We start from the raw sequence: 72,089 nt of genomic DNA on the forward strand, positions 1-72,089 counted from the left end.
ATCACACGAATAGTTATAATTCTAGGAAATTAGACACAGTTGTAACTTTTAAATAATAATTAGGCTATATTTAGTCTGCAAGTTTTGGTCTCCAAAATATTTTAAGTTCAAACCGTTGATTTCGAACAAAACAAACATTTTCTAAAAACTGTATTACAATAGTTATTACAATTTAGGCGTGTTAACCATTGCAATGCATTATTTAGAACTTAAAATATAGTCTCTCCCAAAATTCATGTTTAAAGGAGTCCAAATGTTGAATTTGGCAAAATATACTGGTGATAACAATGATGAACTTAAAGACAATTCTGTAGATCATTGCAATTTAAATCTATACATTTCTCAATAGAGCCTTTAACTTTATTTAATGAAACTTATAAATACAAGAACAAGTAATAATCACCTCAGACTCTGGTGATAGAAAGACGGCCGCAACAGCTCATTTACCCGGGAGTAACTGTACAATAAGTTAACTTTATATCACCGATACTCGATTTGTTAATGTATAACTCCAACTTCACTCCAACACTCATAATTAATCACTTCAGGAAGCTTCTAAGTATCAGTTCCAGTTTCGGTAACTTGAAAGACTTTAAATATATTTTATAGTTCAATATATATCAATTTAGCCACGACTGAATTTTATGGACGTTGTTTAAATTAATCTACATTCCTGAAAAAATAAAATTTTACTTTCTTCAATCGTGGAAATTTGTGACGTAAATACATGAAGTTCTGTATCTAATATAAAACAAATATAAATATTGCCCTTGTCGCTCTCAAAGACAAGAAGACTGACAGAAGAGTTACAGAAGATTTCAAATATTTCTCTGCCGTACGATGTTCGAGTGCCACTCAGCGAAATACTTAACACTTCTCTACCTTCTTTGCTTTCTCTTCGAAATTTTATATCTCTAGTTAACTTATTATGGTTGCTGTTTATATCTCGGAACAACAATTTCATCTAGCTAATAGCTTATTAACATGTACTTCTTATATTTTGGAAATTAAATAATTATTTTCATTAATCTGTAACCTTCTTAGGTTGTCTTGGACTTGTGTGAGTAATACGTAGTATGAAAATAATCTTAATTATGGTATGAAGATATAATTGAAAATTAATATTGAGTTTTTTGCATTAAATAATAATAAATTTATAAAGTACATGACTTAAAATCGAGTATGTAAAACAAATGTGAATGTAATGTAAATGAAATACATATGTCAGATAATAATAGAACTGTGGACAGTAATTAAACAGGGAGGTTAACACGTCATCTCTTGGGGACGTACTGTACTGTACAGATGGTTAATTTGTACAACAGATCCCTGACTGTATAGTGGGCTACTGCCACTGTCACCTGATTGTACCACTATTTATGGCTTATAGTTTATGTATCCTGCAAAAATATAAATATAAATATAAAATTAACTAGTTTTTGGTCACAAAACCATATCAAATGCATATTAAGACGTTCAAATAGTTTTTAATAGAATTTTCTGTAGTAAATCCCAGGGAACCCAATAGTTTAGGAGTCTAAGACTGTAACAACAATTATGTACTTTAACTCTATACTTTTTGTGCTTGATATTTCTATAATTGGCTGCAAAGATTTCAGTACTCGCTGCCTAACCTTGGAAGTTCTAATCTTGACGAGAAAAAGTTGTAGAACGTGAATAGAGCGTCTGAAATTCATCAAATTGTAAGTTAGAACTGATATTTACGAGGAAAAGGCTTGTAGTGTTGGAGACAGATTGCAAGCGACAGAGTGAACATTGAGTTACATCTCTAAAGTGGTTAAAGGCGGCATCAGAGAAACTTCATTTGTCATCAACACTGTCTTAATTCTGGTACTTGAGTTTGGTGCGCTGGATGTAGTTAAAAAGTGAAATAGTATATTTCTGCAATGTTTATTTGAAATTTCAAGTTTCTTCTTCATACCTTATTTCTTAGTTGCAGTACAGTCTTGCTACAATTACAATAGCTCACCTCTGCCAATCAGAGAACAATTGGCCAAATTATCTTCCTGCCGCAACATGCAATGCACAATAGCCTACCGGAACAATTTGTCGCCCTTCTATTGAGATTGCTCACTGTCTATGTTATTGGTTAGTACAATTTTGTTTTTAAATTACATATATTACATGACAAAAATTAAATTACATATATAGTACGTTTTGCTAAGGCTATACTAAAAGCTAGTATTGGCGGATTTACTCAGTGACCGTAGCCTGAAAAAATATTTAATATACATAATATATAATCTTTAAAAAGTAGTTTTGACATGATGGCTAAGATATAACAGGTTTTGAGTAAAGAAAATTGTATTGTATGTTTGTCCCAGTTTAATTTATTTCCAATAATTACAACTTTCTTTGACTGGGTTGTACAAGACGACGATAGTCCAAATTTAAACTAGCGTTAGTCTATAAAAGAAGGAAAATGTCAGATGACTATATTGGAGATCTTAGGAGCTCTAGACGATAAGATTATACAAGGTCTAAATCCTTATTAACTTAGAGTGTACAGCGTTAATTAGTTCGTCGGCTTAACTCTAATTTGGTTTTGGTTTTTGTATGAATACCAGTTCGTTCGCGTGTACTAAACGTTTAAAAATATATAATCCTTAAGGAAATTTTCTTTAGTTTAATATAGCTCTAAAATTTGAAGTAATTGTACTAACCGAATTATTTTAGCAAGTGTTTGGGAACGATGAATAAAATAGGTCAAACCTAGCATATTTATATAAATATACATTTTGAAAAATACATTTTAAGATTATTACAAAATACATTTTCATTAACAATACTTTTTTTAGATTTTAATACTTATTATTATATGAAATTATAATTGGTTAAACACAGAGCTTTTAACTGTAAATTAATTGTGTATTTATTCGGCAAGTCGTTTATGTAAAAATATTTTATGATTATTAATTAAAATCATAATTATTTTTAACGTTTTTATAAACATTTCTGTTACAAACGTATCCTCCTTTTAACGTATTAAAAATGTTTTACTATCACTGTGCAGTGATGCGATATAATTCAGAACTTAAGAACTGTGTCATTCGGGTTATATAAAGTTTTGAAAAACTTCTTAAAAGAGTTCCAGTTTCTGAATTGTGACACAGTTCCTTTATTATAGGGTTTCCACAAAAAAGTAAGTTTTTCTCTCTAGGAATTCTCTAATATGTTACTTTTATGTCACCGTTACTCGTTTTGGAGCCGTCTAAGTCAAAATGATCATCAACTTTCATAATTAATCCCTTCAAGAAGCTCCTCATTATAAGTTACAACTCTCGAAACTTACAGAACCTAAGTATGTTTTATGTTTGAAAGTAGCTCGAATAAACCACGGCTATATATTTAACTAAGGTTATATAAATCCATCAAGCTTGTAAAATTTATAAGTCCCTCTGCATTTTTAGTATTGCCCTCATCTTTCACAAATACAAAAAGACTAACAGAAGAGTTTCAGAAGATTCGAAATATTTCTCTCCTGAACCATATTTAAGTCCTACTCAACGAAATGCTTGACACATTTCAATCTACTTACATTCTTTGTTTCACTGTAAAGTTTTATTTCACTGATTGTTAGATATAATATATTTGAATCCTAAATATAAACTATTAAAAAAACCTTGGACTTTTTATCGTAATATTTATAAAATAATTGAATCTTTTTGTACAATTATTATAATTATAAAGTAAAACTGTATGTTTATAAAAACCTATAATTATAAAAATTTTATAAAACTATTTTGTTTAAAATAGATGCTAACACTGTATAAAATGGAATATTAACACAAATTTAGAGTATAAGATTAAATAAGAGAATTATTGAAAGTAATTGTGAGAAAGGTTGGTCAACATCTCGACTCTTGGGGGTGTTGTGCGAGTAGTGTTACCGCAGATGATTAATTAGGCCCAGTCGTTACCTGTGGAGATAGTAACAATTTTCAATATCACCAGACTGTAACTTTATTTTAAGAGGAATTTTAACTGTCCTCTACCTAAAAAATACAAAATTTACAATTTTTTGGTTAAAAAACTAAAGTATATCAGTCGAAGTTGAAATGAAGTTTTCACACATTGTTTGCTGTGATCTCTTGGGATTATTATTGAAAGAACCTCTTATATAATAAACCTTTGACCAAATCAACGAAATTGCCATCTTATGAAATTGAAAGATTTGACTTTAACCGAGGAATTTTTAACCTGAAACAATTAAAAATTAACATAATGCTCCTACAATAACAGAATTGAACTTTTATGAAAATAAACATTACAAATATTATAATTTTCACGGATGAAACTAGAAGTAATACCAGTGACGTAATGTATTTTAAACTTAAATTCATTGTCTATTGGCATGAAATTAAATTACTTCAGCGTAAGGAAACTAAAATCATATTATTCAAAACAGAAGAGCAAATATTTCTCTACCGCATACAGTTGTAATGGTACTCAAGTGCTTGATAAAATTCAATTCATTCATATTATTTGTTACGTTCTCCACATTTTTTATCAATTTTCAAAGAAAATTAAACAATGCAATTGTATAATATGTTTATTTTCTTAATTTTATAATTTTACAGTATTTCGATTGAGATAAATTGTATTATTTATAATTTGGAAGTACATGTTTTCTACTAAGTTTTTAAATACAAAATGACTGTTTTTCATTCACCACTAAATTGAATTAGTTTATTTTGATATATTCATGAATATTAATCGTGAAATCTAGTAAGCTGTTTGCTGGAAATAATTGTTTCAAACAGAAGTAACATTCTAAGTTATATGTGGGTTTTAATCTAATTTTACCCTTCGGATATTATATGACCTAATATAAAAGCAGTAAAATTTTACGTCAAACACGTTTTACCAATAAAACACTATTTTAAATGTTCAAAATATCATAATGCCAGAGTAATGTTTTAACTAAGATATTTTTTAAACTAAGCAATGAAAACAATTTCTCCTATAAAAGATGATTTATTTATTTTTATAAGTAGATTTCTTAACTGTACAATTCAAATTTACGAACAATATACTCTGAAATCGACGTAAAAGTGTACTGCATAAGGAAAATAAGCGACTTAATCTAGAGTCAACTTTCAAAATGTCTCAAAATACATTAAGTAGTCACTCATCTATTTATAATTACTATAATAATATTCCGATTAAATCACAGAGTATTTTATTTAAGCATTAGTCTACCTAATTTTCTTCACAATAAAAATATAAACATTTTAATACCATATTTTCAGTACATCATAAATACTGTGAATTGTTAGAACAACACTGAAATAAAAATGGTGAATTGCACTAATATCACCGGGTTGCAATAAATTTCTTCTGTCGAAAAATATAAAAGATGGCAGAGTATGATACATTAGTGACTCTTGGCAATTTTTTGAAGAAGGAAGATTTATTTTTACTTCTATCATGACCATTTCCAAATAGTTTGCCTAACAACGTTCAACTATAATGTTATGGAAAATTCAAATAAGTACACATCATTACACTGACAATTCTAACTTTAGTTAAATTCGAATGATCTAAACTACACTGATTGTAATAAATGGATTTAATAATAAATAATGTTTCAACACTGCCTAAATGACAGTCGGAAAATCATGTGAGGAGCATGTAAATGAAACTCCAACTCTGAACTAATAAAACCACCACATTTCATTCTCATATTAGGGACACTAAACGAGCTCTGAAAGACTAAATATGCGAGACGACGTGGAATGAAACTCATTATGTTTTCACCCCACCTGTCGTTGCTGTAAGTGGGGACTGAGGTATTGGGAACATTTTAATTGCGCCGTTTTGTGAATTTCCGATTGAACATAGAGGGAACAAATCTATACTAAAATTAAAAACTCGCAGTTTACGACTAGACTACAGTTTTGTAAAATAATGTTGTTGGATTATATATTTCTGTGTAAGAATAATAATACTCTTGCATTGTAAAAGTAACAGATATAAACACGTCATCATATGCAGAGTCCATAAATTTTGCAAAAAATAATTTAATAAAATAACGCACAATGTTTCATAACATTTAAATTACCTGGAAACCACTATAAAAGCGAATATTCCGTACATAAAATTTTAGTTTAAAATTTTATTTTGGTTGTAAGCAGAAAAACCTTAACACCAAGTCGCAGAGGCATTCTTACACTTTCCCTCATGTTGATACACACTGACTTAAATGTATACATTTACGTCATATTGCTGAGTTATATAATGCATATCCACATACACGCTTATTTGTATCTAAAGTTGGGACTGGTGAATTTATTATTACTAATGCTAGATAATAAAGGTAAAAATTAAATATAAATGAGAATTAAACGGACAATGTAGGAGTACGCCACACCACGTGTCACGTAACATGTCTCACTGAGGTTACATGGACAATTTCAGTTTTGTAGCAGTACGTTTTATTAAAATGTCATACAATTGTATTGCTTGTTTACAAATTTATTTATTCTGCAATTTTATCGTTGGTATGATGAATTCCCATATGACCAATGTGAAAATGTACGTTAACGCTTCGCCTATAGTGACATACACATCTCTAAGTTACCTATGTAGAAATGAAGCTCTATTTAAAGTTTCTATATGTTAGTTAGTGTTTGAGAGATAGAAATGAAATCGCAGACCCTTGAGTTATCATCCGTAATATAAAACTTAACCAATAATATAATGAAAATCAATACTACGGATTTTGTAATATTATTTACTACAATATAATTTCTATTCGCGTTTGAGATTTCTTTATTTATATTGGTTTATGATTTTGGACTTTCTATAACTTAGAATAAAAAATAACAATACGAAATATTGGGAGACATGTAAAAGTAACAGTGGTTCATTATCTCAAATGTTATTAACTCCTGCAGTACTTCTTAATGTCGTCTCCTATTTTCATAAACACAGCAGGTTATTGGCTTGTTTCATGAATAACATTTTGATCTGTTTACATCTTGCCTCGTGTTATTTAAATGAGAACACTACTTTAGGTGGTTTTTCTTTTTATATTTTATTCCCTCTCCTTTCTCTAAAATATTTAATGGTTTTTGTATCAGTAAAATGTAAACAATTATATTTTGAATACCTCTATTGACTTTTTAAACCAATAAAGTTTCCTTTATTAATACAACGATTTTACAGAAACCTTGCTGTCTAACAACTTAAAGCTGTCAGTATAGAGAAATTCAAATTGAGTAAAGCTCTAAAGAATCTAATGATTGTTAAAATATCACAAAAAATGTTGAAATTGGTGAATATCAATTAAAGCTTTTTAACACGTGTTTTTCCATGGTGGTCTGTTTATTGCAATTGCTGCAGAATGGAAAAAGTGTTTACATTATTGTCTTGTGTGCGTTATTAATCAACCATTTTGTTTGGGATTAAACATTTTTGCGTGGTACTTCACCTAATATAATTAAGTAAAACCAATTTTTCTCTGTTTAAATTTAAAAATTAAATATTTTTATAGTCTGTATTATGAACGTTTTAATCAAAATATCTTTCATTCCGAATTCTAAAAAAGCGAATTTCAAACACAACTTTTCTTTTGGCTTTTAGTTTCATGCAAGTTTGTTCTAGTATAGAAAAAATGTGTAACATACATAACTTTATATGACCTTAGGGTAATTTCATACAACTTGAATGCATTGCACAATTGTTTAGATTTAATTGATTATTTAGAAAATAACGGTTGTTTTAAGTTTTCACTATTAACTAATTCATACTAAGAATGGTAGTCCAGGAAAATGAGTGATAACTTCATTTATTAAAAAACGAAATATAGCGTAAGTACCTTGCAAAAATGAGAAAAAATATAGTTAATGAAAATGTCTTCTAAAACATATCTGGAATCTCTAGAATATTCCGTAAATAATTGGTAAGGTATGACAAGATAAGTTAATTACTGACTGTCGAGCATAGTGAAGATTTACGTACTCGCTGCCTAACTTGTGAAGTTCTAATCTTGATGAGTCAAAGTAGTGGAATGTGAATACAGCGTCTGAAATTCATCACATTAGAAAAGTTATAACTGATACTTACAAATAATGACTTGTGGTGACGGAGACAGATTACTAGCGACAGAGTAAAGTTGGAGTTACATCTCTAAAGTGGATAAAAGCGGCATCAGAGAAACTCATCTGTCACCAACACTGTGACACGGAGACACGTTAACGTACCGTTAATTCTGGTACTTGAGTTTCCCTAGACGTAGTGATAACGTAACGTAATATGTTTCTGCATAGCATATTTAATACTGAACGCTATTCTTTTAAGCCTATTTCTTTGGGTTTATTGTTGTAAAGGATAGTACAATAACTCGAGATATCTGTACAGTCCGGTGAAAATTATAGTAGCCCAAAGTCTATCAGAGAACAGTGGGCCAAATCATCTTTCTGCGGCACTATTCGTGCACAAAAACCTCAAGAGAAAGGTTTTCGGACTTTGTAATTGCCCACAGTCTGTACTCTATTGTTGATAATACTGAAAATACTTTTAATATTATACTAATTTCAAGTTTAAGGCACGTTTTAAAGTTCATTAACCACTATTATTAAAGTGACGAAGTATGTAAACGTACTCAATAGCAAAATGTTATTTAAAATTCAATAGTTTTATCGTTTTGAACTTCTATTTTATATTTATATACAATTTACAATTTAAAAAGTAAATAACATAATATATTTCGCGAAAATAGTAATTTTACAAGACATCACACCATTGTGTGTGAATGGAAATTGGAACTTGGAAATTGGAGATGTTCATCTTAAGAGATCCAATAAAAGCCTGAGACACAGAAGCTAAGAATGAAGTCTTTACATCGTTTCTACATTAGAGACATATAGACTACAAAAGATTGTGTACTCAAAAGAATAGGTATTCTAATTGTCTTATCAGTTGCAAAATTCAGTGCACTAGTATTAGATATGATCTTTAAGTACGGTGAAGCATGCGAGTTTCCTGGACTTAACGATGCTATTTAGGGAAGTGTTCGTTCAATGTAAATGTTGAGTTTAGCTTCAGTTCACCTTCCTCATAGTGCAGCGTCTGTAATCTGAGCAAACATAACTCAAGTTTACAGGATTCAAGTCTGTGAGAGCATATTGCTACCTTGTATAAAAAATAATGAATGAAAATAATGACTTATGCTATAGCACTAAAATAGAAATTTACTTATAATTGATATAATCTTTATATCTGCAATTATTTTAGTAATTTATAACAACAATAAATTAATATTGTATTACAAAATGCAACGGAAAATACAAGCACCTAATGGAACACTAAAATTTAAGTATTATTTGAAATCAGAAAACAAGATGGATTTCACTATCTTTACAAAAGCAAACAAAACTCAATAATAGAACCCGATGTTATAACCGGTGGTTTCACTGACGCCACACGTTTTGTAAGGAACTGAATATGTGAATTCGTATAAAATGAAAACTCATTATTTTTTTGGCACAGTCCCATTTAATGAAAGTGTGCTATTGGAAACACTTTTAATTGGAGCATTTCATTATGTACATTATACCGATGGGGCAAGGGAAGAACTCCAGGCTTGCCTTCTGTCTCATGTTCTGCAATACGCACAATTACATTTAGGCGATTAATAATTCAAAACAATATTTTAAATAAAATATGTTATTACCTAAACATGTTTTGTAGTTTTGTTGTGCTCCCCATTTAAACAAAGCTGTGTGTGAAATTGTTTATTTTTTATTTTCTTAACAACAAATAGTATTACTTAATTTTGTTGATGTCTATGATGTAAGTTTTTTGCTTTCAGAGTATATTTTACAGCATAATTTTAAGAAAGTATGCGTAGCTAATAATTATTTATTTAATGTTGATTATATAGGTTAATGGTAATTAAAATTAGTTTTGAAATATTGTAAACATTGTTATTTTTCATAAAATAAAAAAAATCTAAACACCTTTGCGAGAGCGAAAAGTAAAGTACAATTTCAGAGACACAAACACGGTACAATTCAAGTCGCTAAAGCGACGCGTTAATCGAGTATTTAAGCGATAGCTGTCGGAGACACATTTAAATTATACAAAGTATAAATAACTGTCTGTCTGGATGTGAACACAATTTATCTCCAATAACTGTTCAATATACGAGTATTTAAGATTACTAATACGTGCTGTGTATACCGCGCGTATTGTTGTGTACAACAGTAACAACGATATATATATATTATCCATTACCCACAGACAAGAGCTAGGGAGGATTTTGAATTGCAAAGACCTGCTACGGTTCGTAGTCGGCTTTCGGCCAAAAAGCGACAAAAACGAAGCAAGGAGAACACGAGTCGTGGCAATAGGAACTGTCCCAAACATACACGAGATCACTGAGTACACTATCGGCTCACCTTTGTTCGTCTAAGTTGGGCCTATAGCGAACTGGCAGCTTAAGAAAGAGCTTAAGAATAAACTCGTCTTCACTTCACTGGGGGCCACGCAACCAAAGAAGAAAATTATATTACTGCCATTACATATCGCTAGAAAATGTTAAAAATTACTAATTTACATAATATGGTCAACCATCGAAGTGTTACATACATTGGTGAAAATGGCGTTTTCTTGACCTATGGCAATGGACTTCATAGATGAGAATGGCATTAAAAGATGAAGAAAAAGAGGGGTGAAGAATGAGGGTGAATGGGGGTGAAGAAAACGCAAAAGGTGTAAATTAAAATAATACTTGTACAAACAGGCCATGTTCGGAAGAGCTAAGCTGAGCTAAAACTAATCTAGAGCTAACGATAGTGCAAGTTAGAGCTGAAGTAAGTGAGCTATAGGTATGCTGTGATGCAGAAAAAATTATACAAACATCTAAAGCAGTGGTCCGTTAAAGCGTTTTATAAAGAAGGGTTAGATTATAGCTAAGCGTACTTACATTTTTGTTATTGTGACAGGTAAAGAAGATGAAATGTAGCAAATATTAAGGTTTAGCAAATATTATGTACCTTAAATAAAATTACTCTCTAACATACTTCGGCTCACCATAGTTAAGACTTAAGAACTTAGGAACAAGAAGATTACAAGCATCAGAATGAAGTTGGAGTTAATGACGGTGTTAATTAGTTTGCCGGCTTACTCTAAATTTCACTTTGATTTCTTATGGATACCAGTTTGGGCGGTATAAACGTTGTTTAGTATTAAAATACTTTACACAATTACTCTAACTTAATTCTTTACATATTTAACTAATTTATGCCAACCCTATTAAATTAACACATCTTTCACGGGAGAAAATTACGTAAATCTCAGTTTATGACTTAAAACGTCTTTTAAAAATTACCTTTCAAAATAATACGTTATTTTCCATTAAAATATTGTTACGATAATTAGGTTTTATATTTCAAATAATTTTATTCTACACTTAGAGAGGTTAAATTAAACGATAAAAAATAATTGGATTTTGCAAGTTCCGTTTATGAAATTACTATGATTTTAAGAAAATTGAAAAAATTATTCGCGTTAAAACAGGCTTTATAGAAAATACAACTAAATTTTTTTAACCATTCATTATACATTTCTGTTACAACGTAGCCACTGTGTACTGTATTAACAAATCTATATCCACTGCCACGGCAGATAGTAAATTGCGATATATTGCGGTGGCTTCAGTAAGAAAGGCGCAAGTGAACTCGATCTTATTAATTGTATTTACGTGTGTAACTGTTCATTTAATTTCATAAATCATTGCAAAATCTCTGTCTAAAACCATAAATGAATCTCGAGAACCATACAGAAAATATCATTGTTCAAATCTACGCTACTACTGTGCATAATCGAGTTTTTACTTATATTATTATACATTTTATGATTCTTAAAACTTTTTAGGGGATTTTCAATGAAATACATATAAAAGATTTCTTTTTGATAGATATTTCTTTAAAAAATAAACTTTTTTACAGGTTTTACTCGTAATTTTTAAGACTAGAAAACCTATTATCTTTAATAATAAACACTAACAAAATCTGATTTTTAGTAACTATTTTTTTAATAATTACTAAAAAAAGCATTTTCTTAAACAGTTTACTCTAAGATATTGACAATAATAACTACTCATAATAACTAATAATTAAATTTTAATTTGATTTAATGTGTGCGAATTTTGAATTCCTCCTTTTTAATTTCTTATAGAAATGTATGACTAATTCGTTTTGTATGAAACAGGTAACTCTAGCAACTTTATGGTGGATGCATGCTTTATGTTAAAAGGAAAATAAAATGAGGTAATTATTAGGTACCGAAAACCAACTCCTCAGTCTCAGTCTACATTAAGTGATTGATATGATTCTTTTCATTATTATACTTTTTAAAGTATGTCTGTAAATATATTGTTTATTCAGATTATTTTCTGTTTTTTATATTTTTATATATAATTGTATAACACATTTCATTTGAAGAAGAGGATGGGGTATTGAGAGACCAGTAGCAAATATAGTATGCCAAACCTCAATGGTGGGCATCCTTTTCGGACGAAACTGTTCTGAGTTTCCTTCGTACTTTATGTGCAGTAGACTATATTTTAACTGAATACTCTTGCAAAACTATAAACTGTGTATTTTAAAAACAGATACCAGCAATGAATTTAAACAACAAAAACTTGTGAAATAAACAAAAAGTGGAAATACGTCTACGTAGAGGCAGAGTGATACAAGTCTACATCTCTCTGAAGTAAACATATTAAATTCCTTCTGTGTATCTAGCTAATATGGCCCAACTTAAGCGAGTGTATTAAATTGCAAAACGAGTTAGGGAATGTGGATGAAGGGAAGTTTGAGAAGAAGATTGCTCATTTAAAATACATGTCGCATCCACCCGCACAGGATGTTTCCTCGGATGCATTAAATATGTTAAACTGTCCCACTTGTAATAGTAACTACCTCGATGTTGAATTGTTTAGTAAAACTTTCTCACTATGACGACTCATTTTGAAAGGTTTCCTTCAATTTTTATTTCTTCGGTTATTTAATAAATATATATTTCAAATATATGATTAAATTAGGAGTATGTAAACTCGCCTCATAAAATATAATTCACATGAATTATGTATACACAAACGAAACATATAAACAAATATCTGTGTGTCATTTTGCAGACAGTTGTGTTACTTTACGTACTGTACAGTACTTCAAGTACTGACTAAAACATGCTGACTAAACACTTCGCTTACTCTCGTTAGAAATAAATTATAATTAATTATTGGAGTTTATATAACTGAGGAACCAAAGATAATGACACTCCACAAATGTTATGATATCTCACATTTATTAATGATTCTTGTAATACATTTTCCTCATATATAATAGCCTTCAGACGATCATTTTCAATTTAAACTGTAATTACGAATGAGTTATTGGTCACCTTATTCCATTTTTCCAATATTAGACTGAGCCATATTGTGAGAAATAGGTTCTTATTTTAGCATTTTAGAAATATTGACCATTTGTTTTGAAGATGGCGTTAAAACGCTATTTGTTATCAAATACTAATTTTAATCATAAAAAGTAAATAGTAATATTTTTGATAAATGCAAAAGTTGACAAGTCCAGTTGATAATATTTTGTTGTTGCTGCTGATAGGATATGAGTTATTTTACAATTCATGGGACTAAAATAACTCATTACATATCAATTTCACCATAAAAAATATATGACGAGATTATGCAAAATGTTCTGATCTGATTTTATAAGATGTGCACTAGGGCGTTTTCAGAAGCCATACATTTTTACGAATTTCTCCTAATTCAATTGCTCTTTCCAGACATGTATGGTCTAATTAACAGACATTTAGAGTAAAGACTTTAAGTTATTATCTTAAACTTATATTAGGCAAAGGTGCAGACGGCGGATGAATAAACATATAGAGCTTAATTATGTTTAAATGCGCTATTTTAACAAATCCAGTGTATAACCACAATGATGTTGATCTGATATCCTGCCTGTTATCATACAGCAGTCATGTTAAGGGTAACCAGCTGCTAAAGAAAGTTATTCATACAACCTTGGGCTTATTTAAAATCATTTAAAAAATTATATACTCGTACATTGGTAAATATACAAGTGAGTAAAACACATGGTCAGGGGGGAAATAAATAAAACAAAATACAATTTTTAAATAAGTTTATTTAACATCCTACAAAACATTGATAAATTACAGCAAGGAGAGGAAAAATTTACACGTAATCCTGACATTGACTGGGGGAAACAGTTAGACAGTCTGGAGAGTTCACAGCCATAGCGATAGTAGCTGCAGTACCTGATGTTACCTGGAGTGTATTACAGCTGCCATCAGAGCCATCTGTAGTAGGCAAGTGAAGCTTGGAGCTCCGGCACCTACAGGTAACAAATATCACAACTAGCATAATATAAATTACATTGAATAGTCCAAAATTATAAGGTATGTTATAGGAATTGAAATATTGAGATATATTTCCTTCTATGCGTCGGATTTAGTGTTTAGTTAGAGATATTTGCCTACGTTCAAATTCTTAACACTATAGTACTGAGTGTACATTACTTTTTATCAGTACTGTAGTATACCAATATGTCATACTGTCCCAACTTTACACTATACATTCATTGATAAATTCTACGCACATATTTATAGTTTTGAAGCGTGAGTTTAAAACCGTGAGTCTAAATTAGTGTTACACTTTCTCGTTAAAAAATTCAACATGCATTTTTATAAAAACTAAAAATTTATATGTTACTTTTTTCTCTTTTTAACTAAAAAAGATGTTCGGTTTCTTTTCTTAATATATTTGAGATAAATATTAATTTTTGTGCGATACAAAATTGTATCTTGATTGGTTTAGCTTTTTTTAAAGTTTAAATAATTAATATCTATTATGTTTAAACATTCCAATGATGTTAATGGAACTACTCAGTTATAATAAAGTTATGTTGAATGTGTCTCGTCTGATACTTTTGGTTTGGCCAGCCTTCTCCAACGTATTCATATTTATTTTTGCATTTTTTTTTAATGGTAATGAAAGCCCTTAAGCTTAGCCCTTAAACTACTAAAACAGTCCACACGAGAATATAAGTAAACTAATGTCAGTTCCAAGAAGACGAGGCGGTCTACTGATTGCTCAGCAGTCCATCAACTCCAAGACTTCATAGTCTGCGTAATATTTGCTTCTTGTAATTGCCCTCAGCCTTAGCTGTAGCCTACAGATTATACCAGGTCCTTGTTAAATCATTACGGCAAGTTTACAAAATATATTTTTTCTGAATGGTTAGACGATTCGTAAAAAAAAACAAGAACGTCACTTACCAAATCTCGTTAACTGTTATGATTTGTCGTTTGTGATTAATATTAACCAGATTTATCTCAGTTTTACTAGTAGTGCAAAATTTTTCCTTTCAAAAAACGTATATTAAAGAGTTCATGAAGATTTTTCTTTTTTTTTCAAAAATTCAAAACCTTGTGAAATTGTATAGTATTCTAATTCTTATAATCTTTAATGACTGTGAAAAATATTCTTTGCATCCAGAGTTACGGCCAGAATCATTGTTTCAAAATCTTATATTCTAGTTTTATGGTGTATTATTATTTTAACACCAAAAAGACAGTAGAAATACCCAGATACTGACCGGCGGAGTTCTTGTTTCCAAGCACAGAGGCAAGGCGAGGCCGGTCCTCATCCAGCCATAGTTCCCGGACTGTCCGGGAGATGGAGAACAGATCGGCAACACAGCGCAGGCGTAGCTTGCCGCCCGGAAATCTAGCCGCAGACAGTTCCACTGTGAGACTTGCCGTCGTCACCGTGTCACTGGTGTTCCCGTGGTGCTGCAGGGAACTCGCCTCCTCCTAGAAAATTTAATTATGTCAGTTTATCAGTAATTAACATCTTGAGCAATTTTACATACAAAATAATATTTTCCATGTTTGGACGAAAACTTACTAGGACACAATAAATAAACTAAGTACATTTTTAAGAGTCCATTATTAATTTTAAACAAATATTTCCAAATCATTGAAAAAAACTTTCTGCCCTTAAACAAAACAAAACGTATTATTTTAGTTTCAATGGCCGCAGAAATGGCTTTTGTTTTGAAATTATCATCAAGATTTAAATAGTCTTTATCAATGTAAAATTTAAAAATTTAAATAGAAACTTTTAACTCATTTGCAGTTTTTTATGTTAGGTATCACTTACAATATAAAGCAAATCATATAAGTTTGATTTTACAAGTGACTAAATCAAATCAATATTCAACTTACACGTAATTCAATGTTTTTTACGGTTTTATCCAATTCAAAGAGGGAACTATACAATACTTTAATGCTTTCCGGCACAGCCTGCAAGCCAAAAGGGAAATCTACTAGGATATGGATTTTGAATTGTAATTAAGTGTAGAGCTTTTTTAGATTTGTTGTCAAAATAAAAAATGGTTTTTTTCTTTATTGTTATGAAATGCCAAAAATCTATTATTTGATATAATACTTTAAAATTACTTTAATTTTTATATATTTTTATTTTAATTATACTATTAAAAAAATAAACATATAACTAGTTGCCTACTCAAAGAGTAACATACAAACTCATAATTTTTTCACCCTTTTGGGACTTATTTGACTCAATATAAAATTGAAAATGGTATGTAGCGATAAATAATAATAATAATTTAATATGACGCTATTTGCACAAACTGTCTAACATTTTCAATATTTACGGTGATTTGTAGTCAAATATTTTTGACTGAATGCTCAGAAATTAGCCATCAATGAGTGACATAATATTAGATTGTTTGTACAAATTTTGTATTCTCATATAAATATAATACATTCTATAGGTGGTAGACATGACTGTACATCTTTTAATGAAAAGCAGTTTTATGTTATTGATGTGTACTACTATTAATCATAATCCGAGATATATCACACGTTGTTAAGTCATTAAAACCTTTAATTTCTAACTTCAATTATTTTGTTTTATTTTTAGGATATGAATGATTGCAATAAATAACTTAAAATAATATTTATTAATTATTGAAATAGAAAATTTGAGATGTTGCTTTATAAATATATGAATGTTTTTTTTAAGATATTAGTAAGGCAAAACTTTTTCAGATAGTATACAAGCGTACTTTTAAGAATAATAGATTATTTGAAAAAATATATGACAGATGTTGAAGTAGTTTCCTGACAATGTTACAAACATATTGAATCTGTACAGTAGACTACAAAATTGTAACATTACTTTCATGAGTTTTTTACTACAGAACGAATAGCTTCTTTAAACATTGTCTTTGTTGCTATTCTCTGTAATAATTGAAACTTCGCTAGCGGAAACAAGACTGTATGCCTCTCAAATCGTATACTACAATGGGTCCGCCACCGCTAGCGCTGAGCCTGACTTATGTAAGCGAACGTTGTATGAGCATCATCCACCTCATGTATCTATATTTATACAGTCTTCATAATTAAAATCGACTATTTAGTGTATTGAGTTTCTATAGTTCAGTGGGTTTTAAGAACTTAGAAATAGTATTTATGCAAGGTTGAAGTACGCGACGCGTAATAGGTTCACTGAGGTTGCATACGAAACGCCAAATCTACTCTTGAGATGACAAATGTAAGAAATGTTTACATACTCCCGGCAGAAAAGAGAGAATATCTACCAGCCTACTGAGTGATAGGTTTCAATTATGCTATTCAAATCCTATGAATTGACATGCTTCATCGTACAACTCATACTTGTCTATTTAGAAATTAAGTTTCATACAAAATGTAAAGTCTATAAACAAAATCTTTTTCAAGATAATAATAATAATACGAATTGTTATGTGTTACAATGTTACGTGATTTACAAATATATTACACTGTAAATTTTTGTTGCCATTATGTTTAGGCTGCTTATAACACCAATGTACAAATTTTCGCTAACGTTCATCCAAATCTTAAAAATTGATATGCATTATCATCAAACTCGATGTTGGTTATATAGAAATGCAGCTTAAAGCAGATGATTAAGTCTACAGATCACTTCTTGAGAGTACGTGTGGACAGACAAGCAGAAAGTCAGGAATGGAAATATCAATCCCCTTAAGTAATATACTGCACTAACGCTCTGCAAATAAAACAAACATACTTTAAATATGTCATACATTTGTTGTAACTTACTCATACAATTAAAACTTAAAATATACATATAAATATAGTTGTATTCAGCACCTTTTGTCTAAATTAGCATTCTTATTGTATATTCAAAATGAGAATAAGCAAATATTTAGGGAACAGGAACGTTACAAAAACAAATTGAAAAATACATATGTTTTTCATTTTATTTCTGATATACAATACCTTAGAAAAGAAATACCAAGTAGTTTAGTGCAAGTATCTATCTAGGTAGTTGAATCTGCGCATTCCTATAGGTTGAGTTGTACGTTAATTTTCACTTTATTTATTAATTCGAAGAACTTGAAGCAGTTACAGTGAGGCTGTATTTTGAAAATATATGAAAAATAAATTGGAAACGCACTAAACAAATTATATTCGTATTAAAAAAAACGTTTATGGTTTGTAGTATGACTTACATCAGTGCGATGTGTATTAGAGGGATGGATACAAGTAGAAGTAACATCAGTACTCAAAGACAGATGTTACGAACGCTGACTCGTCTTGTGTTAAATCGATCAAACATAAGCGTCTTTCCAATTGTCTTGTTTGCATTTTCTCTCTCCTACGAGGATATATCAAAACTGAAACAGGATCATAATCTTGTTTCCAGTTTGAGATAAGAATTGTGAATTGAGAGCTCCTCATAGTGTGAATTATACATTATGAGAGGCTTATAAGCCCATCAAATCGTTTACTACAAGGACCCCGATACCGTTAACGTTTTGCCTGACTTATGTGAGCAAACGTTGTGCGAGCCCCTGTTTTATCAACTGCTTGGAATGGTTTTTTGTTTACTCTTCATTAACCCCATCGATTTGAAACTAAAAGTTTGAATTTAATGAAAAACCACACCTAAAAATTTAAAAATTATGAATTATTGGCTTTTTGAGTAAACTAAGTTTTCATGGAATATATAAGATTTGTTCATTTTCACTTCATGCTTCGGTTACTAATGTTTTTACAGAGAAATGTGTTTAATTGTATCATAAAATAAGTATTTTTACTTTTTAGTACCTACATTTTAAAATATTTTCCATTTAATGTCGATTTTGAACTAAACTCTTTTATAATAATTTAAGTAAATAATACATAAATATACATAGCTATATGGGTATCTTCAAAATTAATATAATATTTAAATTCAAGAATTCTTAAATTTATTTTTCCCTTACTTCAATCTCAGTTCTTCTGAGATAACATATAATTCTTGTGTATATTATAATATAAATCTTGCAATTCATATTTAACTTATATGAACCAAATGTTTTCGAAACAGGGAGAGTTTGTTTTGTGTATATTCTTAAAAAAAAAGGTAATAACAAACATTATTTTGTGGTACTCTAAGATCCCATTCAAACTATATATTTCACAAATTTAAAGACATTAAACCAATATTTTTATTTTATTGTACACTTAATGCCCTAATCAAGATCGTTAATTGGCAAAGTAGGCCGTGGTGAAGAAGGGTCGTTACTGGAGTGTTATAAAAATGCATATTTCCGCTTGTGTAGAATATTGTTGACGTCTTTAGTTGGATAAATTAAGGATTTCTTACCTAAATATATCTCAATCTGTGGACCATAACGAATATTTTTTAGACCAATATGATGAGATCTTTAGAAGAATATAATATTTTATATAAAATTGATCTTTGAAGTTAGTTCTAACATTAGGGGTAACTATGATGTAAACTCACAGAATAACCAAACTAATTACAGTCATTACGACATTTTATCACATGATACAGTTATACATTTAATGAAATTACATTGTTTGAACTAGTAGGTAAAACTTTCGTTGCGTTATTTTGGGCCATTTTATACTCTATTTTATTGGTTTATTTTTCTAATGACCTATTCTTGATTTTGTTCAATCATTCATTTAAATTAAAGCAAATTTTAACCTACTTTTACTTACATCAAGGTATAGATACTGTCGATTTATAAGTGGAAAAAATAACCATCAAAAATGCCCTTTTTAGCATCTATTTTCGTATACTAGGTATCACTTATAGATATTGAACGATATACGTGCATAAAAATATTTCCATATTGATACATCCATATTTCCAGTTTCCTGTATAACATACACACATACTAGAAGTCCCACAGTGCCAGACGAGCAGTCCTGTTACTTTGGCAACACTCACAAGAACCTATACCCACCAGTGCCAGATAAACTATCCCCCAACACAATGAGACAAAGGCGGCAAGCTGAACCAGAGCTCTCACACACTTGAAGAACGCCGAGTCGCCCATAACACGTATCGATCGAGACATTTGCTACATTCTGTGCCGAGTTATGCCTCTCCGCTGTCAGATATGTGCGTCACTTCTGTCGTTCTGGCTATCTGGAAATGCCTGTTAGCGTTCTTCCCATGCTATACATCGAAACTTTAAGCCTTCACGGGAGGTTTACGAATTCATCCTTCAATGAATAGTTATATTTTATACTCTTGAAAAATTATTGTTGGTATTTAAGATCTTTCAGCGTATAACTTGAATTCAAGAAAATTTTTTATAAATTATTAATATTTGATGTTATAAATTTCATTATAACAGCTACACACAGAATTAATTTTTTATGTAAAATGTTTACTTTTAGTCTACGTTACAGATATGAGACTATATTGTACCCACATTAGTGTCAATATCTGCTAAAAAGCGACAGGATGTAACTGCTAGGGAAAGGAATATATAAATCATCTCATACTACGTAAAAACACCACCGTTGTTATTAATCTGGTTATACCTTAATTATCTATCACTAATTAAATAAGTATTTTCCAATAATGTTCGATTTCAATAGCTGTTAAATATAATAGTTAGCTGATTACTGATCGGCAGCTAAACAACATTCGAATCAAAAACTTTATTGGCACAGTTTTAAAAATACAGTATTTTTTGCACATCACAACACAATTAATCATCATTCTTAAAATAATTATTTCAAGTTTCTAGCCTAACCTAAATGATGCTTGACAGATATTTCAAATAACGTGGTGTTAGCCTCGTCAAGACTGTAGTAAGCCTTGCCGATCAGATGACTCGCCTTGAAAACTTTAATATTAGGAGAGATTTCCTAACATCTGCGGCATTGAGTTAAATATTTTGGGACCGTATAGATATAGTAACTGTTTAAACAAAACCAATCTGTATGTTCTATACTGAGGTCGGATTTGTGCATTTATTGAAAATTGTGTAAATATTTTGATAACTTGATTAGTGTATTTTAAGTGAAGATTCGCATTTAGTAAAACCGATAGTATTCCGTTATTTCGTCACAGAAAAATACACTTGGTATTAAAATGTTCATGTAAAAGTAACCCATATTATACTATTCTCATTAATTTTTCATAAAATTCTTTTGGGTATTTATAATAGATTCAATGTGAGTATCCTATACCTACATTGAAATAAACATGGAATTTATTCTAAGTGTAAAATGATTAGATTAACTGCTGTTGTGTCCCCGAATATTGCGATGTTGAACTATTGCGTAGTTATGTCGTCCCAATCAGCATAATAATAATAATAATAATATTTTTATTGCGGTAACAATTATAAAATTGCATACAAACGTCACAAATAAATATTTAAATAATAAAAAGGTAGGCCTACACTTCATTCACTTACGCACACAGTCACATGGTTCTCTCATTCACTCTCATCTTCATTCTCACCAGACAATCCTGCCACTGCCACACCAGAAACCAGAGGATTGATGGTGTTAGTTTTGAATTTCGTCAGCCCAGCGGCTCTCCATAAACTCAACTGAGTAAAACACACCCTCGACAGCAAAAGATGTCTTAGCCGAGTTTTAATTTTGTTTGGGTCATTTAATTGTTTGATCTCTTCAGGGAGCTTATTGATTAGCTTTGACACCAACCTCACGTTCGAATGCTGCAGTCCTGTGTTGTTGAACGCGGAAGGTTGTCCCTGCCTCTAGTCCCATACTGGTGAACGTCCCTGCCTTGAACCAAGTTACACTTAGAACGGCAGTACAGAACAACCTCCAGGATATAGAGACAGGGCAAGTCAGCAATCCAAGCTCCCTGAAGGTGTTTTTGCATGAATCTCTGAAGTTAAATTTTGAAATGATTCGGACAGCTTTCTTTTGACTTCTACGTACACGTTCGAATTTGTATTTAGAACAGCTGCCCCACAGTCTCAAACCGTATGTCAGATGTGGATATACCAAGCCAAAGTAGGCCGTTCTTAGTATATCCAAAGAGCAGAATTTTGCAAGGTTCCGTAAGGCATGAATGCCTGAATTGGAACTGTTGGCCCTCAGATTTAGTGTTTGAAAAATACTGAATACATGAATTCAGTTCTAAAAATGAATTGATTTCTAATTCATCTTTTTTTTTTTCTCTGATGCAGAGAGTTGTATCGTCCAGCATACTGAACCATCTTCCCCGTAGGATCGATGAGTTCAATCTTTTGACATACACAAGGAAAAGGACAGGTCCAAGGATAGATCCCTGTGGGACACCATAAATCATTTGAACCTTTCCTGACAGGGTATTCGCAATCTGCACACACTGGCTTCTATCCCTGAGGTAAGACGAGATCCATTCGTGCGGCAGACCTCGAATACCACATGTCGTCAACTGGTACAACAGTGTTTCGTGATGTACACAGTCGAATGCTTTAGAGAGGTCTAGAAATATGCTTAGCACATGTTCTCTTCTCTCCAGTCCATCGACAACTGTATCGATTAGGTCTGTGACCGCATCGATTGTGGATTTGTTTTTTCTGAAACCAAATTGTTCGGAACAGAGGATTTCAAAACGATCAAGAAAATTTTTCAAATCTGACAAGAAAATCTTTTCAAGAACTTTGCTCATAACTGGGAGGATTGAAATTGGGCGATAGTTGCTTGCAAGGCAAGGATTGTCTTTTTTTGAAAATGGATGTGACTTTCGCAGATTTCAAAAGGGAGGTAAAAAATGCCTTGTGCGAAAGACAAGTTGATCAAATTTGTGAGTGGAGCCAAAATATGCTTAGAGCAACGTTTGAGCAGCCACACAGACATGCCGTTGATGTCACAATGATTTTTCTGGTTTCAATCCCTGTATCACGCGGGCCACCTCTTCCTCACTCACAAGAGACAGTGCCATGATGGGATGAGACCGGTCCCATCGATGACACTTCGCTGCAATTGAGGCCTTTGAATGATGAGTCAAGTGATGCAACAGATGAAAAAAAAAAATTAGTTGAATTCACTTGCCACTTTAGAGGGATCTGAAATAATTTCATCCTGGATTTTGAGCTTTGGAATTTGGAAATTTTTTGAGCAATTTGGCTGTGTTTGTTACATTTTTAATAATGCCCCAAGCAGTTTTTGGAAAAGTTTTTCGCAATTTTACAATTTTTGTTTCAATTTCACGTGCTTTTGCAGATTTTATTGTTTCCCGATACTTGCTCTCTTGAAATTTCTAAAAAAATTTTTAAATTGTTCATTTTCGGTGTTAATGTAAATGGAACGGTAAAATTTGAGCCGTTCTCGTAATTCTAAAATTTCCATCGTCACCCAAGAATGTTGTTTTTTGCTTGTTTGCGCTCTTTAAAATGTTTGAAAAAGTTACATTAAGTGATAAACAACAAAGATTATTTTCTAAAAAAACGACCAGGACTCATTTTTTAAAAACGTTTTCAAAAGGGCATTGTTTTCCGAGCTAGTGTCTTTTGATTTTGGATGACGGGTGTTCAATTTCTAGCTGAAAGTTACTGATAGTGGTCTCCTGAGCGAAGTGGTCAGAGATGGCCGCATTGAAAACAGTGACTGAGGCGTTTGGAATGTTTGTAATGACGTTGTCGATGGCTTTACTCGATGTGGCGGTCACTCGTGTTGGCGTGTTTTACTGACCAGGTCAATCCGAAAGAATTTAGGATGTCGCGTAGCCGCTGGGTCAGGGGGTTGGTGTGGTCTAAACATCAATGTTAAAGTCGCCAGTTATGATAAACTTGGAAGACTTCAAACAGATGGAATTTAGAAGATTTTCTAAATTTTCCAAACAAATATTGCTGCATCCGTTTGGAGAACGATATAAACCAATAATTGTAATTTTTTCATCAGAATTCAAGCCGATTTTTTATTCCATCCACTTCAAAATCTAAATCACAACTGTGAGTTAACTTGTGTGGAAGGAATTCAATATCAAATTTTACGAAAATTGCCACACCTCCCCCTTTAAAAATGAGTTCGATCGTAAGATGTTGCCAATTTATAGTTATCAATCCTGAACAGTCTGACTGTTTCAGGTTAGAAACCATTTTCAGAAATAACAAAAGCGTCAGGATGCAGTTCGCGTGCCATGAGCTACAGCTCGTCTGCTTTGTTGGTGGCAGTCTGTGCATTTTGATGCACAACCGAGAAAATTTTGGTTTGAATTTTGAATTTTCCCTACACTACAATGAGAGACCTATAATGCTAGCTATAGTTCTGTGTACATTATCACCAAGTACAATGCCTTTGTTTAACCAAAGAGATCTGCCACTCCGAAATATATAGCTATTCTAATATCAAAACAATTAAAGACGCTGATTTTAAAAATACAGAATGTCCATAAATTACTCTATCATTTATTTGTCAGGTGTCAAATTGAGACTCAATAATTGAGTTATTAATGTTGTTTAACTGCTGATTAATAATCAGCTTATTGTTGTATTTAACAGTGTAAAAAATTAATTTTATTTTTTAAAGTGACATATAGTCGCAATACATAGACAAATCAAATTAATTTAAGGATCAATTCGGTTAAACAATATATAATGATACATACAAAACATTATATACGAGTGTAAAATAATTTCGACAGTTGTATTAATCGTATACAATCAGTAGTTAAACTGCATGAAGAACTTGATTAGTGCATTCTAAAAACCTTAACTATTCGGTTGTTATTTGCCATAGAAAAATAAGTTTGTTATAAAAATATTCATAGAAAGGTATACCTATATTATGACATTTAATTCTTTTTAAATTATTAGATTTTAACCATTTTCATGGCTGCCATTTTGAAATATGACATGGTAGTTCTCTGCAATTTTTTTAAAATAGGTCTTAATTGGACTAAACATTTTTTTAAATTTGAATTTTATACCTTTATTCGACTTTTACCTAAATAACAAACAGACATATATGTTGTAAACCAAGCAATATAGGTCTGTACTTTATATGACATTTCTTACTATTTTGACCTTATAAATGAAATGGTGAAGTTTGATAGAGTAATTTATGGACCCCCTGTGTATTGTATTACATTAATGAGAAGTAAATAACATTTTAAGTATTTTTTTATTACAGACCTCTTCACCATTGAGATACCATGTGACATTGGCTGGTGGGGAGGAGGGGGGTGAGCTGCAGTTTGCTCTTAGTGTGTCTCCTGCAGAGTAGCTGTTTTTCTCCAACCTAATCACAGGTTCTTCTAGAAGTTCATCTGGAAAATCGAGACATACCTCTGAATACCTCTTTTATACCAGTTTCTTAAGATCCCAGGAAGATGGGTCATCCACCATACCAATCGTATACTCTTTCTTTATACAACCAACAAAGAAAGATTATATACATTACAAACATTATAAATAAAAATTGACGTCTTCCATTAAATTTACGAAATATTGAACATTTTTTTAAATTTCGTCATGACAATTTTGGAATTTAAAACGTACTAAAGTTAAACGTTATGTTTTAAATCTTTCAACTTTTCCCAATAATATGCTTATTTACCAAATGTATCATTAGCTGTAAATAAAACAAATTAAAAGAGAAGATTTCTGAGTAGGAATAGAGCCTAGCTTGGCACTTGCTCAGCTCTCAAGTAGTTTGTGTACTTTATCACGTGGAGCTGCAGTTTACAGCATTTCTGGATTTTCCTGGTATTCTTGGTAAACTCGAGTTTATCGTTGTAGGCACTTCTCTCAACAGTTCAGGTGGTGTTTCCTTGTGCAAATCTTCTTTCGTTTACTTTATATGGTATTATTATTCCTCCTATACATTCTTTATCTCGCACTCGCCGATGACTTGTTCGTATGTTGTTGTATACATTTACATTTCTTTAATCATGGAATGAAATGTATATCTTATACAACTAAAATTTTATATATATATATATATATATATCAGTAGTTTAATTTAGACTGAATAAATTTTAAGACTAATAGTTTTTAGTTTTAAATATTTATTTTTTCCTCCATTATTTTTAACTAAGTTCCCATCTGAAAACATGTAATTTTGTATCACATCGCTTATAGGAACATAATTAATGGAAAAATCAAATAAACATACAAGGCAAAAGCAGATAACAAACATTTTATAGTTGATACCAAAAACTCTATCTCGTTTTATACCAAAGTTGTACCGAAAAAATACTGTCATAAAATCAGAGAGAGAGTGTTCGATCGTAAGAGAATCAAAAAATAATTTATAGAACAAAAATATTTCATAGTATCATTTTATCACACTGTCTAAATAAAACCCGTAAAAAGCATAAATAAATTTTAACAATAAAGACGTTTTCCAAGAATTTATTTAAGTTTTATTTAAATCAATTTATTTTATGTTTTCAAAACTTTTCTTTAGGTTATTGCTATATAAAAATGTATTGTTATATACCTATATAAACTAAATTTTATTGGTGCCTGGTGGGTGCAGACACGATGTTATATGCAGTGACATGGTTGGTGCCTGCTCTAGTCACCTACAACCTTCAAATATATGCTTCAGTTTCTGACTTAGAACTTGTTCTGTTATTTACCATTCTTTTTTAATTCTTTGTATGATTAACCTTAATGATTAAGTTTTTTGACACCTGAAGAAAAGAATACCTTCCAATCTTCGAAGGGTAAATGTTTGAATCATTAACGATTGCAGAACAAAACCTGTTATCCTGTCAGTTTTGTTTTTAATCTATGTGACTTTCTTTTTATGTATCCATTTGGTCTGCATTCACGATGCTGTTTATAACTTTGATATTCTACATTTATACGTGTTTAAATTTAATTCGTATAATTTAAATGTCCCTACATTTTAGTATGTTGGGAGTAACACCCGTAATAAACCTAGACATTGAGAACACTGAGTGCTTTGACACGTTCATATCTTTACACGATGGAGAGGTAATAATCTCAATATTAACCTTGAGACAGTATATTCAGTCAATCTTTGTAACTATTTTCTTCTGGCCGTGACATCACCAAGAGTAGATTATTGCATAAAATAGATTTTCAGCCTTAATAGATTTTCAGTGTTCATTAAAGGCAAAACTCGTTTTGATACTTTTGTATTATTCCAGGATCCAATTTCCATAGTATAAGCACACAATCTTATTTTTGTAATGGATACAAGAATTTCTCTTAAGTAAGAAATCGACCACCAACCACACTTGTATTGGTCGGTGTTCAAATGAGAGTACAAAATATGAAATGATTATACAATCGTCAATTTTCTCATATCATATTTTCTTATCTTAGAATACTTAAAAACTATCTTTAGACACGTAAATAAACGTGAAATTAGTGTCAGCTAATGATAAACAGACTCTTAGAGAGTTGTATTTCAGTTTCTTTATCAAGTTGTCTGACAGTTCTGTTACTCTTATTTATGTTTGTATCAAGCTAGAAAAAATTTAGTTTGAGAGAAAATTGTCGTTTCATATTTATTACCCCTTTTATACCCTTCTATTTTAACTTCCAACAAAGCAATCGTGTCTGACGATAGATTTTTTTATTTGGGCAAAATTTCTTTGTTGATTTTACACGTTGTGTGCTTATACACTGATAACTGGCTCTCCGCTTCTAGACTATAATGCTCTCAGTTTGCTGTCCATCTAGTTTCAGAAGGCGGCTTTTAAAAACGTTAACCTACATACATTTACACATGGTTTATATAAGCAAACTCATCTTAAAAATTTATATTTTAAAAACTCACATCAACAAAGAATTAACAAAGCATTATTACTTTTCATGTTACAGAGAAAACAATGAAGCTGAGTCCATTGTTTCAACTTCTTTATAAATATATCGGCAAACCACTACCGGGAGGGGGTCTTTCAAATGATGGAGAGAGAAAGAGCAGAGGTAAAGTAATCTCCAGTTAACTGGCCCACAAATCACACTTAAACTAAGGGCAATGCTACTGCATTAACAGGGTCAATGTATCATCTAAAATGCGTTGCCATAAACTTATAGTTATTTATACTTGTAGCTTGTATTTATACTCCTTCATGTGCGATTATAATTTTGTAGTATTTGTGCTTACCATCTTTAAAGCAATAAAAACCTAACTTGGCTATGAGTGGAAAAAGTAATTTGTTTTTATGTTGTTTTATGTTAAGACTGTTTCCTTACTAAATATATATTTTTTTTCAAAACGTTATTATTGTGTACCTGTAGCCGTTATGTCGTGAACTCCATTGTGATTACCCTCACACACTTTTAACTTTCGTCACTCGATTTAATCTATAATCCCAACTTAGTTTTGTCCAATTTATATTTTTTTATCCTTTGCGGTTATACCAAACCGTCTAATGTATATAATTTTAAATAAGAGCTACATTTATGTGGCAGTTACTGTGGTACATTACATAATATGTAAGAGTAAATTGTTTTTTCATAGCTGATAAATTTTAAAATGCCCTCTCCAGCATTTGTACTTTAGTAAACATTTACTGAAAATTTTACTAAATTCGAATAAACTGTTATATATGATATAGCCATCAAAAACTGTGGTACTGATTTCGCACTTCAATAATTATAAAATCCGTAAAAACTCTTAGCTATAAAATCTGTAAAATCTTCTTAGTTAATTGACAACAATAAAATATAACCTAACACACACCATTATGATCTATGTAGCAAAAAATATATAAATCAATTATTTACTCCCTCTTTTTGACGAATGTTTTCACCCACTTTATTAGGTTGTATTCATTCATAAACCAATCTCCGAGCTAATTTCAGTATTTTGTACTTAGATCCTCAATGTGGAAATTAATTAATTTCCATGTACCGTGTATTGGCTAGCTGTTCAAAAGCTATCAAACTATTCTGTTGCATATAGCAGCAACTTAAACATTCATTGTTTTGTTTTATTTTCAAGATGTTATTATGTCTGAGTTGGACGAAATATTATTATTGTACTTTAACTGGATATTAGATGTTGATTGCCGTTTTTCTTTTGTTCACTTTTAAATATCTAGTATATCTTTTTGGGATATTGGTTGCATATATTGGACTTAACAGTTGGAACATACAATTAACTAGCTCAGTTCACTTAGACTCACATTACACTTTGTGGGCTTACTTTACCTATTAACTGCGGATTTTCAATATTAACATGTGTAATCAATATGCACATTATTTATTTCACACAACTTAATAAACCGTTCAAAACTGATGAAAAATCATTTTTTTGTTATTCATATCAATAACGAAACAAAGGTGTAACTTAGTTGGATAGTTAAAACATATGGTCAAACTAGTAGGCTAGTTACACCTGACGTGCAAAGTAGTATGCTAAATAAAACTACTGAGCAAAGTAGGAAAAGTCTAGATACTCACTGACCACGTGCATGTAGCCTGAGACCACCTCGGTGTGGAAGTGTGGGGCGTCGCTGGATACCTCACAGCGGTACTTGCCGGACAAGAACTTCTGCACATCCCGTAACACCACCATCTCCGCTCCGGAGGCCACCACCTGTCAATATGCAAACTTCAGTCTCCTTTACTCGCTTTAGATGTATTCTCAATCTGTGTATTTATTCATATCTATAATAAACAAAATTGGAAAGGAAGAAAGATGCTACTTTTGCGTAATTTCTAAGGATGTCAATGATTCTTTGTCTATAACTGTCTATGTTAACTTTGATTGATATGCAAAGATATGGATGAAGGCTCGAAAGATAATTATTTTTGTATTTATTTAACCTTGGAATTGAACCCTCCCAACGTTCGGTAGTATTAGCGTGCCATAAGAAACTGCAGACACTCAACTTCTAAACGTTGACAATAAAATGGCTAAACCGATCAATGTGGACATCCACGTAAAAGTTTTTATCACTGAGACAAGAATGTGAGCAAACATTTACTTCACTTGACCTGTAAGGTTTTCTGCGGCAATTGAAACTATATTCCTGATGTATTAGAATGTGGACTTGAGGCCACCTCATGTAGAGATGTGCATCCAACTTGAGAAGAGATACAGGCCACTATCTCAGTCGTGTCATTTTGAAGAGAGCTCTGTTCCAGCCTCTACCAGCCGAAAAAAGCATAGAAACGTTCTCTGGCTTATCAAAACCTTACCTCTGGGGTTTTAACACTAATCTGAAGTGATAGTCAGCAATAGAGAAGGAAGATGAAGAGCTTTATACTTACATACTTTATTGCTTATTTACCACTTCATATCATGCACATTCGTGAGGTAAATGCATGAAGTGCTGTACCTAATATTAAACAGTAATAAATATTGCCCTCGCCGCCTTTAAAGACAAGAAAACTGACAGAAGAGTTACAGAATATTTCAAATATTTCTTTGCCGAACAATGTTCGAGAGCCACTCAACGAAATCCTTGACACTCTTCAAACTTCTTTGCTTTCTCTTCGAAATATTATATCACTAGTTAACTCATTGTGGTTGCTGTTTATATTTTAGAACAAATTCCATCTAACTCTTTGTTTGAAGGTTATTTTTGACGATGGAAGGATTTTGAAGGAAAACAGGATTTTTTCCGGACATTTTGCCATCGTTCAGTGAAACAATAAATCAGTAACACTACTTTTCGAGATCTGCAATCTGATCTCTTCTTCAGGTAAAGAACTAACCTAATACATAATACTACAAACTAGGTTAAAATAAACAAATCTTACCAAAGTGTTGTGGCACGCCTAAGTCAGGAATCACAACCTACATGTTGTTTGTCAACTTCACTAACTCTATAAACATGCACTTAATAAAAAAACTATACAAAACACTAATCATTGAAACAGAACTACGGAATACAGGTCACAATACGTCTTCATTCGTCTACTAACCACCTACGACTGACCAAAGGGGCTAGCCAATGGTAAATCAAAAACAGTTGGCGGAAATAAAAAGGAAGGGGGACAGGAATGGGCCCTTTCGTTATTATTCGTTCATGCGAGATGAACTTCTTAAAACCATATTGTGACTCCGTGTTGGTTTATTACAAATATCTGATCCGTTTGATACTTTTGGTTTTCTCTTTTAGTTCATTTTTTAGAATTGGCAACCAAAGCGGCCTAATCTCGACTGATGGTTGACTGATTGGTTGGTCTGCCAATTTAATGTATGTTGCCTCAATTAATTTCCTTTTGAAGAAATGTTGTTTCCCGATGTATTATGTTGGCTTCATCCCAATTCATATGATGTCTTCGGACCAACAAATGGTGTGCAATTTTTGACTTCTCTGCTAGACCCTTTCTCGTCTTTTCTTTGTGCTCTTTTTATCCTTACGTTTAGTGGTCTTTTTGTCTCGCCTATGTATTCCCTATTGCAACTACATTTTTATACTGTAAACACAGTTTTTGGAATCCTGTGTGCCAATTTTTTGGTTTTGTTTTTTACGAGGACTTTGTCTAAGAGTGTTGTGTGTTTTTAAACGCGGTTCTAATGTTGTAATTTTCTACCTACTCTTCTAATTTTCTCCGATAATCCCGGCACATAAGGGATTGACATAAACGCAAATTTATCACAATTCTGTTTTTTTCTGACTCAGGAATGATTCTTCTGGTTCTTTTGCACTTATTTATTACTAATTGAGGGTATCCATTGCTTCTGAGATCCGATTCAACTTTCTTAAATTCTTCTTTAATCCATCTTTATCTGAGCACAAGCTCTTTGCTCTATCAAACAACGAGTAGCTATACCTTTTTTGACAGATTTTTGATGGTTGGATTGATAATTTAAATATTTTCCTGTGTGTGTTATCTTTCGAAAAACAGTTGTCTTAAGGACATACCTATCTCTTAATACACACACATCCAAAAAGGGAAGCTTGTTTTGGACTTACACTTCCATTGTGAGGCGGATGGAAGGAGAAATACTATTAATGTGATTCAAAAAATTATTTAATTCAATGTCTCCATGAGAAAAAATAACTAAGGTATCATCCACATACCTCCATCAAATATTCGGTTTGAACTGAGCTGAAGCCAAAGCTTTTCGCTCAAATTCCTCCATAAAGATATTGGCGAAAATAGGAGACAGTGGAGAACCCATTGTCATTCCCTCATCTTGACGGTAAATGTTACCCTCTAACTCAAAATAATAGCATTGAGTGCATAGTTCTAACAGTTCCATAATTTACTGGCACGGGAAGTTTGGTTCTATCCTTTAATGTTTGGTCTTCTTTAAGACGTGATTTAATAATTCCGAGAGTTTCTGGATCTGGTACATTGTAAATAGACCTTTCGACATCAAAACTTACCAGTTTGTCAGTTTTCAGTCAACTTTAGGGATTTTGACTTCTCTACAAAATCCCTGGAATTTTTTATGAAAGAGTCAGTATTACCTACCAATGGCGTTAAGATGTCCAAGAGGACTTTAGACAATTCCCTTTAAGGTGAATCACGAGAACTAATGATGGGCCGGAGAGGGATGGTAGGTAGGTTTGTGGATTTTGGGAAGGCCATACATATGCTACTTTGCGTTCAAATGAATCAGTCGGGTCTTTATTAAAAACTGTATATTTGCCAGTATTTAAAGTTTCCTCAATCTTTTCTTTATACGCTACTGAGTCAAGTACAACAGTAGCGTTGCCTTTGTCGGCTGGTATGATTTTGACCGTGTCGTCTTTCCCAAGCACCAACATGGCCTTTTTCTCCTCTATTGTCAAATTGGGGTTTTGTGGGAGGAATTTTTTCTGAGTAAAAGACTGGCCTCACAACGAAACCGGTCACCCTGTTCCTCAGATAACTGTGAAACAGCCGACTCGATTCCAGTTTACGAACTCCAGTGCCTTTACCGATTTTTGTACTACAGAAAAGTTTTAAAACCCTTGGATAAGACTGATATTTCCGCTTCATTTGAGGATTTTTGAAGAGAGGTTGATTACATTTTTATTATTTGCATTCCTTATTCACCTTGCCATCTTTAGGCAAATCACATTTTTTGGGCCTAATTTTTTTTCAAGTTTGGCAGATTTTCCTTTTCTTATCTGTTTCAGAAACTTTTTTTACATCTATTTTGGATGCTTTCGAGAATGTTGTTGAATTCTGTACCGATTAGTGTTTTTAATTCAGTTTTTTTACACTCAATACTATTTTGGAGGAGGCATCTTTCACGATGATGATATGCAATTATTTCTTTAAGTAAAGATTTAGAAGCAAAAGACAAAATTTTGTCGGCTTGCAGATATTGAAACGTAGTGTTACTGATTTATTGTTTCACTGAACGATGGCAAAATGTCCGGAAAAATCCTGTTTCCTTCATCTAACTAATAGCTTAGTAATATTTACTACTTACATTTGGAAAATTAAATAATTGTTTTCATTTATCTGTAACCTAGTTTTATGCATTAAATAATAATAATACATTTATAAAGTACATGACTTTAAATTGATTATGTAAAACAAATGAGAATTTAATGCAAATGAAGTATATATTTCAGATAATTACAGAACTGTAGATAGTAATTAAACAGGGAGGTTGACAGGTTATCTCTTGGTGACGTACTGTACTGGTGGTTAATTTGGACAATAGTTCCTGTTGTTAGACTGTATAGTGGGCTACTGCAACTGTCACCTAACTGTACCACTATTTACAGCAGCTGTTGATGTGTCCTCTAAAACTATAAATATAAACTTCACCAGTTTTTGGTCACAATATCATATGAAATGCATATGAAGACGATCAAATACGAGTAGTTTTTAATAGAATTTTCTGTAGTCAATCCTGGTGAATTTAGTTTAGGGGTAAAATTCTCGGAAAAATGAATATTTGTATTTGGAACATGTTTAAAATGGAGGATATTTTTCAGAACACATCTCTCTCTCTCTCTCTCTCTCTCTCTCTCTCTCTCTCTCTCTCTCTCTCTCTCTCCTCTCTCTCTCTCTCTCTCTCTCTCTCTCTTCTCTCTCTCTCTCTCTCTCTCTCTCTCTCTCTCTCTCTCTCTCTCTCTCTCTCTCTCTCTCTTTCTATTTTTTAATTAGATTTGATGAACAATTTTTATTCTCAGTGGCTTGGTTAGCATTTAAATCAATATTTAATTCATAGACGGAAACAAATTATATCCATAACTTAATTATAGTAGGATTTTTTGTAATGACAGCGGGAATATTCATAAAGGCTTACTCAAAACAATATTCGAACTCACTTTTATTTGAGTCTCAGGAAAATTTCTTGTTATACATAAAAGACGAACAATGCTCTGATGAACAACAGTAACCTTTTACCTCTATCTACTTACTATTTAATAAGCTAACTGTTGAATATATATATATACCTAATTTATTTATTTATATACTCACAGAGCTTTTCTCATATTAATTGTATTTAATGTTAAGGCTTGACAGAATATGAACATTTGTACATCAAAATATATGTAGTAAGAAGAGTAAAATGTAGAATGTGTTTCGAGTTAGTATTCAGGCGATACTTTCGCCACTTTAAAAAAAAGCTTGAATAATATTGTTTTAAAAAACAAGCACAAATTTGAATAAATATTCAGTACATTTCCATCCATCAGTGAATCGGACATTTTTAACAATGGAGAGTAAATATTTGTCCGGATATCTAACATAACCACCACGCCAAAGCCCAGTGGGGCCACATAGGGACAGATGACATGTTTGGCTGTCGCCCCCCAGTTGTGGTATCGACCCTGTGACGTCAGAGCCTGCCTGTCAATCTGTCACACGATCACTTTATTGTGTCTGGGCTCATCGGCTTGCTAAACCTACACTTCACATCGCCACACACGCTAAGAGTTTTGAGACATTAAAATAAAACAGTTTTAAAGCCGTATTTTTAAAAGCTAAATTTGTTAATGTTTGAACATATCTAATAGCAATATATCTATCTACTAGTTTTGAAGTACTAAAAGTACCAACCAAACATACATGATTAATTGCACTTGCCTTCAACAAAAAACAAGAAGCCTCTCTTGTTAACATTAGAGTAGAGTTAAAATTAGAAACTAGAAAATAGTGTGCTGTTCCAATTAAATAATTGAAATATTGAAAATAAAAACAAATTTTAAAAAATATTATATTTTATTTTTTGAAATTTAAAATATTTTAATATATTCCTTTTCGAGCTTTTTACGGGTTTCCATGCATTTACATGCAACATAGAAGCATATACAGACCATTTTTCTTATCTGTGAGTCCGGTATGCGTTAGATATAGTGAACATGGAAATGACACAATTACAACCAATGACTCTTTTCCAACAAAGTCACTACAGAAAATGAACTTACATCGACATTGATTCCAGGCAGTGCGAAAACTCTGGTGTGCGGGAGTTCCTTGAGGACGTACCTGAAGAACTCTTGTCGACCTTTGTACCACTTGACCGTGTAGAGTTGGTCTCCCTCCAAGTCGTAGAGGCAGAGTAGGGAGGCGGTAGAGCCCGTGGGGACGGCCACAGGCATGCGGAGGGTGACGTCTCTCAGACCTCCAGCACCTGGTACATACAGATAGTTATAAGATTTTAATAGAAAATTTTAAACTTAAAATTTGGATCTTAAATGACCAGATGGTGGATTTTAAATTGATTTAGGTTATCTAGTACACAATAACAACACACAATTAACACAATAATTTTAAGCAAACTAAACAATATTTTAAGATTTTTTTATTTTTTACAATACATTTGCACTGAAGAAGTGTTAAGAATTCTGTACTTCTCTTTGGTCAATAGTAGGCTTGACTATGGAATATTTTGTTGGGGTGGAGCCTATGAAACAAATCTAAAGCCACTTCTAACTCAACAAAAGAAATTCATAAGGTTGATTAAACGAAAACGAAGAATGGAGAAATCTTTTCCTCTTTTTGTTGATTTAAATATTCTTCCCCTTAAATATATGTTTGTTTATAAAGTTTTAAAAATATTTTATGTCATAAGTGGCAATTTACCAGAATTAAAAAATAGTTTACAAAAACAAATTAAGAAAGCAAGAACCAATACCAGTTCCAAAGCCTAACTTAGCATTTTTTTCAAATAGTTATTGTTTTTTGGGACCTAAAATGTTTAGTATAATTTCTTCAATTATTAGTTGTGAGAATATAAAGTTATTTTCAAAAACATTAAGGAAGTGTTTATTGGGTTTTGATAAATTAGATTTTCTTCTCTGCATAGATTCCTAGTTAGTTAAAGAAAGTAACAGTAAATTTTAGTTTGAATTTATTTAAGTGGATTTTCATTTGCTTTGTAACTGCAGCAGCACACTTTTAATCAATGTTTTTAGGAGCTTATAAAAAAATCAAAGTTTTATTGAAATTTTCTTTGAGCTAAAAATTACTTTTGTAATAAAAGGAACCTCTCCGCAGGTACTTGCCTCTAGAGGCCCTAGTTATTTTTGAAAATATTTTCTTTTAATTTACGAGTGTTTTTGTTTTAATTTTATTTACAAGAATGTTACATTTTTATTTAAGTTTGCTCATTAGGTTTGTACATTGTGTATACATTTGGTTGTTTATGTTACTTTATTGATGTATAACATTGTGTATACCAATTTATATAATGTGTTATTGTAATATTTTCAAAAATAAATTCTATTCTATTCTATTCTATTCTAAATAATGCTCAAGCAGATTTACCTACTAAATGGGTTCTCATAGAGAAGAAACAAAAAAAACGCCAATCCAAAAGTACATATTGACTTCAAATTTAGTTGTAACACACATACTAATTCAATTTGTCCAATACTCAATAATTTTATACTTTCGTTGCATCATCTCCCAATATTGATAGTGAAATGTTAAAAACAGTCTCCCAACGTTGGTTGTATTTTTATTATACTCCAGTTTCTCCTCATTTAAGATAATGTAGAGTACGAAATATTTCATACGTTTAATTTTAGATTGAGGAGATGAGAAAGCTGCAGGATGATATTTTGTAGTAGGGTTGAGGTTAGGATTATATTACATTTTTATTCATATTGTCTATTTTTATTATTACATTTAAATATCTATCAGACTGCTTTACTTCTTTTAATAGCTTTAATACAAAGAAAATAGATAAAGAAAATGGTCAAGTATATCGCAGCAGTTTGTTTAATAAGTTTCTTCCATATTTTGTCCTAGTGTATTTCAACACCTTTCACGAAAGTATAATAAATAGTGACTAAATACCAATTTTAAAGTTCTTTTGGTAGAATCTTTTACTCCTTTTCAATTTTTCAATTCCTCACCTTAAACATTAGAAGTAAATAAGTATTTATCTGTTTGGAATCTGTTACATTATCAATGTAAACGTTTTTAAATTAAGTATTTTTAACTGTTTTTTTACATCTAAATTATAAACTTGTTAAGTAACTTTGCTCTAAGTACATGTTGTCAATTAACAATAGAGATTTTTATTTTAAACGTCTTAGTCTTCAGTGCTTCACGGTGAACGATGGTGGTATATTCCTATTTTCCTACAGATAAAAATGTCGTAATACCTAAACATTTACAAATTTAATTATTTTTAAATCAACCACCAGGTGCAAATTTAATTTCTAAATAACCAACAAATATGAACTACTGTGTTCTGGAACCGGTATACGAGTAACCTTAACGTAACAAATGTTTTTATAAATATTAAGCCTACATTTAAGCACTACGTTCTCACCAGATCTCGAAATATTTAAGAATACAAAATGCACTAATATTCTTGAAGAATAGTATTTTTCGATCTCTACGACAAAGTTCGAGTGTACCTCACCACGTGTCACGTGACAGGCTTCGCTGAGGTTCAATGCAAAATGCCATGACTATAGCTCATTTCATTATTGACAGATAGAAACAGACAATCATACGTTTACCCCTGGCAAACCAGAGAAATTGTCTCGGCCTGCTGATTGATAGGCTCCAACGACGCCTCCCATGGCGTCCAATACCATGGTTGGACATGCAACGTCATAGAACTGTATTAGAAATGTAGCCTCGAAAAGTATTTCACATAAATATACAATAATAAACCTTTTAATACTTTTTATATATTTCATTTGCACAATATGCATTTCGAATTCAACGCATTTATCACCAGGTACTTGTAGGTTAAGGTAAATGAAGTAAATAAATAATTGAAACAAAATTGTCATATGCTTTTAAATACCTTGGTGGCTAAATATTTGTATTTAATTTTATGTATGATTAATTTATATCGTTTAAAATTCTATTGAATAGTAAATTTGTTGTTCGAAAATCTTTGTCATGTAATAGTACATTAGAATTGATTTTGGCACTTTTGTAAATTTCAAAACGTTCTAAAGTTGACAATAGGTGACTTTTTTGCATATGTGTAAAATTTCAAGATTGTTTTCGATGTTTGTGCATGTATGGCCGGTGTTTTTTAAATGGTCAGCATATTTTGAATTTGATGATGTCTTCAATGCTTTTATATGCTCATTAAATCTAATTTTGAAGTGTCGGGTTTTTCCAATATACTGGATTGGACAATCATTGCAATTTAATTTGTATACTCCACTATTGTTAAATTTTGAATTTAGATTTTGGTTTGTTGAATTACTTTTGTTTTTTATTATAAGGCCGAGGCTATTAGAATTTTTTTAAGACAATTGATATATCCTTGTTTATAAAATAATATTTTTAATATTGCGGCAATGTTTTTCTAAGGTATTATGATCTAATGTATTTGATCTCTTTCTTCTTATTTTCTTTCTTTGTGTGGTTCTTCGATATAAATCAATCATGCTTGGCTTGTATCCATTAATTTGGGTTGATGTATTTAATAATATTGAATCCTTTATCAAAATCTCCAGTTTTCATTGAAATTGTTTATAATCTATCGATCATTGATTTGAATGCAGCTATTTTTGATGATGTGGGTGATTCGATGAGGAAGTAGTAACTAAAACATTTCATAGTTTTCGTAGTGAAAGCACTTGTTATATTTAATATGATATGATCCTGTTATATGTTTAAGGTGGATTTATTCGTATATCGTGCATTAGGTACCTATTTTAAAGTGTCCATGATTAAGAGTACCAGAAGTTAACCAAAAGTGTGAGTAATTCTTATTTCAGGTTTTGCCCTTATAGTTGAAATTAATTATATTTACAACGCAAAATTAATTAGATATTGCTATTTAAAACTAAAACCAACATCAATAATACTAAAACGCTTCAATACTTACATTATGATAGTTGCCATCCATATTTAAAGATAATACATAATACAGTACAACTCCTGCTTCCTAATTCATGTTCGCTTTATCATTCCATTTCCTTGGTCCAGTCTAGGAATTACATCAGTATTTATATACCTAATCACTATCGTATACCTCAGCAGTGAGAAATAGATGTAACGTCACCTCAACGGTCTTCTGTCATAAAAATTGCATTTAGTATCTCGTGCATTGCTTTGTGATCCTAAATAAATAAATTTGTTTGCTTTGTTGCTACAATTTTGAAATAAGAAATGTTGTTATTTTTGTTCTGCTCTCGCTCTATAAATGTAAATAAATTTAAAATATTAGTTAAAATATTTAAACATATGGTCGTGCTGTCATAATATAATGTTTACACGTAACAGGTGAATACATGTAACTGACTCTTTGAACTCAAATTACACAGCTTTAGAGACCAAGATGGGATCTTTTGCAGCTTTAAAGACCATTGAGGCTTAGCCCGGAAGGATCTACGAAATAAGAATAGGCATATGTTCATCCTAGGAAAACCCTAGAAATGTCCATGTAAAATTTCAGTACTATTGTTTGAATGAAATGCGAGAAAGCAAAACAAACAAACAAAGGCACTTTCGCATTTATAATATATAAAATTGATACCACTTTGTGTAGAAAGCCATTCAATATTATTGATCAAATAACGTAATACAAACGCTACTTCCTCAGAATTTTCTCTCTGTGAACCAAAGAGTAAGACAGACTGAGTGCATTACCCCACAAAGAGAGGCCAAACAAAGTTTGGTGGAAGATTGCTCATTCAATATACAAGCCTTACTGTGGGGCGTTCATTGAATACACCTCTCGCTATGTGTTCTGATTATCTTTGCTTTCACTTTGTTTCCGCTTTTGATAAAACAGTAAAGTTTAAACTCTGTTGCTTTCAACACAGACTTAGCAGATGTTTACTCCTTTGCCAATAATAATCCTTACAATAATAATTAAAATACAGGAGGTGTCCCTATTTTAAATGCCTTATTCTTAAAGACAGGAGATGAGAAGGTTCACAAAATTGCATGTATGTTTCTGTCAGTCCGGTTACCTGTATCTTTCTGACATCCTTGTATATAAATATCTTTAAGTTCAGTCATATTAATGTCATATGACAAGATAAGTGTACACCGTACAGCGAGTCACGTAACAGGGTTCGCTGGGGTTTCAGGCGAAATTTCAATCCTATGGCACATTTTATTTTTTAAATGTCCTGCAGTGAGACATATATTTTTACATCCACCATCATCCATAAGAGAAATTGTGTCAGTCTACTGCCATCCAATAGATGGACATACACCATCATAGAACTCATTCTTTTTTATGGTGAAAACAAAATTTTAAACCAAACTTTTTTATCTAAACGTATTACAGTTTTTGGAAATATTAATTAAATACTATAATAAATCGTAAGAAAGAAAATGCTAAATATAGAAACTGTAATATCTTCCCAACAGAATAAAAATTAATGCTATTGATGTGTATTTCACCGTATGTTTAAATAAAGTTAAATTCCGCCCGTATTGATCACGTTAGGAACTTATGCTTCAGAGATCGGCTAAGGAACAAAGGTTTATTATTAACTCGCAGTCAAGTTCAGTGTATAGGGAGCAGGAGTTGATGTGTAAGTTCACGGAAGATTCAAACTAGAACCCTTCGTTTTCAATACAACAATCTTATTTACCTCTCCGATAAACATTATTAATCCTGTTCGATTTTTCTAGGGAGGAGATCATATCGTATACATCAAACTTGTTTAATTGCTTCGTTTTTGAGAATACTAATAATGAGTTAATTTAACATAATACTCCAAATTGAGTACTTCACTCTCCGGAACCCAACTGACAATTTTATTGTACAGTAAATGCAAGATTTCATCTCCTCTATAATGTAATCGAGGCACAAAGGGTTAATATTCTAAATTTGAGCTATTCAAGTTTATATTTAAAACCAGAAAGAAACATTTAGTAAACGCTCTTAAGAAACCCTCAGCCAAAGTCCAATGTTGGACATGCACCATCATAGAAGTCATTCTTATCTATGTACAAATTAGGTTTTATGCAAAATTGAAAATCTACAGATTAAATTAAAAAGTTAGAAGATAGTTAGATAATAGTCGATTGGGTAGTTAGAAATAGCTAGTTTAATTATTGTTGACAGGTATATCTCCAATATAAATCATTCTTTATTCTTTATTCTTATTCTTTATTCTTTATTCTTTATTCTTATTCTTTATTCTTTATTCTTTATTCTTTATTTTTTATTCTTTATTCTTAATCTTTATTCTTTATTATTCAAAACGTAGTTTATTGTTCTATTAATTGTTTGAAGTTAATATTTTTAAATAAAGTTATTGAATTATTGAAGGTGGTAATTTAAAAATTGTTATAGTATCTGGCTCAAAGTAACTTATTTATATATGTATATCTATACAACTATATAAATAGTTCAAAAACTCATAAATTTACGTTAAATTAATAGTTTTATTATATTTTGTTCGAAGTTTTTAAAAATATTAAAATCATCAAATTACCTTTTCAGTACTTTCAGTAAACCAGTAAAATTTAATGTAACACCGCAAAGATGAGAAGTTGCGTTTGGCATATCCCAAGAATTCGGACAAAACAATCAGATTGAATATTTCTACGAGATTAACTGTTATAGTTAGGGTCCTATCTGGCACAAACTTGCCTCTCAGGAAGTCTTGCCAAGACTTAAATGAGATTAATTAATTTTACTTTGGCACCTCCAATCTATCTCAGAAGAATGAACATCTGTCTGCGAGAGTTAGGGTGGAGATATTCCACTGTGATAGGAGCTGTTATTGGTCTCAATTACGACATCCCCAGTAGATATTATAAAAAAAGGAATAAGGATATGCACTAGGCAGTAGTATATGCGTCCCCTGTCACAGCTTTGCCTGCGCAATTTTAAATTTGAGAATGTAATAATTTGATTTGTTATTTTGATTTTTTATACAATATTTGCAGATTGATGCTTCTCTGTTTAAAAGGAAAATGTAATTTAGTATGCTTTCAGTCGATTGTTGTGTCGAATTTTGTAAATCGGTGAAGTAGACATTTACATCATGTAACATCATCGGCAATTATTGCGTTACTGACCCTTTCTTAACATCAGATTAACTAGATAAAATAAATTTCGATTTTTATTTGTGATTAGAGAAATATTTATTCTCTACGAATGGTTACTAGGATTTAAAACATTTGCGTCATAAATTATAAGTTATAAAGCACTTGATTGGAATATGGGCTTCTTTTGACAAATATGTTCTTCTTTCTGGTATTCATGAATTTTCAATATATTTATTACAGAATTAAATCTATCAATCAATATATCGTAATTTTCAATTGTATTTTAAGAAAACGTTGGTATCGAATTATAGAGAACTGCTATGTATCGATGTATTCAAATATCGGTTATAGACATCGACACATTTCTGACAAAAAGGATTAGATAGAATAGTTTAATACATGTAACAGAATTGTTATAATAATATTATAATTGCATGAGCTTTAGCGATACCTGTTACTCGTCGCTGGAATGTCGTGTCTGTATGTCTGTCCGCACGATATGTTGAAAACGAGGTAACCTACAGACTTGAAATTTTACATGAAGTTTTATTTCAATGTAAGCAACACGGAGTTCGAAGGTGGTGCATGTCCCTCCATAGAGTTTAGTTTAGCGTTAAAAATATTTTTACATTGGTCTTATTTGTAACTAAAATAGTAACATGTAAATAGCAGAGTAAATAAACTTGTTAAAAAAGCTGATTATAATCATATGAGGTTTAAGCTGGTGAAACAATAACACATGTAGCTTATCCATACGTTAAAATTATATACAATAGAGTGGAAAAGTCAATTTAAAGTCGTTGACAATATTTGAATGTATGATGTTACAAGATATTTCAAGGAATATCATATATAGACTTTATATTTTGCATGAAACTTCATTTCTGCATAGACAAGATTGAGTTCTTTGATGGCACATGGCCAACCGTTCGCTGAACATAATTGAAAACTAACTCTTAGTAGGTTGACAAATGTCTTTTTTTCTTCCCTTACTGCACAACAAATGTTAGTAGATAGTAATATGTCGGACTTTAACCACTGTTGTGACACACATAAAATAAATATATATATATAATATCTGTCCAAAGCACCATAAATAATTCATAAATTTTAAACAAAAAATATCAAACTTCTCATGAAAATTCTACTCAAAGTGAAAAGATATTTCTGTCTTATTAAGTGAAAATTCTGTTTAAAATTCAATTAAAAATGGTTTCAGTTCAATACAAAATCTATAGAAAAAATGTAATGAGAAAAATCTAATAAACATTCTTTTTGGAGATAAAGTACGACAAATATGATTTCCAGGCGAAAAACGTCATTCTGACACACACTTACATAAATATTACAAACCAAACAATTTTTCAGAGTATTTTTGTCCTATATGACTGCTCTAGAAGGAACGGAATGACCAAGCCTTACTTTTTTCCATGCCAAGCCTCCGTAACAGGCGGATTTCAGCTGTTTCTTAACGAGCATCTAATGTTTCCAAGACGAATAGTTTGTGTACACAATTTTATGTAATTCTGATCAGTAATTTTTGAAAATTCATGATCAGCCAGTGTTATTTGGCTTACACACACACACACACACACACACACACACACACACACACACACACACACACACACACACACACACACACACACACACACATATATATATATATATATATATATATATATATATATATATATAATTTCAATAAACATTGAATCGCAAAAAGTACTTGCTCCGCCGGGACTCGAACCCGGATCTCTCACTTGCTGGGTGATATCTTACTATATATATATAGATAAGCGAGTCTAGATGTTCAGTATTATAGATTCATAACTGAAGAGGCTATAAGGGATTCAAATTCAATATTCCTTTGACAGACAATTCTGCATCTGAACACAAAGCGAAGTTTGAAGAAACAGACGAGTCAAACCTCAAACATTCCCTAAAATTTGTCAAATAACCGCAGAGAGGAATCAGTGCCGGCGTAAGAAGGAAATTCAATATCCTTTTGATCTTTGCCCGCCTCAGTTTGACTGTGTCTTTGAGATCTGTGAAATGTCTGTATAAAACCTTCGTGGCATTTTATTCTAAGTGAAATGTATTTGTAGATTTGCCAAACATAGAAATCTTTGTATTGGAATCACTTTCATGTCACTATTTCTCTAAAATTTTCTCATATCCTTGCCGATCATGGCTTTCAGAATGCAGAATTACGTCTGCCACAGGTTTATAGTGTACTTTTGAAAAGCTCTACTAACACGTATCAATACGTATCTATGTCTTGTAATTTTATTTAATAACAAAGTTCATAACAAAAAATAGTGTGTGTGTTTTTTTTTTTTTTTTTTTTTTAGAGAGAGGAAAAAAAATGCTCTTTACGCACGTAGTGCCGGGCTCGATCTTGGCCTATGGATTTTTGGTCCATGTGGTTACCAAGACCCATACCGACTAAAACGTAAACCTCTCTTCACCCAGCCTTTGTCCCCCCGCGGGACTGCCGCTAGGTATTACTTCGCGGGGGAAGGCATTTAAGCGATTTCGCTCTTCCTCTACTTTTGTGTGTGGAGAGTTCACTATTCCATAGCCTGGCGTCTCGCCCTTCTGTCTCGCTCTTCCCTCCTTTTCTTTTCTTCCTTCCTTAGCTCTTCGATGACTTCCCTGGAGAAGTCCGTTGCTGCTTTCCATTTGGTTTCAGATGCGAGCATTTCTTTTACTAAGTTTTCTGGCGTAATCACCACATCACTTAATCTTTCAAGCTTTCGTCGCTGCAAGTCAAATCTCGGACATGTGAAAAAACACATGCCTCGCGTCCTCCTCTATCCCTCGACACTTTGGGCACTCTGGTGAGTCCTCGTGTTTATACTTGTGTAAGTATTTACGGAAGCACCCGTGTCCCGTGAGTACCTGCGTCAGGTAGTAGCTAGGATATCCATGTTGGCGATTTATCCAATCTGCTAGACTCGGTATGAGCTGATGTGTCCATCTACCCTTTTCGGAGTTGTCCCAGTGGGCTTGCCAGTGCTCCAGACTCTTCTGTCTTTCTCTTTTTCTGCAGTCATCTACATTTTCTTGTTTATGGATTCTACACTGGTGTAAGCTCCTGTATTCCTCTGCTAGAATCTCAATTGGCAGTATTCCCGAGATTACGTGTGCTGCATCCCTGGAGACGGTTCTGAACGCACTCGTAACTCTCAGTGCCATTTGTCGGCCTACAGGATATATCATCCTCTGGCACTCCTGCAGTTTTAGTGCACTTGCCCAGATGGCAATGCCATAGGTCAGTATCGATGTAACTACTGACGCTAGCAGGGCTCGTCGTCTCGGTTTGTGTGTGTGTGTGTGTGTGTGTGTGTGTGCGTGCGTGCGTGCGTGCGTGCGTGCGTGCGTGTGTGTGTGTGTGTGTGTGTGTGTGTGTGTGTGTGTGTGTGTGTGTGTGTGTGTGTGTGTGTGTGTGTGTGTGGTGTGTGTGTGTGTGTGTGTGTGTGTGTGTGTGTGTGGTGTGTGTGTGTGTGTGTGTGTGTGTGTGACTATCATTTACTCACGGATTCGCAACTCCTTTGCATTTCACTGAATCTTACATTTCATGTATTTAATTGAATAGTTTGAACAATTTCTGAAATATTTGAACTATTTTGTTTCAACTGAGGAAACAACAAAATTATTATTTTTCCTAGTGAAATCGTTTATGATATAATATGACGGATTAAAAATAGACACAACGTCTTTCGACTATAAAAATCCTAGAATTTTTTATTAATTTAAAAAATGAAGAGTTATTAGGTTATCTAAATAGATTTCAATCAAAACATATAGAGCAAGATAGTACATATACAGGTATACATGCTAGCGCTGTATAAAAATATTAACACAGAAGTAGCTGCACCACACAAACATTGTGATAAAATCTTCATATGTGGATGTAAGGTTCTGTTCTTTCTCATTTAATGATCACTGGACCCGTACAAGTGCTGATTTAAATTTAAGAATTGTGTCCTAATTGAGTAAACGAAACAAACTAATAGGATTAGTACAGACATTAATATAACAAAAAGGTTCAGTTATTCGAAACAACTAAATAAAACAAACGTTCTCTGATTGAACATTTTCTATACTTTTTATAGAATAAAACAAGTAATATCCTTGGTTACAACTGCATTTCTTACTTAATAAAACTCGATATTGCTTAACTATCTATATTTAGTGATTCTTAATGAGTTTTAAGTCAGTCGTTTTGGATTTGTTAATATTTCCAGGATGGCGGTTCAAATCTGCATGCTATTGATTCTAGGGAGAGATAAAAACTCAATTTCTGTTTAAGTACGTTTTACAACATCAACTCTCATTTAATGAAAGTTTTTAAGACTAAAATGACTCAGAATTGATTAAGCGCTATAATAATTTAACTTATTTAAGCATCGGTGAGTAAAATAAACACATATTTATACCATAGACACATGGCAACTACTCAACATTTATGTAACTACCAAATAACGTTGTTCTAATATTTTACAGTATCTTGTAAAGTTTTTAATCAATAGCATAAAAATACAAATTTCTTGAAATTTGTATTTTTATTTCATGAGAAACCTATTTTAATTTCTTGAAAAACCTACAAAACCTTAAATGTTTGGAACATCTAAAAAGCTCTTTAATTCAATCAATTTTTAAAGTTGAAGAATATTATATATATAAATAATATTACGTATCAGTTAGTATAGAAATATTTAATTATCAGTTTATTCCGTAAGGAATTTTTATATTTTTAACGTGTCGCTGAATATAAAATATATCGATTTGAAATTAAGTCATAAAAAAATTATATTTAATAGGTACTAATTAATAATATATTGCTCCGATATTTATACTGGAATTAAAAAAACTCCATGATGAAAAACTTCTAGGAACAGATTATACAATATCGTGGCAAAAAAGGCCCTCATCCTGAACAGACAAAGCAACCATTGGCTAAATATGATCCATTATCTCACACAAAGGGAGAGAGCTGCCTGATCATTATGGCAATTATAAAAATGTGGTGACATTCTCCTTTATTTCAGATACTTTATCGAAGAATTAACTAGGTTATAATTTGAAAAATAATATTTACTATATTTTATAAACTGTTCTTACCTGGGTAAGTCCAATTATCTACCGTGTAATTGATATCCAGATTTATTTATCAATACATGTGGTAAAGCATCCAGAGTATTAATCCAGTGTCTGATACCTCATGAAAACTCTTTGTGGAACCAATGTTTGTCTATATGAAGCAAACACTCAGAATTGTCACTTTTGAAGCGGTGTTTGTTGACCGCGATGTAAAAATATACGCCTTTGGTTCTTTACCATGTGTGAATGTAAACAATATTTTTATAACAGTTGTAACACTAATTCCAATCCTTGAAACATATTTTTTGTTTCTCTAATACAGCGATGGAGAACGTACGAGACCCTGTTATTCTTTTAAATCACCCATTGGTAATAAGTTTTGAACAAGTAAAGAAAGCTCATTTGCAAATGTAGCATTTTTAAACATAGCTCTTTTGCCTAAACCATTCGTAATTCTCGATCGTTACATTTGTGCCTGTACTTATTCTGAGAATGGTGGTGGGGAACATCTATTCACAGAGTATCTACAGTAGAAATAATTAGCCTCAGATGTCTTGTGAACAAATGTGTACAGGATACATAAAAGAACTTATAATTCAGAATCAGAAACTCTTTATTTCATAAACATCAAGTGTAGAAAGTGCGTCATGTTAACTTAAAACAATATTTAAACAAAAACATACAACGTGAAATATTTACAGAGTTTCACAATTTCTGTACAAAAATTCATCAATGCGATAAAAAGATTTATAAATGAACCAGTCTTTCAGCTTCTTCTTTAGAGTTGTTGGTAGACTATTCTTGAGACTTGTTGGTAGGGCATTGGAAAACTTTGCTCCAGCACAGAACGGCTTTCTCTGGAAGAGTGCTAGGCGATGTGTAGGTAGGGTATACTGTTGGGAATGTCTTGTATTATTTGATGGATGTGATTAAATCTCTGTAGGTCTCTTGTACATACATAATTACTTCAATTATATAGATGGAGGGTACTGTGAGTTTTCCCCATTCCTTGAATGTATCTTTGGATGACTCTCTTGGCTTCAGCCCAGCGAGTATCCTTAGGCACTCTTTTGTAGAACTAAAACTCTCTGGAAATTCTCTCCTGATTTTTGATTCTCTCCAAACCAAAGTTCCATATCTTACACGACTTTCAAAAAGTGCATATTGTGCGATTAATTTCCAAAAAGCTGAAAGTTTACATAGATGTTAGGGACACAATTTTTGTGAAATTTTGAAAAAGTCCCCATCGATCCCATGTCTGCAAAAATGTTTCTTCGAGGTGAAAGTTCGCAAAAATGGGTTTATTGAATTTTTCAGCGAAATGGTAAGTTTTGTGATAAAATATGTCAGACAAAAATTGTACATCATGCAATTATCTACAAAAATTGTCCTTACCCTTTTTTTAATAACACTAACCAATTTTAGAAAAAACAATTACAGAACTTTCTTAAGCTGTACGTCTATAATATGTACACGTTTCCACGCTACCTATGAAGTAGTGTACCTAGCGCGTCTTTTTTAATGTGGTTTACCCGGTAGGCCTATTCCACAGTTTATTCCAGTAAAATGTAATTAATGTTTGGTTATTCTTCTTCTTTTCAATCGTTGCAGTCGTTTTAATATTTTCAGTGTAATTGTAAAATTAACTGTTTCTGGGAATATGAGAGTGTGGAAAATTTTAGATGTTAAAGTAGTGATTATCTTAACTACTGAAATTCAAATTATTTTGTATCGTAATTAACTAAAAATACGGTAAAATACAATGAAAACTACTAGATTTTGGTCCCGTTGAGGGAAGAGCCTAAAGTTTTATATTAGACCGTTAAAATTGAACTCTACTCGAGAATTATATTCAACTTGCTTGGATTCAAAACAGCTCCTAGTAAAAATACCAATATTCTGTGTGAAACAAGTTTATGAAACAAGAAATGAATGGAGCAGTGTAAAAGGAAGTAAGAATTGAAGAACACAATTTTCGCTCTGCTATTTATTATGCAGTACCTACAGCACTGAAAAAACCCTGTTTTTCACATCCTTACTCAAAATTAAAACTAATGTTAAAAAACTGAATAAACTGAATGTCCTCATTAATTGTTTAGTAGTCATTAAACATTTTGATGCACAAATACATTAACAATTATTTTGAATCCACACTCATTGATAAAAAGTTACCGTAATGTCACTCTTACTCACTTTGGAGCTTGTAATTGGTCTCAACATGAGGCTCCTAAGTATCAGTTTCAACTTTGGTAATTTGACAGATTCCGAGACAGTAACGCTATTTTGAGTTTGGAAATGACTTACTATTTAACTATGCTTTATCACATGAAGGCTAGAACTTTTTGATCTTGTCATCTCCCAAAGACGAAATTACATTTGCAGACTATCAAGTACATATTAGAGTAAGGGTTGTAACATATATCGACCGAAGTTAGTACATTTAACCAAACATTGTTTTTATGTAGTAAGATAAGTTTAGTAAAATATAAAATAATGTTAAAACAAGTAATGTCTGAAGTAACTTTAACTGTACAAGTTAAATTCTATAAATTTAAAACAATAGCACTCCATTGCTAAAAAACTAATATTTTAATTGGTCCAGAGGTCTGAAACTTGTTGACCAATAGGAAACCTAGATGGTTACGTGTGATGTAATGCTGCAACAAAACTACTGGAGAGCAACTTTCTAGTGTGATTTAGCCTTTTAGGAAGAGAGTATGGTCCGGATTAAAAGAAGGCCATACTCAGTTTAAAAGTATGTACATTTTATTAGAACTCTGAACCAAACAACTAATTATTTTGACTTAAAAATATATATATTTACTTTGTTAAATTTTAAATAGCAATAAAACTACTCAAAATTACAAATAACTGAAAAGTACAGTGTTTTAAAAAATAAATAAAATCTAAAACTGTATTACAAATATAATAACATTCGTAATGTGTTTATTAGGGTTTTTGGTGAACCAGACAAGAAATCAGATAAAAGGTGTAAGTTAAAGTAAAAATAAAAAAAAATATAATACTAAGTTATTTTTTTGTTCGTTATATTAAGATTACTTTTTTATAGTTGGAATATATCAATGGAAGTTACGTTCAGGTGATGGATTTAAGGAAACAAAATTATTCTGTAATATGTTGTTTTAAAAGTTATATCAAAGAACTCTATAGTGTAATAGTTTAATTAAGTTTTTAAAGCCTCAGAAGCCCTCTATAACACCCTACCTGAAGACCAAAAGTTTAAGGGTGACTTTCAAACCACCACCAATGCCCGAGTAGGCCAGTTCCATGCAAGGACAGGTTCGCTTCAATTCAACATCAATTCACGCTGAACTTTGCTTGATTCGGTTATCTTGCGATAACCCCTATACCCGCTATACTGCGCCATTGGTATTGTTATTTTATTGGTACATTTACTACAATCACATATGTGGTGTTTGCAATTATTTTACTTTTCATTTACGTGTATCAAGTCTTGTATTATTAAGGGATAATTTGCCTAACTATCATATCCGGCCATTACTGAAGCAATTACAGTTGTTAAAGCCCCAAATAACCTGCCGGCGGGCTTCGTCTGCCAACTTGCTGCAAAGTAGATGTGATTGATATTCTGATAGAGATAGTAATAAGCATGTTCAGTGTCAATGACTGGCCTTCTTGCGACCAATGCAGATCTTAAAAAGTGCTGAATTGTAATTTTATCAGCCTACGAATTTGATGGTTATCTAGTCGATGTTAACAATGATGAAAAAATGTATTTTCGTTTAAAATTTATAACACTCGAATAAAAGTGTTAAAAACTTTGTAAAATATAAAGATTGCAAACGTCCAAAATCCTACTATCTAATATACGTATTTTAATGAATATGTATGTTTATATATTTGGCAAATTAATAATTAATTAATTTAAGGCCAGTCAAACACAGTACTCAACGTTTTGTTAAACTTCCCATTAATAAAACAATGTAACAAACATACTAAAAAATATTAGTAGAAATATTTATAATACACGTTTTTTGACAAAAAATCATTAAAAATTCTAAATTCACGTTTTATTATTTCATTGTAATTGACGATCAGATGGACCGAAAATACAAATTATGAATCGTACGCCAAGATTAAATTTTTGAATTATAAAAACATAACAAAGAGTGAACAAGTTTTACTCGATTCAGAAGCACAAAACTGGAGCTTCTCACCGGATATTACCAGAACGATTTCACTGGCGGTAAACGAGCTGTAAGGGATTGAATGTGCGAGTTCAGGGGAAATGAAAACTCATTATATTTGCGCCCCGCAGTCGCTGTTAATGGAACTATGCGATTGGGAGCATTTTTAATTGGGCCATTTCATTTGGTGTATTTTACCGACGTAGCAAGCCATTGCGCACGAATATATTCCGATAAAATTTTATTTATTTCCGGACAATAAAACACTTTTGTGTGGAATGCTCTTAGTTTACAATTATTTGCTGAATGGTTTTATGTATCGTAGGCACAGTATTTTAAGTAATGATATTTTGACAATAATTTATTGTATAAAGTATTATTTTTTCTTTCTTAGTTAATGAGTATCCCAAATTAGCATTCCAAAAAAGAGTGATGTTACAAATTATGTCTATCCTTTTCCTATATATTAGTATTCCCTGACCTGTCATATTGATCACCTTTTTGAAGTATTTGCTAATTCCGCATTTAATAAAGAGAGTCAAATGCTTACCAAGCTATGAGGACCTGACTGAGAGATAAGTACCGTCATTGGTGGCACAGTTTCTGTAGGCAATCACTTGGCAAGAAACTCATTAGAGGCACAAACCTTCTGTTCACGAACTGCTGATGAAGTAAACAAAGGTCTTTTCACACATAATAATTTCCCAATTAATTGAAGACACGATAAATTCAGGAAACACTAGCACACCTTAGCACTCACTACTAAAGACGGAGAAGACTGCTAAACACATTAGTTTGGTTTGTGAGAGGCTTGGGGTTAGAAGGAGAAACCCTATTTGGAACGTCACAGCTTGGCAATGATTGTGACGTCATCATTAAGCAGAAACCCTTAGATCTCGTTTGAAGGTACAGGGGAAGGCAGGGCCTAATAAATGAACCTAGGCGCACAATAAGCCTAGGTTGATGCGTTGGAATCTACGATTCCATTACATCCAGTTTTGAATCCTATAAAATCTTAAGTACCTAAACAGGACTACAAATTATTAATATATGAGTATTATATGGCTAAAATACTTATTCTCAATTTTATTCACATAGTTTTAACACGTTGACGTGTGTAGTTATTGAAGTTACAAATAAAATTAAGTCACAACTACAAATTATTAATTTATTTTTGTAGTTTCATATAATATCTTTGTTCTTGAACATGTCACATTTTATTATGACGTTCACTTACGCTTGCTTATCAAAGGAAGATACATATAAAACGTAAAATATATAAATTTACTGGCTGAAAGTGTATAAGATATCCCTCAACAACATTGTACGATTATTCAATTGAATGCGGAATACTGAATATGGATTTATGTGTTTAAATTGGGTTAAGAGCTTATATAAGAGATGCTCTGCGAGAACGATAATTTCTTTCTCAAATTAGGTTTTCTTGATTCACGGCAATGGTGTTTGCCTTCTTTGACTCAATTATTTCTATGCGATTCTCCGTATCAGTGATTCGATTTTCGAATGAAGACACCTTACCGTTTAGTTCATCTACTTTCGAAGGTAAATCACCAAATAATTCCTAACTGTTAACCCAATCGTATAAGATACGTATTGATATTTCGGCCAACTTTATGAATATTATTAATCGGTTATGTAGCACTCTTAAAAGTGTTTGTAATTGCACTAGCCATATGTTTGCATTATTTATTACGTGATACGGGATATAATTTTCAATTATTCTTAGGGTGTTATTTATTTTTTATATTTATAATTTAATTTCATACATATTTAACTACAAAAATACAGATACGACTACGGGAATAGGACAATTAAATAGTTGTTTTCATTAATCTATAACCTACTTGAGTTGTCTTGGACCTATGTGAGTAATATGTAGGTATTTTTACTTACGGTGCGATGATATAATTGAAAAGTAATACTGAGTTTTATACATTAAATAATAATAAATGTAGTAAAGTACATTACTAAAATCAAATATGTAAAAGAAATGAGAATTAAATGCAAATGAAATATATGTATATTTCAGATAATAACAGAACTGTAGACAATAATTAAACAGGGAGGTTGACATGTCTTCTCTTGGGGACGTACTTTACAGGTGGTTAATTTGGACAACAGATCCCTGACTGTATAGTGGGCTACTGCAACTGTCACCTGACTGTACCACTATTTATGGCTTATAGTTTATGTATTCTGCAAAAATATAAATATAAATATAAAATTAACTAGTTTTTGGTCACAATACCATATCAAATGCATATTAAGACGTTCAAATAGTTTTTAATAGAATGTTCTGTAGTAAATCCCATGGAATATACTTTAGGAGTCTAAGACTGTCACAACAATTATTTACATTAAATCTATACGTTTTGTGCTTGATATTTCTATGATTGGCTGTCGAGTATAGCAGATTTCCGTACTCGCTGCTTAATCTTGGAAGTTCTAAATCTTGACGAGACCAAGTCGTAGAACGTGAATAGAGCGTCTGAAATTCATCAAATTATAAGTTAGGACAAATAATTACGAGGAAATGGCTTGTAGTGTTGGAGACAGATTGCAAGCGACAGAGTGAAGTTGGAGTTACATCTCTAAAGAGGATAAAGGCGGCATCAGAGAAAAATTTGTCACCAACACTGTCTTAATTCTGGTACTTGAGTTTGGTACTCTGGATGTAGTGAAAAATTGTAATAATATATTTCTACAATGTGTATTTGAAATTTAAAGTCCTTCTTTATACCTTATTTCTTAGTTGCAGTACAATCTTGCTACAATTACAATAGCTCACATCTGCGAATCAGAGAACAATTGGCCAAATTATCTTCCTGCCGCAACATGCAATCCACATTAGCCTACCGGAACAATTTGTCGCCCTTCTATTGAAATTGCCCACTGTCTATATGTTATTGGTTAGTACAATGTTGTTTTTAAATTACATATATTACATGTCAAAAACTAAATTATGTATTACATATATAGTACGTTTGGCTAAGGCTATACTAAAAACTAGTATTGGCAGATTTACTCAGTGACTGTAGCCTGAAATAATATTTAATATATAATCTTTCAAAAGTAGTTTTGACATGACGGCTAAGATGTAAATGGTTTTGAGTAAACAAAAACAGTTTTGTATGTCAGTCCCAGTTTAATTTATTTCCGATGATTACAACTTTCTTTAACTGGATTGTACAAGAGGACTATACAAGAAATAAAATTTCAGATGACTGTATTGGAGAACTTAGAAGCTCTAGACGAGAAGACTATACAAGGTCTAAACCCTTATTAACTTAGAGTTTACAGCGTTAATTATTTCGTCGGCTTAACCCTAATTTGGTTTTGGTTTTTTTTTTTAATACCAGTTCGTTCGCCTATACTAAAGGTTTAAAAATATATAATCCTTAAGGAAATTGTCTTTAGTTTAATATAGCTTTATAATTTGAAGTAATTGTATTAACCGAATTATTTTAGCAAGTGTTTGGAAACGATGAATAAAATAGGTCAAACCTTGCGTATTTATATAAATAAACATTTAAAAAAATACATTTTAAGATTGTTACAAAATACATTTCTATTAAAAATACGTTGTTGTTAAGATTTTAATAATTATTATTATATGAAATAATAATTGGTATTAAACGCAGAGCTTTTAACTGTAAATTAATTGTGTATTTATTCGGCAAGTCGTTTATGTAAAAATATTTTATGATTATTAATCAAAATCATAATTATTTTTAACGTTTTTATAAAAATTTCTGTTACAACGTATCCTTCTTTTAACGTATTAAAAAATGTTTTACTGTCCCTGTGTAGTGATGCGATATAATTCGGAACGTAAGAACTTTGTCATTCGGGTTATATAAAATTTTGAAAAACTGCTTAAAAGTGTTCCAGTTTCTTAATTGAGACACAGTTCCGTTATTATTGGGTTTCCCCAAAAAGGTAATTTTTTTCTCTCTAGGAATTCACTAATATGTTACTTTAATGTCACCGTTACTCGTTTTGGAGCCGTCTAAGTCAAAATTACCATCAACTTTCATAATTAATCCCTTCAAGAAGCTCCTCATTATAAGTTACAACTCTCGAAACTTACAGAACCTAAGCATGTTTTATGTTTGAAAGTAGCTCGAATAAACCACGACTATGTATTTCACTAAGGTTATATAAATCCACCAAGCTTGTATAATTTATACGTCCCTCCGCATATTTAGTATTGCCCTCGTCTTTCACAAATACAAAAATACTGACAGAAGAGTCACAGAAGATTCGAAATATTTCTCTCCCGAACAATTTTCAAGTATCACTCAACGAAATGCTTGACACACTTCAATCTACTTACATTCTTTGTTTCATTGTAAAGTTTTATTTCACTGATTGTTAGAAATAATATAGTTGAGTGTTAAATATAAATTATTACAAAAACCTTGGACTTTTTTATCGTAATATTTATAAAATAATTTAATCTTTTTGTACAATTATTATAATTATAAAGTAAAACTGTATATGTATTAAACCTATAACTATAAACGTTGTATTAAACTATTTTTTAATAGATGCTAATACTGTATAAAATAGAATATTAACGCAAATTTTGAATATAGAGTCAATAACAGAATTATAGAGAATAATTATTACAGAGGTTGGTCAATATGTCATCTCTTGAGGCTGTTGTGCGAGTGGTGTTACCGCAGATGATTAATTAGTCTAAATCGTATAAAAAAATAAATAGTACCAATTTTCAATATCATCAGGTTGTATCTTTATATTTTAAGATAGCTTGTTAACCATCCTTTACCTAAAAGATAGAATATGTGTTTTTGTTAATGAACCAAAATAATTTAATTTGCAATTTAAACAAGTTTTCATACATTGTTTCTTTTGATCTCTTCGGATTACTATGGAAAGAAACTCTCATATCGTAAACCTTTGGAAAAATCCAAGAATTTGCCATCGTATGAAATTGGAAGATTTGACTATAGCTGAAGAGTTTTTAACCTGAAATCTTTATAATAATTTAAAACATAACATTACGTTCCTACAATAAGAGAAGTAAACTTTAATGAAAGTAATTAATAAAAATATTATAATATTCTCGGAGAAAACAAGAAGTAACACTAGTTTCGTAACTTATTTTAGACTGAAGTTACTCTCTATTCGGGTGAAAGTAAATACTACGGCAGAAGGAAACTAAAATCATATTATTCGAAACAGAAGAGCAAATATTTCTCTACCGCAAACAGTTCTAGTGGTACTCAATATAGTGCTTGACAAAAATCAATCCATTCGTATTCTTTGTTACATTCTCCACATTTTTTTATCAATTTTCAAGGAAAATTAAACAATGCAATTTTATTGTAAGTATAATTTCATAATTTTATAATTTGACAGTATTAGGATTGAGATAAATTATATTATTTTTAAATTTGAAGTAAATTGTTTCTACTAGGTTTAAAAAAAACAATTGTTTTAATTAATCACTAAATATAATTAATTAATTAATATTATAATTAATTAATTATAATTAATTAATATTTTCATGGATAATAGCCGTGAAATCGTAGCTGTTTGCTTGACAATTATTATTTCAAACGAGAAGTAACATTCTAAGTTATATGTGAATTTAAATCTGATTTTATCCTTCGGATATTGTATAACCTAATATAAAATCAGTAAACTTGAACATTAATCACGTTTTATAAATAAAACACCTTGATAAATTTAAAAAATATGATAATACTAGAGTAATTCTTGAACTAAAATATTTCTCCTAATGCAAAATGTATGTTCTGATAATATAAGTGTACAAACAATTGTACTCTAAAATCAACGTAAAAGTGTACTGCGAAAGGAAAATAAAATCTATGAAAAACAAAGCAACTAAACGTAAAGTCAACGTTACCCATCTATTTATAATTACTATAATAATAATATTCCAATAAAATCACAAAATATTTTATTTAAGCATTAGCCTACCTAATGTTCTTCACAATAAAAATATTTACTTCTTGTACAATGATCATACATTTTAATACCATATTTTCAGTGCATCATAAATAGTGTTAATTGCTAGTACAACACTGGTGTACTAGAATAATAAATTGTGAATTGCACTAACATCACCGAGTAGGAATAAATCTCTTCTGTCGAAAATATAAAACATGGCAGAGCATGAGACATTAGTGACTCTTGGCAATTTGTTGATGGAGGAAGATTTATTTGTCCCTCAATCATGAATATGTCCAAACAGTTTGCCAAACAACATTCAACTATAATGTTATGGAAAATTCAAATCTGTACCCTTCATTACACTGACATCTCTAACTCTAGTTAAATTCGAATTAACTACACCGATTGTAAAACATTATTGGGATAATAAATAACGTTTTAACACTGCCTAAATGACAGTCAGAAAATCGTAAAAATTGAAATGCCAAGTGTGAGGAGCATGTAAATTAAACTCCAACTGTGAACTAATAAAACACCACATTCCAGCCTGATATTAGGGACACTAAACGAGCTCTGAAAGACTGAATATGCGAGACGAGGTGGAGTGAAACTCATTATGTTGTTACCCCACCTGTCGTTGCTGTTAGTGCAGACTAAGCTATTGGGAACATTTTAATTGCGCTGTTTTTTAATTTCAATTGACCGTAGAGGGAACAAATCTATACTAAAATTAAAAAAACTCGCAGTTTACGACTAGGCTATATATTTTTAATGTTGTTTGGACCATATTATTTTATGTAACAATGATAAAACTCTTGTATTGTGAAAGTAGAAGATATAAACACGTCATCATATGCAGAGTTCAAACATTATGCAAAAATAATGTAATAAAATAACGTGCAATGCTTCATAGTGTTTCATATTAGCTGGAAACCACCATAAAAGCGAAGATTCTATATAGAGTGTTAGTTTAAGGTTTGATTATGATTTTAAGCAGAAAATCTCTCAACGCCAAGTCGCAAAGGCATTCTTACACTATATTCTATATATAGATTTACGTATCGCAGAGTTAAATGCGTATCCACATACTCTCTTATTTGTATCTAAAGTTATGACAAGTGAATTTATTATTACTTTTTTCTAGATCATAAAAGGTTGCAAGCATATATATCTTGACTACTACATTTTAACATGAACCTATTGAAAATAGAGAAAGAGCTTCAGCGCTAACTAAGCCAAAAGAAAAATGTTGGTCCGCTAATTTGGCAACGCTAACAAGTTATCCAAATATTAATGTTTGAAATATACTATTATTATATAAATTAACTGTACACATACAACTGTCCATTAGAATATTTGCGCCTTTTTCTTTCATTATTCAATACTCCTAACGTTCATTATTATTTTACTTTAGCACTAATACTAATTGGGCTGTGGCCAGATTATTTCTTACTTCTAGATTTTAATTAGGTTATTTAATTGTTTGTACAAGGTTCCCAAGCAGATGTAGCTAACAAATTAACTGATTAGACTATTCAATTTATATAAGTCAACGGCATTGAAAGAACAAATGTTTTCCTATTTTTGTTTGATCGTCTTTTTTATTATTTTTTGGAATTTGTGAATAAATATTGTGCTATACAAGTAGAAAAACGAATGAAATTGAACAATAATGGCCAGTTTTATATTAATTTTATTATTACTACATGCTCATTTCAGTACTCATGTAGGAACTCTTAATCCTGCTTCTGTTCAGAAATGAATGTATGACTGACAATGACTGTCTAGTTAGACAGTCATTGTACCATTCAATTTTTAGTATTTCTTTAGTACCCTGAGTTCAGGGTACTATTGTTTAAGTCATCGTAAAATGTAACAAGCATTTTATCTGAGTGGCTGGTTTGTTTAAGGCTACCCAGGAGTCCTTTAAGAATGTAATGTTACATTTTGATGGATCTGTTACTTAGTAACGAAAAAGTAACTTTTAAATATATTTATATTTTATGAGCGAGCTAAGACATAACAAGAAAAAGACACTTCTTAATATTATGGATTAAGGTAAATCTAAAACGCTCGAAAACGTCCCAAAAGTTTCTACTTGTTGTATTTTTACATAATGTGATCCAGAATCTAAGTAGTAATAATATCGTAAGTATAATAAAATACATCATAATTTTAAGTATTTTAATATATAAGTATATCTAATAACAATCATCTAAGTAATATGAAATCAAACATGCATATATGATGGCAATGAAGGTAGGTGGTGCTTTTTCTTTTTTTCGTTGCTCACAACAATTTTGTTATTTGGAAAATTTGCCAGTTATAAATTTTATAGTTAAGATTACAATTTTGTAAATATATTTTGAAAGTAAATCAATTCATTCATTAAATTCTTTTTAAATCTAACCTGAATGTTCGGAACGAATCTTGCACCAAATCAATCAAATGTGCGCCATGAACCGAATTCGCCCAACCCAAACGCTCCAAACCCACTCATTCCTGTGTCATTTGGTAGGCCGAAACTCAAAATAGTCGTTAATAGCCATGCTGCTATGTTTTCGTAATGCTTATGCTATTATATTAAGTATATTTATACACAAGAAGGAAATTAGGAATCATTGAAATCTTAGAAGGTAAATGGAAATAATAGAAAAAGAACAGGGTAACTCAAATAATTTGTAACAAATCCAAACACTTTTAATACATCCAACCCTACTTTTCAAAATAAGGGAAGATAGTACCAGCAATCTTGCCTACTGCAATATCTTGCCAAAACTGTATATATCTAGTACACATCACTTTGAAAAAATAAAATTATCGTGTTGAATTTTAGAAGGTAAAAAGTTCTTAGAGCAACAGTTGTAGAAGTTCTTTAGTTTTAAACTTTATTCAATGTTTCTTAAACATTTTGACTACTACTGTATGAAAATATCAATCACTTTGAATTGTGGTTGTGTTGGCACCCAGTGAAGTGAAGATGAGTTTGAACTGGTTTCAGTTCGTACTTGTTTGAGGTCGACATTAGGCCAAAAACCGAAAAAAAGGAGCAAGGCGAACAAAACTCGTGACAAGACGAACTGCCCCGAACATACATGACTACACATATTACACTGTCGAGCTCACCTTAGTTCGTCTATACTAGGCCTATATCGAACTAGTAACTTAAGAAAGAGCTGAAGAATATAGGAAGAAACTGACATTACTGCCATTAGACATCGCTTTAAAATGTTAAAAAAATTACTATTTTACATAATATTGTCAACCATATGGTGAAGATGACATTTTCTTGAATTATAGCAATGGAATTCATAGATGAGAATGGCATTAAAAGAAATGAGGGTGGACACAAACGCAAAAACTTTTAGAATACAATAATAAAAACTACTACTTGCACCAAAAGGCCGATTCGGAAGAGCTAAGCTGAGCAAAAACTAATCTAGATCTAACGTTAGTGCAAGGTAGAGCTGAAGTAAGTAAGCTATAAATAAGCTGTGATGCAGACAAATTATACGAAAATCTAAAGCATGCGTTAAAGCATTTTATAAAGAAGAGTTAGGTTATACCTAATTATACTTGCATTTTTTTTTTATTCTGACAGAGAAGATGGGATGTAGTAAATAGTAAGATTTAGTAAACACTATGCACCTTAAATAAAATTACTCTCTAACATACTTCGGCTCACCGTAGTTAAGACTTAAGAACTTAGGAACGAGAAGATTACAAGCATCAGAATGAAGTTGGAGTTAATGACGGTGTTAATTAGTTTGTCGGCTTACTCTAAATTTCACTTTGATTTCTTATGGATACCAGTTTGGGCGGTATAAACGTTGTTTAGCATTAAAATACTTTAAAAAATTAGCTTTAACTTAATGTTTTACATATATAAATAATTTATTCAAACTACATTAAATTAACACATTTTTAATGAAAAAAATAACTTAAACTTCAGCTTATAACATAAAACTTCTTGCCTTAAATTAACAAAATTGCCTTAAAAATAATAAGTTATTTCCATTAAAATTTGGTCATGATAATTTGGATTTTGATTTCAAATGATTTTATTTTACAATTAGAAAGGTTAAATTAAACGATAAAAGTTAATTCGAATCAAGTTCCATTTATCAAATTACTTTCATTTTAAGAAATGTAAACAAATGGCATTAAAACAGGTTTATGTCCAATATAAAAATTATGTCCAAAAGTACTAAATACTTTTTAAGGATTCTTTATAAATTTCTGTTACAACGTAGCCACTGTGTAGTTGATTAATAAATCTAGATCCACTACCACTGCGGCAGTAAATTGAGATACATTGCGGTGGTTTGAGTGAGAAAGGCGCAAGTGAAGCCTATCTTAATTGTAATCACGTGTCTAACTGTTCATTTAATTTCACAAATCTATACAAAATCCCTGACTAAAACCATAAATTAATCTTAATCGGGAACCACACATAAAATATCATTGTAACAAATATATGCTACTACTGTGCAAATCAAGTGTTACTTATATCAGTAAATAATTTACGATTTTTTTACTTTTTAGGGGAGTTTTAAAGAAAAAATTTAAAAAATATATTGTTTGGTTGGTATCTTTTAAGAACTCTTTTTAAGATTGTAATCACATTATTAAAGATTTTACTCGTAATTATCAAGATTAGAAAACCTTTTGTCTTTAAAACACTAATAAAATCTGAAAATAAATACTATCAATATCGAAATTTCTTAAACAATGTAATCTAAGCTATTGAGTAATCATAATTAGTTTTGATAACTTACAATAATTTGATTTAAAGTGTGCGAATTTTGAATTACTCCTTTTTAAATGTCTTATATAATCTTTCTTGGTAATTAGAATCTAAATATATTTTTGTATTAAATAGATTTATAAGGATTAATCACAGTTGGGAAATTAAGATTTATAGATCATATAAAGTTAAATTAATTAGATAATAATAAGAAATACAACATTTAAGAGTATTTAGAGTAAATTAAAACTAAATTTGGTTTAAGAATTACTGAAAGATTAGAATACATTAAAGTGAACTTACATAATCGGTTTTTTAATCTTTTAGAAGATAAAAAGGTTAAATAAATTAATAAAAAGATTATTTTAATTTCATTTTTGTTAGAAAATAGCAATTAAATATAAATAATATGTAAAGGTTATGCTAGTAGAATAAATATTTTACATTGATTTATTGTTGTTTTTCAATGTATCACAAATATGCATATAACTATAGTATACAGTATACTATTTATAATAAATATACATTTTTGTATAATAAATATACGATATTAAAAATAACATTTGTTTTTAACGTTTAGAAATATATTGAAAATAGTATGAAATAAGAACATGTTTATGTGATGGATTTTGGTCCCCCTCATGATTCCTAGAGATTCAGATTCGTAAATAAATAATTATCATTAAAATATGTATGCCATTTGGTTGTGAGTAAATTAAATGTACAATATCTTTTATATACGTATATCTGTATGTCAATAGAAAAATATTAAGCTATACTTGAAAATATTTACAATATTTTGTTGGCTAAGTAAAATTTAACACTTGCATTTTAGGGATTATTAACTTTCCATATTTGCAGAATGGAACCATGGCAATTGAATAAAATCTTAATGAAATTGACCACTTAACTGATACTGTGATAAATGAAAGGACGAAAGGAGAACGAACATGGCAATACAGTCAATTGCATCAGTAGATATGAGGAACACTAGTCAAAGGATGATTGGTCTAATGACCGGGATGCGGTATCATTGGGAGTCCATAATCCCCAAACAGGAACCGTCGGCCTCCCTTTACCATTAGTGTAGTGAGGTGTGTGAGTAATGATGGTGTAACTTCTCTGTTCATCCTGTTAGTGGCTGTATTGCACTGGAGAACCATCATTTGTAATAAGATAACTGGGAACATAAGTTGCATGTAGCAAACATTAATTTTCATGCAAACAGTTCTTTAAACTGGGTAACCGTTACTCATATTGCAGGAACTGTTTTAGTTGTAGCTTACATTCACCTGTCTATAAAAAGATACCTCTTTCAACGCTAAAGTCTGTTGCCACTTAAAACAAAGTTATTGTGCGCAATCTAGCGACAAAGAGCGAAATAGTTATTATCAATATATTACAGGAAAGTAAAAAATTACTTTATTAAGTAGACTCTCACAATAATAAAACAACTGCTCAAAATTTTAAATTTAATACGTATAAATTAGTTCTTTACAAGAAGATTAACATAAATTAAATTCTAAACAAAATATTTAGGTAGCGCTATCTACGCGTCATCAGAGTTAGCTCAACCGCAAACAATTCCTGCCTCACAATCTCCGCATAGATGCCATATGTGTAGTGTTTTCTCATATATTTGTAAATAATTTATGTAACTTTATATCAAAATAAAGTATCTTTATTTTTAACAGAAACTGTTCAATGCGTTAGTCTAAACTTAGATGATGTTATGTCTCTTTAATACGACAAGCGTAAATGCTAATTAATCCAAATCAATTAGGGTTGTTTTTACTGAATACAGCAGATTTAAAAACAATCGATGGAGCAAGTTTACAACTTAAAGATAAGCTTTTATACAAACTCTAGGCGCCGAGATCAAATTTGCACTGTTTATGAAAATAAGCCGCGTCTCCTTTAAATGGCAAAAAAATAATTTTGCGAAACATACAATCTGCAGTAGAATTGGATAGCGAGTAGAATCAATCTACAGCCAAACTGGTTTGGAGGTCGAAATGAGAGAATTTCGAAATATTTAAAATGATGAAACGATCATGTTTCCTCGAATTGTATTTTTCTAACATTAAAAAGCTAAATTGTCAAACACAAAAAATAGTTGTATCACAGTCAGACAACTATACAGAAAGATTCAGAGCCATCACGTTAACACCTTCACTGCAGTTCTATCTTGAGTAATGAAAGGTAATTTAATGACAGCGAGCGCACTACGGCGACTGCGGCAGTCAACGTGATAAACTACTTTACAATAACTATATAGCTGTAATACATGCTGTTATGGGGCCTGAAAATGGCTAGGTGACTTGAACATTTCTTTGCGTGTCTGACGAATGGTTAAGCTTGTATAAGTATTTTAGCTTCATATATTATCAATGAATAAAATAATAGTTTCATATTTAAACACTTTTGATAACCTTTCATATTAACCTTCACCAATATAGCGCGCGCGGCTGACGATTGATTTCATCGTAAAAAAGGTTCTCTATCGATTTAAATAAAACCCAGGACGTGTGCTTGCAAAGTACAAAGTGGCTCTCTGCTCCTAAGCTCAGTGGATCTAATTTAGTTTATATGTATTTTAGAAGGACATAAAATAAGACGACTTTATGAAATCCCAAAAAACAATTTCGTTGAATACAAACTATTACGTATGAAAATTTAAAAAAGATTGTTACAAAAGTACGACAATTGCATACTTATTGAACACAGACTATTTCGTATGAAAATGTATAAAAGATTGTTACAAAGTACAAAAATTATATACTAATTTTCTTGAATATGTGACGTATGGAATGGAGGACAGTAATTTAGAAGATAAAACTAATGCTGTTGCTAATTGTACTCCACATGGTACTTTGCCTTATCAACATATTGTCTCTGGACGTCTCTGCAACTTGTATCCTCTTTCGTTGTTCCCAGTCTTACAAGAGTCCAGCTTTGGTTGTTCAAGGGATCTTATACTTTCTGCATGGTTTTCCAAGATATTCTTTGTCTTTGTGCTGTCGTCTTTTCCCACCATATACCTTGTCCACCTGATCTTTCTACTTCTTATCTCACCTACAAATATGGACCTATAAAATCTCCGGCTCTTTATACAGTTTTCTCAATTTAGGTTGTGCTTGACTCTCTATTATAGATCAAATAAATTTCATTATTTTCAGGAATACTTCGTGATTGCTTGACGGATTGTTTTAAATAAACCTAGTATAATTAAACGTATATTAACTATATAAAAACTATTTTTCCTGCACTTTGCCATATTGTGATAAACATTTGTTGTACAAGGGGTATATGTAAATCCAGAATGAATATCAAACTAAGCATTTTACGCACGAAAGGGTTAAAATCATAAATTTAAATTTACCTTTTTAATTCTTTGCAGTATTTAGCTGCTGTTTTGCAAGCAACCATTCGAGGTTAATAGCTTGTATAAAAGTCTATATCCTAGATAATCCCCAATATGTCTGATCATTTAAATTTTCGAGCACATCTAAACATTTCAAAGGCAACAGTTTGAATATATCTTCCATATGCGAGCCATTGGTTCTTTAGAAAGTTTTTAATTACCTCCCGGTTCTCAACAGAAATTAAAGTCTGCAAAATATTTACATACTTTTGATATGTGATATTTAACTGTTAAACATAAGGAACTATTCAGTCCAGCTCAGCAGCCGAGCAGATAAGAGCTCTCCGCTAGTGCTCTACTAGAGTAAAGGTCACTGTCCTGCACGTGCCGTGTTTTAGGCGTTCTGCGTGTTTCGGTTTATCTAAAAGTGATTTTTTTTAGTATTTCTTAAAATGGTGCTCTGTGGTGTCTGTGAAAAGGAGTCTAATGATGCTGGCAGTATAAAGTGCACGGGAGGATGTGAAAGGAGTTTTCACCTTAACTGCGTAAGTAATGATTCTGATGGAAAAATTAAATCGGACGTTCTTACAAAAGGCTTTTTCGTCAAGGTTTTGGAAGAGTTTAAGAAGGATGTTTTTTCCGAAATGACTTCGTTTAAGAGCGAAATGAGTGAGATCTCGACGTCGGTGCAGTATGTTTCTGATAAACTTGATGCTTCGACTTTATTGATGGAAGAGATAAGAAGCAAGTTTGCTGAGTTGCAGAAAGAAAATATTTTGCTTAAAGCTAAGAATGAAACGCTGAGAAAATAAGTAATTGACTTACAAGAAAGAATGAGAAATTTGGAACAATACTCGCGTGTGAAAAACATAGAGATTAGTGGTTTACCGGTAACCAAGAATGAAAATGTGAGCGAGTTGGTTGCAGACTTGGGAGTAGCTCTGGGAGTGGAGATGAAGGAGACGGACGTCGGCGTAGTACACCGGATACCCTCCTTCAGGACTGACCGGGAGCCGGTACTCATCGTCCAGTTCTCAACCAAGGGGGTGAAGGAGCAGTGGATCACCAAGGCCCGCCGGAAGAAGAGTCTCACGGCCCGAGATGTCAACCAGCACTGCCCCATCCAGCGAGTCTACATCAACGACCACCTCTCGCCAGAGAATAAGCAATTCCTAGCGAAGCTTAAGCAGAAGGGACGTGATATCGGCTACAAGTTTGTCTCGTCTCGAGATGGCAAGTTTTTCGCGAGGAAAGCTGAAGGCGACCCTGTCAAGAAGATCTTTTTGATCAGTAAGTTTTAGTTGTGCAATGATTAAGTACATATACATTTTTTTCTTTTCATGAATATTTGATTAAATTAATCAATTCAGTTAAAATAATTTTATTCTAAATGCAACAACCAAATTCTTTTAATAATTTTTTTACTATTCAAAATAGTTTCAGTCAAAATTTAATTTATGCAAATATAAGAAGTATTAGGCAAAATTTCAAAACAATTTTATTAGTTTTCAGCCAAATTAAAAATAAAATTAATTTTATTGTTCTGAGTGAAATTTGGATTGGCAGTGATGAGGTTGGTTTGTATAATATTCCTGGATATAATACTTTCCATTGTTGTGTAAATAATTTTAGGTCCGGAGGTGTAATTTGCTATGTTTCCAATGATAGTTGTGTGGTAAATTTAAATTTTAATCTAACGACTGCTGATGCTTTACTTTTAAAAATAAAACTTGATAATTTATTTTTTAACCTCTTATGGATATATAGACTACACCATTTTTCTGAGAATGATTTTACTGAAGAATTTACAAACAAACTAACATTAATTTCTAACAGTACCGTTTTAATTGGAGATATTAATTTAAATACATTAGAAAATACACAAAGTGTTCAAAGTTATTTAAGTATATTAAGTAGTAACGACTTTGCACAGCTTATTGATGGTCCTACTAGAATCACTGCCAATTCACAAACATGTATAGACCATTTTTTTGTCAGACACCGTGATTTAACAATTTTTAAAAGTGCCATTTTTGATGCTGATCTCACTGACCATTGTATGTTAGGTTTAGCAATTACAGTTAATAGTAATCAACATGTAAGTAGCACAGTGGTTAGTCATGATTTTAGTGTTATTGATTATAATGAAGTTGTATCAAAACTGAGTGATATAAGCTGGGTTAGTTGTTTTATAACTGAAAATTTTAATGTATGTTTTAATGATTTTTTACATATTTTATGCGATACTATTAATAGTTGTAAAAAAGTAGGGGTACAAAAAGTAAACTTGAGAAAGCAAAGAAAATTAGCCCCTGGATTAACACAAAATTACTAAATAAGCTAAATAGGAAAACAAAGTTATATATAATTTATAAAACCAGGCCATATGATGCGAATTTTTGTTCTTTCTATAAAGAATTTTGTTTAAATCTAAAAAATGAAATTAGTACAACAAAAAATAGTTATTATCGTAAAAAAATTAATGAAGCTAATGGAGATACATCATTTCAATGGAAAATTGTAAATATTTTAAGTGGAACCACCTCTAGAGGATCAGTTGAAAAAGTAGAACTGGATAGCGGGGAAATTTTATTAGATCCACAAGTTGTAGCGGACATAGTAAATCAATATTTCACTGAACTGGAGTCTAATGAATCCGTTAATGTAGATAATAATTTTCTTTTACAGCAAAGGTTATCATTTTTTTATACTTCCCACTAACGAAAATGAAGTTTCAGAAATCATTAAACATTATCATTAAAAAATTAAAAAATCAGCAGGTTTTGATAATATTAAAACATTTTTAATTAAGCGCATTTTTCATGTAATATCTTTTCAACTGGTGTTTTTCCTAGCAATCTAAAGTCAAGCGTAGTTGTTCAAATATATAAGAAAAATAAATCAATTAAGTTACATGATCTTCGCCCTATTAGTCTGCTTTCTGTGTTTTCAAAAATATTTGAGAAGATAATGAAAGTTAGGTTAATTATTTATTTAAATAATATAGGTTATTTTAGTATTAGTCAATTTGGTTTTCGTAAAGGTAAATCTACTGAAGAAGCTCTTGTAAACTTTACAACTATGATTTATTCTAGCTTAAACCAAGAGAAAAAATCAACTGGTCTGTTTATTGATTTTAAAAAAGCGTTTGACTTAGTTGACCATGAGATTTTGCCGTTGAAATTGGAGGCGGCGGGAGTACGGGGCGTAGCCTAGAGTTGGTTCCGTGGTTTCATCACGGGCAGGGAGCAGCGGGTACGTGTCTGTCAGTCCGTCAGTGCACCACTTCCGGTCTCATCTGGGGTACCGCAGGGAAGTGTATTCTCATCTACACTTTTCCTTATTTTTATAAACGATTTGTTAGAAATAAATTGTAATGGGAAGGTTAGTGCGTTTGCTGACGATATTGCTTTGTTCTATTCAAATAAAAATGTGCAAGTGCTGAAAAATCAAATTTTAGAAGATTTATTATTATTAAAAAATTGATGTACATTAAAAATGCAGGTAAATTTTAAAAAAATACAGTATGTAAATTTAAACTTTATTCATTTTATTTTTGACCAAGACCTTAAGTATCATGTTTTAAATTGTGGATAAAAGGATTGTAATTGTAAGATAATTAAAAAAGAAGACCATTTTAAATAGTTAGGAGTAATTTTTGACAAGGAATTAACATGAGAAAATCACATTACAACTTTAAAAACAAAACTTAATTCAACAATCAGAAAGTTTTATTTTTTAAAACAATTTTTCCGATCAAAATTTGTTAAGAACTTTATATTTTGCTCTGGTTAATTCAAGAATAGAATACGGTATTATTTGCTGGGGGTAACGTATAAGTACTTAATAGAGAAGTTAAGAGTAGTTCAGAACCATTTTATGAGAATTATTTTGTACAAGCAGAGGAGAGATAGTTCTTTTCCACTTTTTTGTCGACTTAAAATACTGCCTTTGCAGAATTGATTTATCTTTAAGGTATTAAGGGCCTTTTATGTCAGAAGTGGCAATTTGGGAACTACTGGTCTAACATATGAGCCCAGAAGTATAGAAAATCGAATTTTCCGAATTCCTAAAGTAAATAAGTCTGCATTTAAACATTCTTTTTCCTATGTTGGTCCCAAGTTTTTTAATAGATTGCCATACGAAATAAAGTTAGCAAACAATATAAATTCTTTCAGTTTTAAGCTAAAGACATTTGTACTATCTTTTGAAGAATGTAATTGGTTTTATGATTAACTTCAAATTCAAAATTAGCACTAATTTACAGTAACTTTAATTTAAATAAAATAAGATGAGTATGTTTATGTTCTTAATATAAATGATTTTCAATCAGTTTACTGTATATTTACTGGTTTTTTATTTTTATTTTTACTTGTTACTGTGGAAACATAATTTTCTTTGTTTTATATTGTAAGCCATTTGGTATCTAGTGAGTAAGGTATAGAATTGTATTTATAAGCCGAATGCTAGTCTTAAGACACAAATGCCATAGAGAGCGACTCGGCTCTTGAAAGCAAATTAAGAAACTGGACTCTGACACAAACAGTGTATTTTATTTTGCTGTGTTTATACTGGCCACAATACTTATAAAAGTGGCTAGTTCATTACAAGATGTTCATTTTTTTAATATTAACTTTGTTGTTTTTGGAAGGAATAAAATCATTTATCATTTATCATATGGAATTAAATAAACTCAATATTACAGCGTGAATGCATATTTTACAAACGATGACAGCATTAGCATTGAAAACTTGCGAACAGATGTTAAAGTATTTCAATACATATATAAACGTAAAACAATTTTATAATTGGTTACATTTTTTTCTACTACAAATCGTTAATATCTTAAATATACCACTTACATACTTTACTATCACCCACATATAGGTACCATTAGGATAGTATGAATTATGGGAACTAATTCTAGACTATTAGTGGTATCATTACTATCAGAAGGTGTTCAGTTTGATTTACATATATATAAAAAAAATTAATTGATTTATTTTAAAAATTGAATCCCAGAAAGGTGTAAAGCCATTTTTTTCAATTTTGTAACAGGAAAAGTCACTGCGGACTAAATCTGGCAAATACTGTGGATGTTACAACGTTTCGAACTTCAGCCATTATGATCCTCGACCACACGATTGTTCTTATTGTCCTCGGTTAGCAAACGCGGCACCTATCTCGCGGAAATTATTTTTATGCAAAATTGAAGCGACTGCACCTTGTGGTGTCCCTGTAGCCTCAAATATTTCGCGCACTTTAATTTGTCGATCATTTTCCAGATATTTTAAAATCATTTCGGGAGTAGACACTTCCACTGGTCGTCTCAATCGATGTTCATCATTTGTAGATGCACGGCTACGTTTAAACTCGTTTACCTAATTGTAAACTGTTGCAAACACAGAAGCAGATGTACCATGTACTGCATCCAACTAAGAGAAATCTTACGGCGTTAAGCCTTTGTAATAAAATGTTTTATCACCGTTCCAAACTTTTCTCCATTATTTTAAACAAACAAAAGTTGCTCACTTCAATCGTCAATAGCAACGAAACTACGCGATGGATCGAGCTGAAATTTTGAAAACTGTTTCGTCAGTAACGATGCTTACCAACAAAATATTTTTTCAGTACTATGAGCGCCATCTCTAGGATTTTCTAAGGACTTATTTAACGATCCTCGTAACTTATTTGTAACTTTCTGTTTATTTATGAAAAATATGTTTTGGTTATTATTAATTTGTCTAATAATATAAATAATAAAATATTAGACACCATATATACTTATATATATATATATATATATATATATATATATATATATATATATATATATATATATATATATATATATACTTATATATATATATATATATACTTATATATATATATACAGGGTGGAAAAAAAGTATGGAAACGCTTTCACTAATTTTGTATGGCTTCACTTATACAAATTAAATTTTGTACATCACCACTTGTATTAAGAACCTAGTTTTTGAGACCAATGGGGACATTTTATCTTTTCAGGGGGACGGCCCGTGAGGAGTCGGACGAAAATCTTAAATGTAAGCATAGGCCGA

The 72,089-nt window shown here is 31.3% G+C and overlaps 1 protein-coding gene across 1 annotated transcript; it reads right to left on the minus strand.

Annotated features, from left to right (window-relative positions):
• Positions 1 to 14,334: 14,334 nt before the first annotated feature.
• On the minus strand, positions 14,335 to 38,269 carry LOC124363678. The gene is made up of 6 exons (XM_046818938.1): positions 38,203 to 38,269; positions 35,642 to 35,847; positions 29,766 to 29,901; positions 25,512 to 25,645; positions 15,669 to 15,885; positions 14,335 to 14,405 (listed from the first exon to the last, which is right to left on the minus strand). The coding sequence occupies exons 1-6, from the start codon at positions 38,267 to 38,269 to the stop codon at positions 14,335 to 14,337; spliced, it is 831 nt and encodes a 276-aa protein (XP_046674894.1).
• Between the last annotated feature and the right edge of the window lie 33,820 nt (positions 38,270 to 72,089).

The sequence above is a fragment of the Homalodisca vitripennis genome, chromosome 5 (genome assembly GCF_021130785.1).
Source record: "Homalodisca vitripennis isolate AUS2020 chromosome 5, UT_GWSS_2.1, whole genome shotgun sequence".
Classification (NCBI taxonomy): Eukaryota; Metazoa; Arthropoda; class Insecta; order Hemiptera; family Cicadellidae; genus Homalodisca; species Homalodisca vitripennis.

Bases quoted from the DNA above. Each gene is read 5' to 3' on its own strand.
- LOC124363678 (XM_046818938.1), bottom strand. From the start codon at position 38,269: ATGGTATTGGACGCCATGGGAGGCGTCGTTGGAGCCTATCAATCAGCA. The intron at 35,848-38,202 runs GTTTGCCAGGGG...TGTATGTACCAG, and splicing joins AGGCCGAGACAATTTCTCTG to GTGCTGGAGGTCTGAGAGAC. The intron at 25,646-29,765 runs GTGAGTATCTAG...TCGATTTTCCAG, and splicing joins AGGCTACATGCACGTGGTCA to ATGAACTTCTAGAAGAACCT.